Source organism: Salarias fasciatus, chromosome 22 (genome assembly GCF_902148845.1).
Source record: "Salarias fasciatus chromosome 22, fSalaFa1.1, whole genome shotgun sequence".
NCBI lineage: Eukaryota > Metazoa > Chordata > Actinopteri > Blenniiformes > Blenniidae > Salarias > Salarias fasciatus.
In genome coordinates, this window is record NC_043765.1 from 23,160,575 (window position 1) to 23,232,485 (window position 71,911).

A 71,911-nucleotide genomic window follows, 5' to 3' on the forward strand; every position below is an offset into this window, starting at 1 on the left:
TCTATATTAAGGAACCAGTTTGAGTTCAGATCAACTTGTTTTGTTTTTTGTCTCCTGACTCAGGCGGGCGCTTCAAGGGGTGGCTGCAGAGAACAAAGTTAAAAATCCGATCAAAGAGACACTTCGGCACATGGGAGAGGTGAGACGAGGGAATCAAACCACCAACAAGAGGATCTAATAACTGAGCTGCAGCTGCCAGAAACTAACATTGAAAAAAACTAATAAATCTACATTACATTTTGGTGTCAGTGATATTTGTACAATAACATTTGGTTTTTTTTTTTGTTTTTTTTTACCCAGAACTGTGAATTATGGCATTTCTGCTTAAAGCAAGAAAAATGCAATCAAATATTAGAATTTTCCTAGCGTTGGACTCGCCCTGCCTCTTCGGCTCATGTCAATATGCATGTAAATACCAGCAGATATGATCCGGAGCCGCCGAGCCACACCGGGGGTGAGAGGTCAATCGATGTAGGGACGGGGGAAAACATGGCCGTGCATCCGATAAGCGGCGCTCCACCGCAGATCCGGTGTAAATATCAGCGGCGTCAGCGAAAACACGGCGCCGAGGCGAGCGGATGAAATATTCAGGGATTTTATTTACACCCCCCCACCCCGCCGCCGCCTCGCCCACCTGTGAGCGGAATAAGGAATAAATCGGCAGCAAACGTCTTACGAAGATTTAATGTACATTTATTCTTAACACGTGGAACATATAGTATAAAGATTTCATACTGAATAAATGATATTCATTAAGCCAAAAAAAGGGGAAAAAAAGAGGAATTTACATCAAGTTTTTAGCTACATCATCTGAAATACAAATATGCAGAATCCGCATCACTGGAGAGAAAAAAAAACAAAACAAAAAAATAAAAACAAAAAAAAAATTAAAAAGGTTTCTTCATCAAGATCTAGTTTGTCATTTAATGAAGGAGCTCAAATGGAACCGCAGACAGGATTTCTGTTAAAACTCTCTACACCCAGACCCGAGACAAACTGAAACTTGAAGTTATTGGTGGTGTGAGGGTGGGGAGGGAGGGGAGGGTGGAGGTGAGGGGGGGTGGGGGTGGCCTCGGACAGCAGCTAGAGCACACACGCACCCCCCCCCCCACGCCCACCATTCCTCCACCCCTCCCCTCCACCCTCCCCGCCTCCTCCTCAGGGGATTGGCGAACGATGCGATGCAGGGGAGGGTGGAGGGGGGGGGCAGAGGCGGAGGGGGAGACCCTCGAAAAATCGTCAAAAAGGTTAAAAACGGTGAAGAGCAACAGAAGATTGAGAAAGAGGAGAGCGAGCGAGAGAGAGAGAGAGAAGTGTAATGTACAACATCATATTTACACTGCAGCTTGGACTGCATCTAGAGTTGAGGACCAGTCCTAAAGAGGTGACTTTTTAATATAAGGGTCAAGTCATACAATCAAGGGACAAAGAGAAGAGGTCGGGGTGTTGTAGGTTCACCATACTTTGGGGGGAAAGCCGTTGTTTTTCTCTCTCGACGTTAACTAAAACTGTTTTTAAAAACTACAGTTTGCTGCCAAGCCAGCGTATCTCAGTGTGAAACAGTATTATTACAGTATGTTTACAGTTTTTTTTTTCGTTTTTTTTTTTTGTTTTTTTTTCGTTTTTGTTTTCAAGGTGTACAGTACAGAAAAAAAGTCCTACAATCTACTGCACAGGCCTCCCATGACAGATGTCTGTTCACAGCCAATAGTGTGGTTCCTGCGGGGCTGAGTATATAGCATCCAGAGTTACAGCAATGATACCACGCCACAGTCCGCTCAAGTCTATGTAGCCTCCAGACACGAACCAGAGTATTGTTTAGTCTGTGCCCTCTCCTCCCTGCCGACCCTCCCCCTCCCCCGCCCCCACAGAGGGAGAAAGCGAGCACACGAATTCCCCCAAACTCACTGTAAACGAGACAGCAACTTTGGTTACAGTTTTTTTCTTTTTTTTTTTTTTTTTCTGGAGATTTTCTTTTTGTTTTCTTTAAAAAAAAAAAAAAAAAAAAAAACAACCAAAAAAAATAAAATAAACAAGAACAAAAAAAATAAAACAAAACAAGTCCGCTTTTCAGTTTTTATTTCCCCCGCAGGACACAGCGCGTCCCGTCCTTTCACGCCCGGGTCCCGATCTGCTCTTCTTCGCCCAGTTGAACTGTTCCGTATCCAACGTTTAAAAATCCACAGCTACTTCATGATATTCCTTCTTTTAGTAGAGAAGCAGGGAGGGGGGGGAGGAGGGGGGGAAGAAAGACAGTGGAATCCGAGGTGATTTTGCATAAATTAAAAAAAGGAGAGAAAAACAAAATAAAAGTAGGAGGACAGTCATCTTTGCTCTTTTCACTCACGCGCAACAGACACACGCACTCGCGCGCACACACAAAATAAAAACGGGTTGGAGGGGGAATGGACCGAGGCAGAGCCGAGACCTCCCCACGGCTGTCATGACTGGCCGATCAGAAACAGTACGTCACAGATTACTTGGGACACCATAGAGTTCATGAGCGGGGACACCGAGATGTCCAGTAACCGCGACTCGTACAACGTGAACTCCGAGTGGTTTTCCTCTACTTTCGCCAGGGCGTGCAGGGCCCGCGCCGCCCGCCGCATCATGTCCACGCTGGTGGGCTCGAACTGGGGCCCGCCCTGCATTTGTAGCAGCGAGCTCTGGCTCTGCTGGTACTGCGTGGCCGCTAAGCTGTCCTCCAGGAAGCCCAGCAGGTTGCCCACGCTGCCCTTCTGCACGGCGATGGCCCGCGCCGCTAAGCTGTCTCCCTGGGCCAAGTTGGCGAGCAGGACCACCGCCATTTCCCGGCAGACGGCCACCTTGCGCTCGCCGACCAGGCGCACCAGCGAGCCGTAGAGCTTCTCCAGGCGACTGAACGGCGGCGTTGCCAGAATGAGGTCGACATTGTTGTCCTGGATGCTGAGCTTGCTGAGGGTCTCGAGGACCAGTCTCTGGGGAGAAAGGGAACCGTGCGGCCCTAGTGTGGGGAAGGGGTCCAAGGCCTCTGCTGACGGGCACACGGCCCAATGGAGGAGGCCGTCCAGCAGCGGGAGGCATATACTCTCTGGGTAAATAGAAAGGTCCAGCTGGCCCGAGATATTGGCCAGAGTGACCAAGCAGTTCTCTCTCAACACTTCGAGGCAGTCCCACCACCACTCGTCTCTTTCGCAGCTCACGCCTTCGTCTTCCTCTTCCTCCTTCTCGTAGGTGACGGGCGCCTGTTTGCGCTCGGGGTGCCTGTGGTGAAGCAGCACCAGCCGGCCCAGGAGCAGCAGCAGGCCCGGGTGTTTCGACATCTCCAGGTCGTTTCCGGGGACGAAGGAGAGGCTCCGCACGATGTTGGACACGCAGATGCAGCGCCGGGCTAGCGAGTCCTGCCAGTCCGACAGAGTGCTGAGTGGCATTTCGTCTTTGCTGTGGGGCTCGTCCTCCAGGATCTTGATGTTCCGGCGGGTCTGGAGGTCGGGGCTGATGCTGAACAGATACTTGCCGTTCTCCTTCTGCTCCTCGGCGCCTCCGCGGACCACCTCCTCGGTGACGGACCCCGGGCGGGCAGACAGCACGTCGTCGATGGTAGCAGTGACCGGTGCGCCGATGGGTAGAGGAGGTGGGGTCTTCTCAGCCGGAGGTTTATGAGCGTCGGCGGACTGGGGCTGCTGCTGCTGCTGCCGAGACTTATCCTCGCCGCTGGACTTGGACTTCTCAAGGTTTTCTGTTGCCACCCCGAACACCTGGACCTTCTTGCGGCTCTCGGTGGCAGCTGGGGTACGTTGTTTCCGCTGCTTGAGAAGATCCATGCGGCTCTCAAAGTGGGTCTGGATGTGCTCGGTCGTGTCTCCACCACCGATGCTCCAGTGTATGAGGCCACTGTCGAAGCTTTGCCTCTGCCCAAGCTTGGACGAGTGGTTTACCATGAAGGGATTCTTTTTCCGCACCACCTTGATGGGGAGTTTATCGAACTTGCTAGCCTGTTTGGGCTTTTCCGAGTTGAGGTTGGGGTCCTGAGAGGACCCTGAGGTAGAAGTATTGGTTTCCTTGATCGAAGACCCCCGTTCCTTCTCCTCTTCCTCATCCTCTGACTTTTCTCTCTGGGAGCTCTCCTCCTCCTCTTTCACCTGCACCAGCGAGGAGGCGTCGGGGTTGGTCTTCATTTCGTCTACCTCCTCCTCTTCCTCGTCCTCCTCGTCTGTGTCCATGTCCTCCACCTCGGGCATGGGAATCTCATCATCAGAGTCCTCGGCTGCGTTGGGGTCTATGAGGGTGCGCTGGCCATGGTCTCCAACTTCGTACTCCTTCAAGATGCCGAAGATCTCGATGAGGCAGCGTCTGAAATATTCCACTATCAGCTCCAGGAATCCAGGAAGCTGCAGAAGCAAAGGAAATCGTCAGTGAATCACTTCAACACGGCACAAATACGCAAGTCGCTCTGGCATGTTTATGGTGTTTAACGTACCTGGCATAGATTAAAAGTAGAAATGCTGCTGTCGTCATACAGTAAAATGTTAATGGTGTCCAAGGCCCATGTGCTTTCGGCTAATAGGCCTGATTTTAGGGACATCATGACTCTCCAAGCCTCGGGAGTGCCTGTGGATGCAAAACCAGAATAAACATGAGCTGAAATTTTCACAATCAGTCAACAAATGTCAGGTCTGTATTTTCATTCACTGTTTATTAAACTCTGTTTGCTGAGAGACTAAGTAAAGTAAGATTATCTGAAGGTCTTGAGAAAAGATTGGATCAGGTTCTGTACCGATGTCCTTCATGGTGAGCCGCCTGCGGGGTTTGAGGTGGGGTTGCGAAGCCTCCACGGAGCCAGGAGGGAAGGCCACGTCTCGCCGGATCATGGGTTGCTGCACGGGAGCCTGGCCGATGTGGGATGCGGGCACCGGAGGTCCCGCTTTATGCACCTTGACACCAGGATGGATGTAGGGGGACTTGCTGGGCGACGTCCTGCTTTCCATAGGCCGGGGCATGGGCGCTGGGCTTGACACCTGAGGAATGTGGTTCTGGGAGGTCTGATAGGTGGAGGGCAAGGGTCTGGTCATAGGCGGCCCGGAGCCGGCGGGGCCAAACGGCGGCTGCCGCTGGTTGACGTGGCCGGGCCACTGTCCGTCGTGGTTCATGCGTTGATCCGATGGCATCATCTCTTCTGAGCGGTTCATGCCGTGATAGCCAGGGCCCTGGCCCGGAACAGGAGGTCCTTGCCGATTGGGGTAGTTGGGGTATCCCATCTCATTGCGACCCTGCCACATTGGGCCCTGGGGGCCATCAGGACCTGAAGGCATGGGGTTTGCCATCATCTGCGGAGGCATTTGAGACTGGGAGTTGGGGCCTGCAGACGACGGCCCTCGGTCCCGTCCAAAGGGGAAGGGAAACTGGTTCTGTGGGCCCGGTGGTCTGCGTTCCCCTCCAGGGTACGCGTTATACTGGTTATACATGTCCTGTTGGCCCTGAGGCCCAGAGGCCTGGGGTCCTGGCTGCTGCTGACCAGCGTAAGGAACGTTGTAAATTTCTCCTTCATGGCGTTTGGCCGGAGGACCATATCCACCATCCACAGGACGCTTGTAGTTCTGCCAGGAAACATTCAGAACTGTGTTTTAGACATTTGATATTTCAACAATGAGAGAAATTGAGTTAAAAAACACACACAGATGGATGAAATATGCTTTGATGTGAATGCTGCAGGAGCTGAACAGAATGTTCTCACCGGTTGCTGCTGTGGATACATTCCTGGCTGTTGGTTGGGGTACGGGCCACCAGGTGGAGCTCCTTGGCCAGGGTACTGATTTGTGTAGGACTCATGCCTGAAAACAATCACAAGAATTCATGACATCGTTCTCCTCTGCCCAGTAATAGCAGCAAATTCATGAAAGTGAAAAGGACGATCCAGAAGCATGAAGCGTCGTCTTAAACGTTTTTCTCCACTGGCGCAAACCGGACTGACGGTACTGACCGTTGCTGTGGTGGAGGGCGGCTTGGCGAGTACATCCCTGTGTCTGCTCCAGAAGGCATCATGTTGGGCTGAGGAGCTCCTGGTCCCATGTTGCCATCGGGGCCCATACTGGGATCTTGTCTGTAAAATCAAACAAGAAACACTCTCTCAATGCTTTTCTTTAGTTGGAATGCAAAACATTACATCAGTAATAGTCGAGGGCTGCTCTTTCAATCAGGGAGGGTTTACCTTCGGTCATATCCATATGGGTACTGCTGCCTCTGTCCCATCTGCATGTTGCCCATTGGGCCTGGTGGGCCTCGGTTGTACTGTTCCCCCATCCCACTGTTGGGGCCTGGTGGCATAAACTGTTCTCCAGCTGGGAAAGAACAGAAGAACAAACTGTAGATGCAGTTCAACAAGAACTCCTGCAATCCCCTGACCTGGTGGGACAGGCGAGACGTACCTTTCCTCATGCCTCCAAAGGGGTCCTTGTTGGCTTCGTAGGGGCCCATTCGGCTCATCATCTCGGGGCCACCCATGCCAGGCTGGTAGCCCTGAGAGTTTGGAGTCATGGCATTCCTTCTAGAAAACGCAGGGTCGCCGCCATCAGCAAAGGGGTCCTGGAGGTTAACGCTCGTCCTAACAGAGGACGGGGAGGTTTAGTCAAAGGTGTACGTCAAATTCACATCTGATGGCGTCCTTTAAAATTCAGTGAATCTCAATTTGCTGATATGCAGATCTCATCTCATGTCATCCTGGGGCCTGGAACAGACTTTTACACTCATCCAGGTGGTTGTGTGTGTACATCTTTTCAGTTTGGCCTCATTGCTAATTTCTTTCTTCCTCTTGTCACTGCAGGGATCCACTTTCCCCACTGGGATCGGTCTGGTTTCATCACGACGGCTCCTGACACTGTCAGCGCAGCAGAAAGGTGATACGGCGGTTCCTGGACCGTACCTGACGCCGGGCATCGGGGGCATTTGCGTGTGCGGGGTGGAGGCCGGGGTGGGGGGCTTCAGGTCTCCCCCCTCTGCCATCGAACTACTGGTGGACTGAGGCGTTTGGGGCCCTTGCAGGGATCCGGAACCAGCTGTGAAACAAGGGGTAAGCACAATAAGTGGTGTTTGTTGGACAAAAGGGATGAAAGTTGGAAAAAAAAAAAAAAGCAAGTCTCCAAAATGTGTTTGCTTTGCAGCACTCAAAGAGAATTCGGAGAACGTCTCCTCTCCAGCCTCGCCGCCTGCGCTCCAGGAATAAAAGACGAGTTGATGGTTTGGTGGTGGCTGGGCTGAACACTGCTTGGGGTGGGGGGGGTGGTGGAGGGAGGGGAGGCTTTCAGAGAACACATGCTGCTTTTGGCAATCCCAAATCCCATTAAGAAATTCCTGAGTGCTGCGCTGAGGAACACGGTTAGTGTCGAGCCGACTGGCTTTTGAGTGCACAGCCAGCGAAAATGTTGAATCCTCCGGCTCATCGCAGCATGCCAGCGCCCCTCCACCGACCCCCCCACTCCTCCACCCCTCCTCCTCCTCCTCAATCACCCTCCTCAACCGGCGCCCGGGCTCTGGGAGCCACCGGGAAACAATGATCTAAACCCTGACTCTGACAGATTACCGCCTGGCCTGTAGAGACAGGAGACGGCGGGCTGTGTGTGTGTGTGTGCGCGTGCATGCATGTGTGTGTGTAAGGGTGAGTGATAGTTTGTTTGTGCTGTGTGTGTGTGACACAGTGGCGCTCATCCTTAACTTGGGCTCAGGACTCGGCGCTATTAGCACGCCACTCTGATGAGTCACAGGTTCTCATTCATTAAACTGGCACATGCACAACACACCGGGGTCAACGGCAGGTCACATTTATTCACATTTTCTCACATCATTCTCTCTCTCTCTCTCTCTCTCTCACACACACACACACACACACACACATTAACCGGCTCCCCTCCCTCACCCCCTCCTCCCCCTGGGCAGGGATTTCCCTCTACTGAAGAGGAAGAGGAGGAGGAGGAGGAGGAGGGGGAGGGGAGGATCTTATGAGGATGGAAAAAAAAAAAAAAAAACCCAGAGTCAGAGTGAGAGAATCGTGTGACTTTTACACACACAGGCTCCCCCCCCCCCTCACCACCACCACCTCCATTCATCATTTCTGGCTCAGCACTAATCTCCAGGGAAGCGTCGCCTCGCCGCTGTAGCCTTGGGCCCAGGCGAGCGTGGCGCTCCTCTGACGGAGGGCCGCTATCGCCAGATCACCTCACCCTCCTCCCCCCTCCTCCTCCTCCTCCTCCTCCTCCTGCAGGGCTGATGCCAGCTGACAAGGGAGCCCTGATGTCTCCTGTAACAACGCCGAGGCGCTGACTCAGTGCACCCCCACCCCCCCGCCGCCGCCCGGCACCCCGTCAGCCTGGGTCGTGGCCAGACTGCGAGCCGGAGCACGTGGTCGCTCCTGGCGGCTTATAACACGAGTCCCTCCAAAACAAACACGCTTTCCAAGTGACAGCATGGTCCTCCTCCCACCACTGCCGCCTGCTTTACACACTGACTTTTACCCAGAGTTCACTTGGTTCGGTGAGGGGAGGGGGGGAGAAACCGGGGATGCACCCAAGCTACTTCACAACCTTGAGCTACTCGCCGATTACCGAGTAACTTTTATGTCTATTATTTATTCCGGACGCCAATGATACGCAAACTACCTCCGCTGGGCCTCAGGGTCGACGCTACACACACCTCCAACAGTCTCTTACACACTGTCCTACGCGAACTGTAAGACCGAGGGAGCGGGCTTGCTGCGTGTCGCGTGCACACACTCCCGCTCGCTGCTAATGAGTGTATCAGTCATACTTTAATTAGACTGGAAATTCCCTTTACTGTCCCACTACGGGGAAATTTGGATCGTTACTCCAGCCAGTAAAAGAAAGAGAATATGAACAATAAATACTCATCTAAATACAGGAACAGTGGCAACAATAACAGTTGGACGCCGACACATGACGCCATGTAAGACTCGTCAGGTAGTAACCGGGGAACTTTTACAGGCTTGGACCCGATGCCGGTGCATTCCTGGGATATATTTACCATTCAGTGCCCTCGCTCGCAACCCGCCCTAAAACACACACCGATGTTTCAGCGATTTATGTCGCTACAACCGGAGATGACAAACGACCGTCTTTTAACATCGCAATTAATGGGAGATGATAAAGGCAACTGGTTTATAGACAGATGATGCGGGGCAAACCGCGCTCGGGGGGTGTGATGGATTGCGTGGAATCCACAAGGCACCCGGGGGAGAGACGGGGGGCAAAGAGGCAGAATGAGGCCTCATCCATTCCTCAGTAATTTACATTAAGAGGAGGTTGGAGATGGATGGCGAGCAGGTGCTGAGGGGGGGAGAGCCTGACCTGGGCTGGGAGGCTGGATCTTGGGCTGGTTCTTCTTGGCGTCCGTGTTGAAGAAGTCCGGGGGCGGGTCCTCGCCGCGCTCGATCTTGCACTCGAAGGCGTACAAACACTGGATGTACTGCTTCTTGAGCGAGCTGGCCGCGCTGCTCGACGTGCCCACGTTCAGGTTGGTGGCCAGCTCCCTCCACTTCTTGTTCTTGTTCACCTGGCGGGCGAGAGAGAGGATGAGAGAGCTGCACGGTGGCGGGGGTTTACGCCAAGCCGGACAGCGCCGTGGCGACGGTACCTGCGTGAGGCCGCCGATCTCTTTGACCGACACGTAGAGCCTGAAGAGATCCAGGGGCTTGCGGCCCACGGCGGGCAGGTTGTTCATGCCCATGGCCTTCTCCTCGGCGAAGGCCAGGTACCGGTCCACCCACATCTTCCTCTCCGGCTCCGGACCCAGCTCGTACAGACGGGTGATCTTCTCGTTGGTGATGGTGGAAGAACTCGACTTCTGAGAAAACGGCAGAATGGATTCAAACCTTGTCATTTTGCACTTAGATGTGGGACAAAAAAATCAATAAATGTAATGAGCTAACATGAGATATTGCTATAAAATTCCATAAAAATGTTCCTTCCAGATTTGTACCTTCTTGGATTCCGGCTTGGGAGTCCCGTCCACTTTGTTGTTCATCTTCTGCGCCGGGTTCATCTTGTCCATCCCAAACTCTGAACTCGGAGGCATTCCTGGGTGGTTCGGAGAGCAGAAAATAAAACTCAGCCGTCTATAAAAACCATTTTAACGGGCCGGACGTTACGGCCTGAGCGGCGCCGCAGGCTGACGCACACACCTGGGGTGTTGTTGGCCATGTTGGCCCCCATCGGGTACGGCCCCGGTCCTCCCTGGTTCATCATCCCGTGCATGCTGTTCATCCCCGGGCCGTACGGAGAGCCTGCTCCCATCATGCCCTGGGACATGTTCGGGTAGCCGGGTGGCCTGCAGGGAAAACGGACGTGGCGACGTTTGAGTGAAAATGCAAAACTTTCATTGCATTCTGGCTGAAAAGGTTCAGAATCTGTCTCCATGGAAACGGGTGAAAACGGGAGTTTTCTGAAACACCGCTGTTATGTCAAGTAAATACTTCTTCTGCACCCAATGTCTTCTAAAAAGAGATGAGATGTACAGTACGTCTGCTCCCATCCTGACAGGATCTGGCGTGTGTGTGTGAGTATTCTAACTATAACTCAAAGGCTTCATGCTAATGAGAGACTCAAACACGAGCAGGAAGCAGACAAACAGAGCTTCAGGCAAACAGCTAATGCTGTTCGTTCCAGCAGCCCCGAGGACTTCCTCTGTACGACGACCCAATCACAGGCAGGATGTCACATCTGTAACGTGAGCTTCTTCACACTATCAAAACCACACAGAGACTTCAAACCACTGCTGGGTGTCAGAGCGGGAAGTCATGTTGGGGAAAATGAAGGAAACACCGACTGTCAGCACGTCTTCTGACAGTTAACATCAAGGCCTGGATACGCCTGTAGGATCATCCTGATTTCGGGTGATAAATCTGATCGGCACCGGTTTGATTTGAAACCTGAAACCTGAATAAATATGCAGTATTTTGAGCCATCTTTGTGGACTCAAAATCAATAGAACCTGTTTGTTTTGATGTTGACTGAAATGACCACAATAACCTGAAGGTCAACTAGTTCATACTCAAACGTTTCCTGCTTCAGATTTCTTGACATTGGAGTCAGATTACTCACCACAACCTTCCGCGCTTCACTTTGTTTACTTAATAAAAGGTTTATTTGTTTTACAATTTCAGAGGCTGTCTGACTGAAGGTTGACACTCATCACTGCTCAGACGAGCGGAATCTGGCTGTGTGGGAATATGATTCCGGCAAGCAGACGCGCGGCTCCCTGTGAGGGAATGTGTCTTCATTTTCTTCTCCTACCGCTCTTCCCTCACCTGGTGTGTATGGAGTTGGTGGGCCCGTGGTGCATGGAGGGTCCGCCGTCCTTCCTGTTCATGCCCGGCGGGGGGCACATGCCCGAGCCCACCTGCGGCGGCATGCCGGCCATGTTGGAGGCCATGCCGGGGCCGTAGGGCCGCGAGCCCATCTGCCCGGGGCCTATCCTGCCCGGGGGCATGTTCCCGTACGGACCCCCGCCGCCCTGACCCGGCATGGGGTTCATGGAGCCGCCCATGCCGGGCCCGCTGGGGTAGTTGGCGTTGGGCATCCCCGTGTATCCGGGCTGTCGGGGGTAACCTGGAAGAGGAGGAGGAGACCGGCGTTCAGATTATAATCAGACACAAACAACAAAAACTGATCTCACAAGTGCAGAATGTCATCTTCAGTCTGAAAAATTGGTTGTTTTTTTCCACTTTACGTCATTTAATTACATCCCAAAAACCACATTTTGGTCATTCCAAATAATAAGAAGTGGTGATGGGAAATGTCTACATGACCTAATATGGACTGGACTCGCTGTTCGGTCGAAGCTACTTAAATATATCAGAATTAGGTGAAGTGAATTTAATCTGAGTTCCTCAAAGTTAAAAACGAACACAGCCAGGTTACCAAACCGAGCCGTTCTCGGTGGAAACCGGTCTTGAAACTGAGTGAATCTGCTCGTGGCGTGTCGCCGGCCCGCCTCTAAATTTACCTCCGAGTGGCTCGATTCGCCGCTGTGACTCACAGCAGAACTTCTTCAAAGCCCACAGAAACCATCTGAGACTTCAAAGTGAGCTGAGATAATTCCAGAAATGTATTAAGAGAGAGGACGACTTCAAAGCTTAACTTAAAAAAAAAAAAAAAAAAAAAAAAAAAAATCTGGGCTACCTGTAAGCGATGACTGTAAACTCATTCATAATATCTGGCTCTACTCTCACTTCTATTGTGTCGAGTCGACGACAAACTGTAACGCTGTTGATCTGAGGTGATTTTTTTCCCTCCACACATTCTCTGTACATCAAGAAAAAACATTTCTCCAGCGCCGTGGACAAGCGTCATAACTCAAATTTTATAACACCAGCTGACTCACAACCAAACATCGTCCTGCACTCCTCACCTTGCGGGCCATACTGGCCCCCCTGAGGGCCGTAGTTCCCCATGGTGTTGTTCTGAGGGTAAGGTCCTATCCCAGCATGCATCTGGCCTCCTGAAGACTGGCGTGGGGATAAGGCAGAGCCAGGCTGACCGGGGGACCCGTACGGAGGCATCTGAGGATTCCGCATGTACACTGAGGGAGAGAGCAGGGAGGAGGATCATCAGAAATATCCCACAAGGCCGCAATAATCATTACTGTAAGAAGAACGGACTGCATCTGCTTAAACACACAGTTATGTAATGAAGCCTTTATCTCCTCACCCTCGTCCGACCCGGCCAGCAGATTACAAACACTTACTTTAAAGGTACGGCCTGAGGGGATGTTTACAGGAGGCAGGAATGCATACAAATGCAAACAAAGGCAGCGGCGGCCAGCTGCAGGGAATCAGCCTCGCGTATTTAGATCCAGGCGGGGAGCTGCTGCTCCTTACTCACCCCTGTCCTGGCCCATGGCCGACTGGTTCATGGAAGAGTGCATGATGCTGTCCGACTGGACGCTGGGCGGCCGCGGCGGCATTTGGTTACCTGGCGGGAGGAGCGAGAGACCCGGTTTAATAATAATAAAAAAAAAAAAAAAAAAAAAAAGCCCGTTATTCACAGTCTCGTTTTTAAACAAGTGACCGGCGGTGGACCGTTAAACCGAACGAGGGTCCTGTCGGCCGCCTGTTGCGCCGCTTCTCTCGAAACGACTCGTTGGCGGCGGCGCGGATTGCGTTTCGCCGCCGGATGCTTTTACTGGCGTCACGTTAGGAGAGACTTAATGTTCCCATCTGGCGAGCCGCCTCATGAATTACAAATGTGATCCGCGGTATTGAATTTTGAATTAAAAACTCTAAATCTGTCTCCTGTTGGTTTACTCGACGACGGCGCCGCGGCTCCGTATATCGCACAGGTGACAAAACAAGGAGGTGGAATCACATCAGCTGCTCGTGCGTCGTCAACAGGTAAATCATCTCCGCACGCTTTTTGCGGCTACAGGTACTCGATTTCATTTCGTCCCCCCGGTCCTTTACCTGGCACAGCAGCGGGCGAGAGGGGGCCGGTGCGGGAAGGGGTGACGCTGGCCGGGGAGCCCACCGGCGAGGGCGACGGCCCGCGGATGCCCGGCAGGTGGGGCGAGGTGTGCGGCGAGAAGGGCGACTGGGCGGGGTTGCTCTGCTCGCCCTGGGAGCTGGACACCCCGGAGGTGCTGACGCCCGGGCTCAGGGCGCCCTCCGTACCGGTGGGCAGGTCGTCGATGGAGCCGGACAGATCCTGGAAGGACAGCAGGAGCACAGTGTTGGTTTTTATCAATCCATAAGTTCCTGATGAGCTTCTTTAAACCTAAAACCACAAAGCATCACCCCTCAAAAACATCATGATGCTGATCAGAGGAAAAGAAAGAAAAAGATCTCATGAGGAAAAAAAATGCGCTGAAGCGAAGGAAAGTCTAAGTTTTTGTGAAAACAGGTATTTTCATTGCGCACATATAATGTAAATTTCAAGGTTAAAATCGCAGTTTTACCCATTCAGCCCAAACAATGAAATCACCCAACACAAGCATGTTTCACTTCACTAGTAAAAGGTTAGTTTTTTTTCAGTAGAAATGATTATTTAAAGAGTTTCTAGTGATGGAAATAAGACAATTCTTCAAAAGGAAGCTTGCCGTGTGAAGAAATGTATAAAAAAAATTTAAAAAAAAACCAACACACACTCAAATCCATCAATCTGTGTTTCAGTGTGTGTGTGAGGGATGTAAACAAAGCCCAGGCTGACTCAGACTCTATAACGCTCAGACATCGCTGGCGTTTGGAGGAACGCCACTCATGTTAGGGTGGAAAAAAAGAGCTTTAAAAAAATAAATGAATGCATCCAGGCTGAGAGGATTTTTCTATGGAGTCACGTCAAAGTCAAGCGAAGTGAGATCGAGTGAGTGGAAATCCAAACTGAAGCATCGCAGCGATCTACAGCCTTCTGCTGTTCTCGGCCCTATTGCGGCGCCGGCACGCCTTTGAGGTACAATGACTTCCCATTCCACCTTTAAAAAAAAAAATTATTAAAAAAAACTCTACATCAGTGCCATAACGCTGATAATGATCCATCTTGGCAAGAAGATCTCTTGTTTTTGTGTGACTTGCAAAGAGAAAGTGGGGGGAAGGAGGAGGGAGAAGAAGAAGGAAAGAAAAAATAAAATTAAATAAAATAAAGAAAGAAAGTGAGCGTTTGAAGCGAGTCATCTCAGGAGGCAGTTGAAATAATTGGTGCTGGGCACGGGCTGCGCTGCCATGTGGTGTTGTTATTGAGCCTTGCTGGCTGTGACACAAAGACAGGCAGGCGGGAAGGTAGGGGAGAGGAAGGGACGAAAAAAAAAAAAAAAAAACCAGGCAGCCGGCGATGATTATGTTTGTGGGAAGGTGAATGTTTACACACTGGCCGCTCACGTGGAGCCCATGTGCTCGCTCAGAAATGCAAGCTCATCTGCCAGTCACATCGCAGGGAGGGAGGGAGGGAAGAGAGAAAGGAGGGAGGAGGCGGCGGGGGAGGGGGAGGGGGAGGGGGAGGAAAAAGCACTCATTGGAAGGTGGCCAACTATTCCCATAGAAATCTCACGCTCGCAGCCTGGCTGCAGCCCCGAAGCCGGCGGTTTTGCACTTGAAACGGCGCCCGTTGCTATTTTTGGGATGTGACCTGATGGAGGAACCCCAGAGGGAGTGACAGGAGGAGAACGCTGATTCAGAACCCAACCTCCACCCCCCCTCCCCCCCCCCTCCCTCCTGCCCTCCCTTACCGACTCCTTCCCTCTCTCACGCTGGTGACTTGCACATAGCCACGGGCTCCCGGTGGGCGGGGCCAGCTGACAAACGCAGGGATCGGTGAGGTCTCAATGCACAGATCAAACGGCGAGGCATTCCTTCGCTTCAACAACCACGGCGGGATCCTTTTCACCGCCGTCAGCTGACCCGCCCGCCCCCCCAGTAGCATCCAGCTCCTCCTCTTGGGGGGGCAGATATCACAAGACCGGTCATCTGACGAGTCGCCTCCGCTCCGTCACGGCCGCCGGGACGACCGGGCCTCCGCCTCTCCGACTGCCAAACGGCCCCTCCCACCTGACCCGCGCCACGGGGCGGGCCGAGAGGTCGGGGGTCAAGCTAGCGCCCAGACTGGGAGGTTACGGTCGGCGATCACACTCCGGGCGGTCATGAGACGAGGAAGCGGGGTGGAGGTGGAGCGCCAGGATCAGTTGGGGATATAAAGCCAACTGCAGCCATCAGCGCCGGAGAAGAAACCGTCTTCTGTCTTGTCTCCGCTGCCTCGGAGCAGAGAGCGGCTTTCAGCTCTGGAATCGAGGTCAACTGCCTTGATTTAGACTCCAATTGTATCTGTGTGAAATGTGGAATGCATTCACATTTATTTCATTTGAAAAAAAAAAAAAAAAAACATTGCAAAGCTGTATTTTCAAACTTCAGCTGCTAATCGTGCCGAAGGGTTTCCATTCAGAGAGGAGAGCCATTGTGCGGAGCGTTCGACGTTGAACGCAGAGACTGAATGGAGAGCCTCGGCAGGTCAAGAAAACGCTGACAGAGCATTGTCCAAAGTTGAGGTGTTTGTAAATGGTTTTCAACAACTTCTTCTGCAGGTAACGCCGCGAACGCCAACATCACGGTCACGGTTGAGAATCTGATCTTCAGATCCTCCGTTTCAGTCGACCTCTGATGTTTCAACGCTCTGCATGTCACACAGTTCCTTGTAATGACAGTTTCCAGATATGTTGGACAGGAAGTGCTGGCCTGGGGTCACAAAGGAGCACAGACATGCTGCCGTAAAGGGAAAAAATTCCACACTATAGTTAATTCCAACAGCCGCCGAAATACAACAAGCCGATCAACCACACTGCTGCATGTTCAGAAGGTTCCAGCAGGTCGAGATAGTCTTCAGCGAAGAACTCATAAACCAAATGATGAAAATCGCCCCACTCTGTGAGGAACACTGGTCTAATTCTAGGTTGCCTCCTATTATTCTATTATAAAGGGACGCTGGGTCAAACTTGACCAAAACAAAACTGCAATACAATGATGTGAATCATTCAAACGCAGCTCTGAAAGCCGAAGAGACCGTTAGAAAGACGTGTGGCGGCACGAGATCTTCACCATCCTGTGAACACGTGACAGCCGACAGCTCTGATTCCTGGAGCCGGACGGGCAGGAGCGCCGTGCACTGCTGTGCTCACGCACAGGCTCCAAACCGACTCCCACTCTGCAGTCATTGATTTCTTTTTTTTTTTTTTTCCTCCTTCTTCTTCTTCTTCTTCTTCCCGGCTCAATACTGCACAGCACCAGCCTGTTCTGCTGACTGCACAAGCCGGACAGCGAGAGGAGAGGAGGAGGAGGAGGAGGAGGAGGAGGAGGAGGAGGGGGAGGAGGAAGAGGAGGGGGGAGGGCCTGGCGGTGGGTAATACTGATGCTGCTGAGGCTCTCGCTCTTCAGCGCGCTCGTTTATTAGGAGGCGAGTGGCGAGGAGGACGTGGATCAGGCATGAGGAGGAGTTGGGGGCGGCGGCGTGGCGAAGTTGGAGTAATGTGGGGAGGAGGAGGAAGAGGAGGAGGAGGAGGGTAAAAGGGTTTGCTGCTGCTTTATGAGCTCAGAGGAAGGTCACAGCAGCGTTATCTATGGCGGATGTGACAGTGGATGACACCAGAACACACAGGAACACGCTATATCTCTGCATGCGGGGAGGATTTTTGTGAGCTGTGTTGTGGAGCGAAAGAGAGAAGGCTGCAGTTCTTTCTGTGGAAGCCTCCCTCTCTCTCTCCCTCTCCCTCTCTCAGGCTCTCTCTCTATCTATGGCAGCCATTTTGTGCTTTTTCCCAAGCTCTGCCTAACATGGAACTTTAGAGCCGAGGACCGCACGCCCGGCTCCCCGAACCCCTCCGAGGCCGGCGGAAAGGGGGACGCCGAAGCGTCGGCGGAACCTCCGGACGGAGCCCTCCTCGAAGAGGCGGAATAACGGCCGAATCGCCGCCGCCGCCGCCTGTTCCCAACAACTCTCCGTACTCCGCTACTTCTGAGTGTGTGTCTGAGTCATCTGCTCCTGCTCGCCCGCCGCCGTCCTAATGTATTCCATTTGCAGATTACTTCACTGAATCAATCAAGCCCGACCAGAGCCATTAGTCTGCCGAGCCAGCCTCCCCTCTTTTTTTTTTGTTTTTTTAAACCCCCTCTTCCTCTTCCGTTTCTTTTTGTAGGTTATGAGAAACAGAAAGAGGGAGACGTACTGGTCCTCAGATAATGAGACGTATCTGGAATGTGTGACCCTGGCCGGTGGTGTAACCAGATCTGCTGCTGGAGGAGGAGGAGGAGGAGGAAGCAGAGTTCATCCTGCAGTCACACACTTTCCCTGACCCACTCCGGTGTGTGTCGGCCTCCGCCGCGCTTCCTCTTTTTCTCAAGGACTCCGGATGCTGAGCTTGATGCGCAGCAGGAGGAGAAACTGGCGGAAAACTGGAAAAGTTTTTACAGTTTGCAAACGGTCGGCATTGTGCGAATCTAACAGGTGAATCTGACTAACAGTGTGAAGCACTGTGAGACTCCCGACCAGATAAAAATAGGATGTAATATTATTCACAATTTCCAGGCGATAGAAGTCAGGTTTTTGGTGAAAAGTGGAGCTCAGACTGTGGATGGGGCCATTAGTTACCAAGGAAACAATCAAAGTGGGACTAAATAAGCACGAGATCCGACTGGAGAGGAAATTAGGGGACGGAGCACAAATGAACCGCGATTGGTATGAATAGTAAAATTCAAATCATATTGCAAAGGTAAATGTAATATTTCTAAGAACGACGTGTGGCAACAAAAGTATGAAATAAACAATATTAATGGACATAACTGCTAGTGGGTTTTTTTCAAAAATCGTGCAGGAATGGTTAATATTTCATGAACAATGTTTTGATATTGATGCAAAAACAACAAAAATGGGAAAATCATTCAGTTGCAAGGTGGAATTTAATTAAAAAAAAAAAAAGGTCAAAAAAATTTAACTGACCTGGAAACTAGCCCTGTGTTGTTTTTTTTAATTCTAATTAAGAAATATTTTTAAGTAAAACTTTAAGATTTGAAAAAATAGCTTTTATGTTGGAAAGGCATTTCTGTCAAAACCTACTTGGATAAATCAGCATCAAAACATCAAATTAAGAAAAAAATATAACAAATTGTAAAAATGTCTCCAACATGACTGAATGCATGGACTTGTTTTTTTCTTTTTTTAAACGACATCATCTCAACATTCGAAGTCAGAACTTTCAATAAACAAACACACCAGCAGCTGGACGGCACTTCTGCCATGATCCCACCTATGAGGACTCGCTCCGGAGCAGAGACACGTCAGGCTCGCACATGCTCGCCGGCAAAGTATTGAGAGAGTAAGGCGAGGGTGAGGAAAAGGGAGGAGGAAAAAAAAAAAAAAAGAGAAAAAAAAAAAAAAAAAAACTGGCTGCATCTCCGGGGCTGCCATGGTTACTGTGATCCACGTGGTTGACACATTAGAGCCGACACAATCCCTCCCTCCCTCCCTGCCTCCCACAACCCCCGATGCTGCCGTTCCCGTCTCTCTCTCTCTCTCTCTCTCTCTCTCTCCGTCTCTCTCTCTCTCTCTCTCTCCCTCTCTCGGCCTCCCTGCGTGCCAGGCAGGGTCACGGTGCAGTCAGCTACTACAAAAGAAGAAGCCCGTCATTGTTACAGGAAACGCAGACGCACCGAAGCCGGGTCCCCCCTCCCCCTCCCCGCCACCAGCACACGGCCGCCGCCGCCGCCGCCACCGCTTTAATTACACACTCAGCCTTTAGGCCAGTGACACACACACACACACACACACACACACACACACACATAGAGTGGACAATCCTTGAACTTTTCTCTTCTCGCCAGCCGTTCCTCATGTTGATGTTTATACGTTTGATGTTCTCGCCGGTGAGAACACTCCAGCGCTGCGCATTTAGCGCTCATTCAGGGCGAAGTGGGCTTTTGATATGTGAACGGGTGGGTCATGGGAAAAGTCATCTCTTCCCTTTTAAGCGTAGGATCAAGTAATTTCTCTGTCTAATAGAACGTCTTTGCTTTTCTCTTTTCTCTTCCTCATCCCGGCTCAGCCTCTCGACGCGCTGACTCGACTTGAACTGAGCCCAGGAGGACATTCTCATCACCGGGCCGCGATCGGAGCGTTTCCCGTCACCGTGGCGGTCGGATGACGGGTATGATGGACCGCCTCGTGGAGAAAGGCGCCTGCTGAACCACCTGTGGTGTCTGTGCTGCAGTACGAACAGGACGGCGGGCGGGTGGGTGCCGTCGCCCCGGAGGCTCCCGCCTCATCTCCCACGGGTTCGCACCGGTGTCCCGAGCCGGGGGGGGGGGGTCCCGCCAGGGGGTCCGCTCAGAGAACAGGCCCGCTCCAGCCCCGGCCGGCTCCAGGTTTTTGCAGGGCTGAGCTCAACCATAAGGGGGCACTCCCATCCCACTCTGAGGGAAGGAGTGGAGAAAGGAGGAGAAGCAAGGCAGGCCCCTGCCTCAAACACCAGCAGCAGCAGCAGCAGCAGCCATTACAGGGCTCCACACGCCGCACGGGGCTCACGGTACACTCTCCACACGGGAGCCGAGGGCCCGGTGGGTGTGTCGGGCGCGCCCCGCCGGGAGCCTGCTCAAAAAAAACCACGGGCGGGGTTTCACACCGCCTCCAAGTAGAGTTAGAATCCAACAAACGGGAGCGATGGCGGTCAGGGTCAGGTGACGTGACACCGTGAGGGGTATTTGGGGGGGTCATGGGGGGTGGAGAGGGGGGGGGGGGGGGGGGGGGGGGGGGTCAGATATCTCGCCACAGATGCTTCGTCTGCCACCTCCACGGATGAGCCGGCTCCAACTCCCGAGAGATCAGCATTACGCCGCTACTTCATCACCAGCAGCAGCCACGTGGGAGGGACGAGGACACGGAGCAGAAAGTGGAGGATGAAAGGGTGAAGCAGCAAAAAAAAAAAAAAAAAGAAAATGTTTAGGAGTTGGACGGAGCGCTGGGAGGGGAGGGGAGGGAGCAGGTGGGCCGCTCCGCTCCCGCATCCCCCGTGTGATGCTCGGCACTCAGAAGCAAAATCAAGGCCGACTGTGAATCTTAATCAATAAGTTGGGAGGTCTTTTTTAAACGCTCCACATTTGCCTAATTGAGCTTCTCGGTGGGAGCGACACACACGCACACATGCACACACACACACACATACACACAAGCGCACGCACACGCACTGCAGCAGCCTGTGTGCAGAGTGGATAGAGGAGGGTGGCGGGTGGGTGGGTGGGGGTCTGATTGCTGTGAATAATGTGGGGAGGTGTGTGTGTGTGTGTGTGAGTGAGTGTGTGTGTGTGCGGGGCGGGTGGGGGCCCTTTTGTAGAGATCACAATAGTAGCAGGGAGTCCCAGGGCAGCGCGCAGATGCCCAAGTGAGGCTGAAGGCAGCTGCCCAGCCCGAGGTGAGGAGGTGCTGGGATACGGAGGAGGAGGAGGAGGAGGAGGAGGAGGAGGAGGAAGGGGGGTGGGGGGGTGGTGGTGGGGGTTTCGGGTGAGGGTGGTGGGTGGGTGGGGGGCTCCAGACCCCTTATAGCCTAATTCTGCCTGCTTTTCCAGACCCAGCAACGCCCCTCCCCTTACTGTCACACACACACACACACACACACACACACACACACACACACAGATCGTCTAGAGGGCGCTACCAAAGCAACCATCAGAAAAGGAGGGTGGGTTGTGTGTGTCTGTGTGTGTGTGTGTGTGGGGTTGTATGTACATAACATAAGAGGTTTATTTCACAGTTAATTTCATCGGGGAGCCGGTGTGCGTGAGTCCGGGCTCGGCAGCCTGAGAGCCGGGAGGACAGACAGTGCTGCAGTCAGCCACAGTCTTTGTGCTGCAAAACTAGCTCAGCCCAGCAGAAATGGAGGCAGGAGGGGAGGGGCATGCGAGTGTGTGTGTGTGTGTGTGAGAGAGTGTGAGAGTGAGCAGGCAGAGCAAAGAGGGAGAGTGTTCTGTGTATGTGTGTGTGAGAAAGAGAACAAGCGCACAAGAGCAAAAAAGAAAAAAAACAGCGCTTGTGTTTCTCTCATTCCTTCTTTCTCTTCACTGCAGGAACAAATGCAAGGAAACAACTCGCTGTCATCAGATTGGATTTTCTCAAGTACATTAATTAAAAATCATACGGGGGGAAAAAGGAAAAAAGGGGTGAGACACAGAAAGAGAGAGAAACAGACGAGCTCGGAGGGGAGGGGAGGGTGAGAGCCAGCGAGAGGCGCCCGGGAACCTGAATAAGACAAGTCCGCACAGGAAGCAAGGGCCCCCCCAGAATAGCAACAGGAAACTGGCCCCGGACTCTGAATGCCGTCATGAAGCCTCGGCGAAAAAACAAGGCTGCGCTGCGCCGGCGTTATGAAAGCTGATTTACTGAGAGGAGAGGAGAGAGAAACGAGGAAGGGAGGAGGAGGAGGAGGAGGAGGAAGAGGAGGAGGAGGTAGACGCAGGCAGGGGGAAGAGAAAGCGAGAATTTAAAAAGAGGAATGAGAGGAGAAATATATATTAATAAAAACAGAAAAGAGAGAAATGCAGTAGAAAAAGAGTGAGAAAAAAAAAAAGCTAAGAGGGGGGTTGGGCTGGGTAGGAGAGGAGAGGAGAGGAGAGAGAGAAAAAAAAAAGTGGGCCGGCCTTGTCAGGCTGATTGCTCCAGAGCTATGTCGCAAAAACAAGCTTAGCTGCCGCAGGAGAGCGAGAGCTGGGCTGGGCTAGAGCGAGAGGAGCGGGGATTGCAGGAGCAGCAGGAGGAGGTGGGATCGGGTGGAGGTTGGTGGGGGGACTCAAGAGTTGATCAGCGAGACTGGAAGATCCCCCGGTTCCAGATCAGGAGGTTTGACACATAACATGAAAGGTCATTAAGGGAGGGGGGGAGGGGAGGGGGGGTGGTCTTGTGATGTGGGTGGTCTCCCAGTGTTTTGAAAACCGGCTGGGTTCGAGCAAAGGGCGGAGTCCTGCCAGAAAGTGACGGGACACATCTTTGTCACTGAAGCCAAAGCCGCTGGAGTGAAGCTAGAAAGGCTTCAAGAAAATATTCGACTGCTGCTTCAGACTCCAGACAAGTGCCTCGCCCTATTTGTACTCATGTGATCATCAGCTTCAGCGCCCACACCTCAATAAAAGTGCAAAAAAAAAAAAAGCACTTTGTTTGGAAAATGTCTGTTGTGTTTTCAGGGTCAACAATGCTCAGAGCTGCAGAAATTGCAACTTTTTTGTTTTACAACTAATGATGCTGCTGCGCACCGCGGCTGGAGTGAATACTTTTTCTGCACAAGTGTGACTAGATGGACGATAATAACAATGGGGGCCTGCAGAGCGCCGTGACTCTCAGTCCATGTCCTCCAGTGGAGAATCACCCGTGGAAGCAATCCATCCAGGTGGCCTGGCACGGTTATGGCACCGTATTCAGTGTTCAAAAATGACGCGTTTTCACTTGAAACGTTGTCATATAAACAGGCAAGCATGGTTAAGAATGAAGCCTGGCAGGCGAACTGGGCAAGAATCAGTCAACTACATGGAACTATGGAGGACTGCTGGGAGCAAGTTACCACATACATCAAGACTGCGGGGGTTCTGTTTTCCATGAGGGGAAAAAAAATAATTCGTACATGTGTTGAGGCTTTGTTTGCCTGAGACAGTAAGATCGTCAGGACTGTGATTCATCGACACGAAGTAGAGCAACTTTATAAAACTGATTTTGCACTATGAGGGTGTTCTTCAGAGAGATGCTGCTAAGTGACGGATATTCTGTATTTTTTGCATCTGTCCAAGAGACCTACGTCTGTTGCTTTCTGCTGGACTATTCGTGGCTTGCATGACTAATATGGACAGAGCACTGCGCTTTTTAGAGATCTGTTTGCACTGTGGGCATGTCTTTCATAACAGTTGTTTTATTTGTGGAGGTCTGCTGAACTGTGTGGCATCTTGTTGATAAATTCCACGCCTCAATTTGAAAAAAAAAAAAAAAGAGTGATAGGGACAAATTTACAAAATCTTTTTGAAGGTTTCTTTGCACTGTGGGATGCCTCTATGGCTTTCTCCTGAATAATGTTTTACCTTCTTCTAATAAACATCCCGCAAAAGTCTTCGTGGAGTGGAAGGGTCAAATAAGACGGATTCTGAACGGGAGTTCCACAAGCAGACACCGATTTGTTCCAACACAGTTTACTGGAAAATATGCATCTTTCACACAAGTAGAGCAGTCTTTTCTCCTTCAAGATAAAACCCATTCCAGATGAAGAGGGAGAGAAGAACCAGAGCACGGAGAAGTTTGTGGGCTACAAAAACAAACTCAAGTGTGTGACCAACATGTGACCTTCCTCTCGAGTCTGGAGCACATTCAGACACATCAGGGGGAAAAAAAAAAAAAAAAACAGAGAGGAGCACCACAAGCAGAGGGGCGGTCCTGAGTGGGATTAGCTCCGCAGCGGAGAAAGGGTCCAACAAAAGACCTGGGAGAGGACAAGGAGGAGATTTTAAAAAGTAGCAAGGTGGGAGGGAGCGACAGAGGTTTGATGGTGGTCTGCTGGTTTTTCCTCTCTTGGTTTGACACGTAGAGGAAGTGTCACATCCAGAGTGTGTGAAAGCCTGTTGGTGACGGACGCATGAGGCCGTTTTCTCTCCGCTGGGGCCTCGCTGGAGGAGGCGGAGCCTGCACTGGCGACGACACAGACAGGAGATCGTCTTTTGTTCCAGCTGAGACAAAGCTACATCCACAAGTCGCGAGACCTTGTTTGGAGAAGACGAGCACTGCTGAATAATTTAGTATTTAAAATGAAGAAGCCGAACAAGCCGTCATGACGCCGTCATCAAGACCACCCAGATATTAAGGCACTGAGGTGCCAAGACCGAGTCAAGATCAAGACCAAGGCATCCTGAGACCAGGACTTTAATGTACCAAAACCGAATCAAGACCAAAGCATCCCAAGACTTTAATGGGTCAAACATGAGTCAAGGTCAACATGATAAAAGCGTGACTGCTCTGGAATACAACAGCACTAATTCCCCCTTCGCCCAGCCCCTTAACATTCCACAAACTCCTTTCAGAACCTTATGAGGAGCAAAATCAGATTACTTCCTAACCCATCCCTATTTAAAACTTGCGGAGTTCCCCTTTAACTACAGATCACAACAGATCAACACGAGGCTTTTGATTGTTGAAAAGCACAAACGCATCCTTTCTTTGCCCCTCTCTCTCCTCTGGACTTAATTCATTCCCGTTCCTAGAAGTGTTTTTAGGTCACGAGAGTGTTGGTGAGACGACAAAGACGGCTGTCTCTGCAGCTGGCGAAGGCAGTTGAGCTTGTGCCTGTGTGTGTGTCCTGGAGCGAAAGGGTGAAAACAAACCAGGAACCAGCTCGACCTGCTCCACTGGTTCCACAATTGCCGCCTGCATTTTCTTATCCTCTCTCTCTCTCTCCACTCCTTATCCACAACTCATTTCTCAAGCTGACTGTTGCTTCTTTTTTTTTTTTCCCCCCTTCTCTCTCCCCCTACCTGTGCTTTCCAGCAGGCGCTGAGCCTCCTGCACACCTTTATTCCCACCTTGGCGGCGGCCGAACAGACGCTGGGTTTTAAGCACCTGGCTCAAACAGGCCCATCTGTGCTCTGGATGAGGTGATGTCTGGCTGGCTGAGCGGTGAACGCTGCTAAAGTAGCTAAATGGCCCACCACCACCACCCCCCACCCCAACCCTCTGCCTCCGACGGATTCAAACAGGATCTGAGGAGGATTAGAGCAAACTTGTTTATACAAATCGCCGCACATTCCTACAACAGCGCCCCCCCCCCCCCGAACCCTTCAAATTAAAGCATTACCCAACACGATTTGAAAGTCGTACCTCTCCGCTTCATGTCAGTCAGTAAGAAGAGCACAGGCGAGAGTTTTCAGAGGCTCCGAGCACCGTTGTCGTATAAACGGATCCTCAAAACGCAACCAAAGTTTTCCTGTTTTCACTTGAGAATGCTGTACAAACTGGGCCTTAATGTTTGCTTCTAATGCTACAGTTTGAATAGAATAATACTGATTCTTATGTAATAAAAACAAATAATTATGTAAAAGGAAATGGACGTTAATGCAACTATTTGGAAAAAAAAAGTCTTTAGCCTATTTCATACATATGGAAAGTAATCATGTTTATCACCTGGGATTCAGTTAACTCTTTCATTGTGAAATTGCGTTAAAGAATAAAACAAAAACACCCAAAATGTCCACGTGTGTTTTGTGTTTGTATGATTCCACCAACGCTCTCAGCACTCCTCTTCCCAAAGACGGCTAACGACTCTGACTTACGCCTGCATTGCTGGAATTACAAAGCATTTATTTAGCTTGAGTAGTGCTTCAGGAGTTAGAAAACCCACCCCGGGGTCCAATCCGGCGATCCACAGTCAGATTAAGGTATGAGATAGCACAGTAGGATGATGGTTATGGTGCGTCATTGGCTCGCTTTGTCTGCTGTGTTTGTTGTTCGTTGCATTGTGAGGCTTTCTCAAGGCTTTTACCGAGTGCTTTCTGGCAAATGGATGTCGGAGGGAGAGGCTGTGCGGGAGGAGACGAGGGTCCGCCGGATGCGCTCTTCTCAACAGATACATAGAAAAGAACTGATGGGGTGCTCTGGTGTCAAGTTTTTAAAAATCACAGCGTAAAAGCTGCTTTTACTGTCGCGCATTTATGCATTTATTCATTTTATTGTCCTTTAGTTTTTTACTATCTGGCCTACAGTTAATGTAATTATTATTTATTATTCTCAGCATTTTATTGGGCTGTTTTTATGTCACTTTCTTTGTTCTCAGAGCACTCTCTAGCCACTCATTTGTTTTTACTGTACATAGTTTAAATTCACCTGTTTTGTTTTTTGTTTTGTTTTTTGCTTTGTCAGGATGTTGTGTGCAGGAGCTCTCATGCTTTGTGTGTCCAGGCACTTTATAAACTGTGACACAAAGCCAGCCCTATAATTACACTTATGACACCATTGTTTATGTATTCATAAGAGGAGTTGGAGGGGTGTGCTGGGGAATGACACTCCTTTGTGAGTTTTTAAATCGCTCTTCCCCCATAGTCATTAGCCCAGGTAGTCACTGCTTGAAAGGGACAAACTTTCGGGGTCCGGTAGTTTCAGAAACTCATTCCAGGTCAACGGTTTTGGTCAAAGTCGGACTTCCGTTAAAGACTTTGTTGTTTGTGGACCGATAATCAGACTTGGCACTAACGGACAGAACCGAGGGTCAAATGTGAAGGCCGGGCTCTTCTATGGTTCGGAAACCTGGAGGCTGATCAAGGGATGGAAGCAGAAATGGCAGGCGTTCATCAACGAGAGCCCGAGGAGCATCATGTGGCTTACGCCAGCAGAAGACCTACGTACCATCGGGAAGAAAGTGGAATAAGTAAGAAATTATGTTCAGAGCAACATATTTTAACAATTTATATTCATTACATTTAGATAATTTAGTCTGTCTTTTATGATGTGAAGATAAATGTCAATTTTGTTTAAATTTCCTAGATACTTCGGAGATTAAGAGAAGGTTTTTACTGTGACAACTGAAGTGATCTTTGTATTTTTGATATTAAAATGCAACATTTTCTGAAAAAAAAAAAATGTTCTGAAAGGTGTCAGAATCTTTCTTTAAGTAGCTTTTTTACTAGAAGTTAGGTCCACTGTTATAATACAGAAAGATATCATCAGTGTGATTTGGACTGGTTAATGAATTGCAATCACAAAAACTTAGTTATAAATTCCTACAGCGCTTCGCTTCACTGTCCATCAAATATAATGGGTGCAGATCTCATTGTAACACCTCTCCTGTTTGGAAATGGCCCGTCAGGGTTATACTCTCTGGATGAAGAGGAGGAGGAGGAGGAGGAGGGACACGGAGAGGATTGGTCCACCTGAGTCAGATTAGCAGCTCCCTTGGCCAATCGCACGCCGTCGGCGGGGAATCCCTGAGAAGTTAGGCGGAACGGTGGGGGGGGAAAAGAATAAATAAATAAAAATAGCCCTTGCCAGGTCTGCTCGGCCAATGGCCGGGCCCATGGAGAGGTGTATAAATAAATAAGAGAAATAAATAAAAGAGGAGGGAAACACATCCTGAGGGCATCCCCTACCGGCGTAGACGGCGCTGCCTCTCATCGCTCCCTCCCGCTCGGCGTCTCCCACTCCAACCAATCACTCACACTATTTCAAGTTATTTGCTTGCACTCCCTCCCCACCTCCTCCACCCACTCCTCCCACCTCCTCCTCCTCCCTTCTGCCGCCGCCGCCGCCGCCGACTCCACTCTCTCTCACTTTCATTCTCTCCCATTAATGATCTCATTTCTCACTCTCCTTCCCTGAGGCCCCGAATGAGGTTAGCTCCGCGGTCTGACCTATAAACACTGCCATGGAAACTGCAACGTGTTACAGCCAGACACCTTTTTAACAGGGAGGATGGGGCGGCGGGGCGCTCTCACCTTTATCTTAGCCAGAGGGCTATCAGACGCCAGATTTACTTCACTTTCAACAATCCTTTTTCTGGGAAGGTTTTTTTTTTTTTTAAACCACTTTTAGAGTTTTTTTCTTCTTCTTCGCCCCAACAAATCAGCTGAATACTCTTCACTCACTCATGGCATCAACGATGTGTACATTCGTATATTTACCTGTATAAAAAAAACTCTAAAATCCTGATAATCGGTATCAACATGAAGGGTCAAAACAAAAAACTGTTATGGGAGAGAAAAACAACATTCAAGGTACGTCTGAATGTTTCTATTTTTCCCCACACAGTATCTCCCCAACTCATTGCACACACATGTAAACACAGAGCAGTAAACAAAGCCGGCGATCCGCCGGTGTCTGCAGTCCAAAAAGCGCTGAATATTGACCCTCCTCTAGTAAACAATGGAATACCCACACAGCTCTGAAAAACTATAACATTTCCATCACGTTGCTCGGAATAGATTGTGCAGCGGAGTCCGAGTGTTTGGTCGTCAATCGACTGCGCCCAGTCAATACGGGGCTGCATCTTTTCATGTGTTTGCTTCACTGAGGGGAGCTCAAGAAGAAACCTCCGCTGTGTGAAACAAAGCCAGGCGACGCCGATACTTTTCAGGAGTTAACTGGACTTTGCCACGAGCTTCTGTGGAAGGCAGTTGAGGAAAACACAGCTTTTTTTGAATGATATTAGGCATAGAGGGAGCAAGCATTGGGATAAAATCAATTGAAAAATAGCAGGTGTGCTCAGGTGAATACTAAGCGGCGACTCTGGATCAGCTGGAGCTTTGGCTGCATGTCGTCTCCCCGCTCTCTTTCTGCACAGCAGCGCACGTGGCGGCAGAAGCCTCGCCCTGGTCGGATGCTAAAGGATTCTGCAGACTAATATTTATTTCATAAAGTTGGGTACGGCAGTTCGTCACTGCATGAATCAGAGGTGACGACTGTCCCAACATACTCTAGTAAGTAAGAATATCATCTGCATACAGCGTGAGTGCTGTGAGGATATAAATGAATGAAAGTAACCAAGCTATCAATAGATTAGCGATTATGTACAGGGTAAAAGTTCAGTTTGGAAGTAAATGGAAAATACGAATGATCTATTCAAGCATGAGCAGAGGAAATATTTCCGAAGGCTGTGGTGCTCATTTGCAGTCGCAGCGTTTCCAAAAACGTACGTTTTCCACAGAGACGGAGTGTTTTCGAAAACTTACACCTCGGGAGTCATTTTCAAAAAGTTTTGTTTTCAGAGGCTCGAAGCCCCGTTGTTGTGTAAACAGACACCGAAAACACAACCTCGGATTGGCTCCATTCATCCAGCTAGAGTTTAAAATGGACAGCTTTCGAATTCACATCAAAAAAAGCACAAGTTTCAGAGCCAGGTGGGAAAAAAGCTCACTGACTGTCTGACCTGTGTTTGGATTATTGAAACTATGAAGGACTACAGAGGATTTCTGTTGGACTCTGTGATACAAATTCATAAACTCCTGAAAGTTTTGTTTTTCCTTCCCATTTTCAGAAAGACTGCTGAACAAACCACATTTTTCTCATGGCTGCACATATGTTGTGTTGGTTGTTTTGAGAGGTCTGTTCTGTCTGGATCATTTCCATCACTTCAACCGCCCTAGTGTTCCAAAAAAACAGTCTCTATAGGGAAAACAATGTTTCACTTGAACGAGGAACACGGATACAAGCCGAATATACAAATATAAGCAAACTCATGAAAATACTGAACTCTGCATGTATTAAAAACATATCAAATGTCATAAAGAACACGACTGATGGGTGGCAGACGGCAGTGCACCAATCCAGCGATACAGGAGGACGCAGGAGGACTCACCGGCAGACTGGACGGCCGCGCCTGCATGCTGTCCTCCTGACCGCTCTTGTTGGGTTGGTTGGAAGGAGGAGCGCTGGACTGGGAGCTGAAGGAATCCTGGGAGAGTTCCTGACAGGAACAACCAGGAAAATCACTACAAATACGATCCATGCAGCAACAACAACAACAAAGCATCACAGTCTCGAAGTGCTCGGCAATGCATGGGAATACAGTCGATGTCGCACCGCTACACATAACTGAACTGTGGATGAAAGTAGCGTGCCATGGCGGAGCGTGATTTGAATATTTGCCGTGTCGCCAAACGAAGGCAGGTGGAGGTAAACCTCACAGCCCTGTGGCTTCAGGAGGAACACGTTGGTGTTTCTCACCCTCCCTCTCTGGTGTATTGCGTCGTTGCGTTGTGTTGTAAATCCTGATGTTCCGACCGTCCTCTTCACGGACAGGAGACTCTCCAATTAACCAAGTCATTAAAGTTTAATTAAGCAACGAGGCGGCCTTGCATCGCCTCTGTCAAAGGTTCATCTGAAACTTCCTAAAGCTACTGCATAGTTAGCGCCAAGCCGGGAACCGATGGAGCCGAGCGTGGGTTTTACCTGTGGAGGAGGGGGGAACCTCGGGTAGGGTGACTGCTGCTGCTGCTGTTGTGGCGGCTGCTGCTGCTGCGGTGGTTGTTGTTGCTGTTGTTGTAGAGGGGGAGTCTGGGAGTACGGTGAAGGCTGACCCTGCTGTCCATGACCTGGAGGTTGCTGGGCTTGAGGAGGTGGTCCGCCTGGTTGCTGCTGCTGCTGCTGCTGCGACGGCCCCTGCTGCTGCTGCTGCTGCTGTTGCTGCTGCTGTGGGGTTTGCTGCTGCTGCTGCTGTTGCCCCGGTCCGGGGGTCTGTGGGTACCCAGGCTGGCCCTGCGGACCCTGCTGACTTTGTGGACCTGGACCCTGCTGCTGCTGCTGCTGCTGCTGCGCCTGCTGCTGTTGGTTGGGGCCGTACGGTGGCTGTCCGGGCTGAGACTGCGGGGGCTGGCTGTAAGGGGGCTGGCCCTGGGGGCCTCCGTGGGGACCCTGGGACTGTTGGTACGGCGGGCCCGGCTGCCCGTGCTGGCCGGGCGGCTGCGTCGGGTGGCCCTGCTGGGTGTAGGGAGGTCCGGAGCTGCCCTGCGTCTGGCCTGTGTACGGAGGCTGCTGCTGCTGCTGCTGCTGCTGCTGCTGCTGCTGCTGCTGCTGTTGTTGTTGTTGTTGCGGCGGCGGCTGCTGTTGCTGCTGCTGCTGCTGGCCGGGGTGAGGTGGGGGTCCGTGCTGGCCGTAGTAGCCCTGGCTCTGTTGGCCGTAGCCCCCTGGGCCCTGTTGTCCAAAGGCTGACATCTAAACACAGGAAAAAGAAGATCAGTTAAGATCAACTGCTCATTACAAACATGGAACACCTCTCAGATAAAGAGCTGCAGATGCTCCGAGCCGTGCGTAACGTTCTCCCCGGCGGCTCATTAGATCGGTTTTACTGGCCCCGTTTTTCACCCACTCAGCACAAGAAAAATTAAAAGTATTCATTTTTCGATAATAGCTATGATTTATTTATTCGTACACATCCTGCGTGCCCTTTAGATTTGGCTGATTCCATTTAGCTATGGATATGTAATAATCCAGCATGTCACAAATAAGCACATATTGAATCAGTAAATACATGAGTGTAAATTCAGATCCGAGTGTGTGGACCGGAAAAGAAGACGGAGACTGCAGAGTTCTCGAATGATCTAAAGACCGGACGGGATGGGAGTTTTGAATCACGATGGCATTGTTTGAGGTAAACAGGAAGACGTGGCATTACAGTAGTGACTGATTTAAATGTGACCCGCGGCGATAACTCCTTTACATGACAACGTTTCAAGGGAAAACGTGAGAAAAATGCACTATGGACAGACGACCAAAGAAGGATTTCTATTGCAGGCGAGTCAACTCTGAAACTATGAGCTCCAGCAGCATTTCAAAAAAAGATGCGTTTTCGGAAAAGCACTTTCATCGACTCCAAGCACCATTATTGTGTAAACAGAAACCCAAGGCTCACTGAAGGTTTTGCATTTACCCTTGTAAACGTCATGAAAACAGAGCCTCACACCGGCGACATGAGAATTCTGTTATTTCCAATGCAATAACGAAACAGAAAGCGAGACAAGTCGTAATAGCAATGGAAAGCTCTTGTCGTCAGTCTTCTTGTTGACAGTGATGGAGATGTTCATCAGCGGTGAGCTGATCGGGATGCTTCACATAAAGACCAGTCCATCGAGCCAGCGGTTATTTCAGTTTACAGTGTTTATTTCCTCTGTTCAGCATCAGTCACTTCCCGAGCACCTGAGCGCTCGTACTGACAGGATCTTTTCTAAAGCCGCAAAGCAGATAAAAATAACCGATTATTTTAAGTTCCCTCTTTGGCTCCGGTGTGCTTTTCATTCTCGGTGGAGTAATCAGAGCATCTCTTCATCTTCCCGACGGATTCAAAGGGAAAGACAACAGTTCCCCGTCAGGCTGAGGGGTGCCGTCCTCGCCGAGAACTGATCAGTCAAAAGCACAAAAGGGAAAAAAAAAAAAAAAGAAAGAAACAGCCAAGTGTTGGCATTCAGCCGTGCGTCGCTTTAAATTACCGGCACGGAAATCAAAATGGAGTTTTGACTTCATCTCCTTGAACTCCGATATGAGCCTTTTCATATTGGGCTCGATCCTGCGCGCCGAACGCCTTTCAATACCGTGTTTTCGTTTCATTACCCTCAAGGAGCGTGGAAGGAGAAAGCGCTGACCTTGTGAGGGAACACTGTAATATAAAAAGAAGAAGAAGAAGAAGAAGAAGAAAAAAACAGCTGTTTGGTTCATTTTTTTTTTTGGAGGGAAGGGGTTTTCAGCTACTCAAGAATTCAAAGAGATAGTAAAGAATCGTTGCGCATTAAAAAAAAAAAAACAACGTGAAGTGGCTGCATTGTATGTGTTTGACAAAGGCGGGGAAGCCGTTTTCTTCTCTGCAGGGCACTTATCGAGTCCACGGTCAGACGCCAGGCAGGCCAGTGTGAGATAATCACACCGCACAATGGGCACGAGACCACAGGCGGCGGACATGCAAGCGAAAGGCTTCTGCTCCACGGGATTCCCTGCCTGCGTTTCCCTGTTCGGGGCCGCCCGCCTGGCCGGGCGAGTTCAAGAAGGGGCTTATCCCCCGGGTGTGAGCGAGCGGCTGCGGAAGACTGGATGTTTGCCGTTTTCCGCGGGACGGCTCGCGCCGCCCACCGCGTCCGTCCAGCTGGAATTCGAGCATGAAAATCAACCAGACGGTGAAAAATTGATGGACTGCTTGCTCTCTTTACGTCCGTCTCAGTTCGAAAAAAAAAAAAAGAAAAAAAAACTTTTCTCTTCGAGATTTGAAGAGGGGAAAAAACTCAAAAAAAGATGCTGAATTTCTAGTTTGGTTTTGCGCTCGCCGTTAACTTTGTTGGTTGTCTATGATCCGGCGCATAATCCCGTCTGAAACGCGGGCCTTTTGCAGCTCCACTTCAATGAGCAGTGTGTAATCCCCGCTTCTCCTCTGTCTTGCCGCTACGCCGGCATTAAAGGAATAGATTTCGGAATACGGTGATTTCAGACGTTTTGGGATACATCCATTCCTCTCCCTGCCAGCAGCGAGATGATGGTGCTTTGATGTCGCTTCATTAAAGCGGGAGCCGGGCGGCTGGTTAGCTTAGCTTTGCATAAAGCGGGGAAGCGGCGAGTCCGTTTGAAGGCAGTGACACCTACCTACTTTACCTACCAGCACCTTTAAAATTCCAACTGAACCCGGATAACATATTTACGATGTTTTCTCACGTTCCTGCCTGGCTTCCACAATTATAATCTCATCTTGATAGGAAATAAAGACGAAGCTGGTTGATTTATAAACACACACAACACGTCGCAGATCAGGGACTCCGTTCATTTTATGGAGAGAGCTGAGGTTTCAGCTTTTGTTATGAGCGGCTGATTTAATAAGGGGGAGTTGCTGGGACACTTTGGGGTTTGCACTTTGCATGTGTTCACATTTGCGATGCACATCTCAGAGCTCTGGCGTATAGGAAGGCTTTCCAGTTCTGCTTCCATGCATGCATTTTTTAACACGGAACAAGAAGACTTGCACGACATACAAACCCGTATTTATTGTAAAAGCTTTAAAATTAAATTTAAGAAGAAAATTAATAACAAAACAAGTTTCATGATAAATGACAAACTGACCAACAAATGAAGAGAAAGAAACTTCTCCTTTCATGCTTATTTAAAATAAAAACCAAGAATCTTCAGTAAATTTAGTCTTATAAAACAGATTCCACTGTAAAATAATCTATACTTCTTATTCAGTTTTGATGGCTTCCTTCCTTCATGTGCAAAGAGGCTTTTTTTCCCTCACTATAATAAAGTCCATCCGTTATGTCATTCGGGTGTTTAGCGACACCCAATTAGGAAACGCAATGAAACTTGATCACTAAACTGACTCTCCAGAAACTGTTAAGGACAGAGATTCAACACTTTGTCTTTCAAAACTCTTTCATCATTTCCTACTGAGAGAAAGTCTCGCGACTTGCTTTTGGGTGGCAGCGCATCAGTTCAAAAACACTCCATACCAGGTTTTTGCCAACGTAAGGTTCATGGGCCAAAACCGGCCCGCAAGAGGCTTCAATCAGGCCCGCCAAACCACCAAGCAAATGGGAAAAATTCCAAAGAGTATTGAGTAAGAAAAAAGACAAAACTAGAATTGGCCTCAAAGTCAGTGTGAGTTTGTAAAAACATGCTAAACGTGACAGCTATCGAAAAAAGTTTTCTGGACATTTCGCTGTATTTGGCAACAGAAGCTTTCATTAAAATTGGCTTTACGTTGATTTTGTAGTCATTTTCGCTTGTAACTGTTTGGTTTTACAAATATAAACATTTTCATCGTGTATCTCTGCGTCACAACAGAGAAAATCTTGAAAAATTCAAAATTAAAGGTTATTATGGTGTTTTTTTTTTTTAACCAGCCGGGCCCACTCCACGTAACATTAAAGGTATATAATGGACGATGTTTCAGCCAATGAATGGCGTGATGCGAGTCTCAACTACTGGTCCACCAACATGTCAATCACGCTGGAGATATGCTTGCGTAACGCCGTCAAGCGCGCTCATAGGAGCAGCAGAGCAGGTAGGATGGTCTGGCGCATGCGCGGTTTTCAAAAAGCGAGTAACAGACGTTTGGCTTCGACTTTTTCGAGAAAATCGTCCATTTTAACCTTTAAGCTGTGCCCAATGAACTGAGCCTTTCGTGTGAAAACTTCACGTTTCGTCTCATCGCCGTTGCCCGTGCGACCGGACACAGCTTCCCACGGCAACAGACCAGGAATATATATCGTCGGTGGAGCGAAGCGCCGAGCTGCTTCTGGCGTTTCCCTGATCGTCGTTCAGAATGCTCGTCAATCACACCGAGTGCAAATGTGCCACTTAGCATCACTTAGCACGAACCCAGAGCCCATTAAGCACCGCGGCCGCCTCCTTCTTCGAAGCCTTGCTAGTGTTGTAATCCAACCTCGGTGGTTTCACACCAACCTGGCGCTGCGGCGGCCGGCCTCTGGTTGGTACAATTAAACTGTTGGGAAGCGGACGGCCTTTTTCCAACCGGCTTCATTCATCATGTCTTCTTGAAGGTCATCATTTGAACACCGTCAAAAACTACGCTTTCAGAATAAACAGCGAGCGGGACGGACTCGCCAAGCGGCAAAGGTCCTCCTGCGGGTTCTATTGACTGAACCCACCGCTCCGATTCATGACTGGTTACCGTGTGCTCCTCGCTGACCTTGAACCCCTAAAAATGTGGAGAATTCATGCCATGAAGCGACTGCATCTGTCCGACGCCTCCATTCCCGTAGGTCAACGACCAAATAAACGCTCGACTCCCTAAACTGACGGGGATGAAAAAAAAAAAAAAAACATATTAACTTGTGGCCCGGACTTCAAACCGTGTTCCAGACGGCGAGTGAAGTACCGCCAATCTCCACAATGGTCCCATTAAAAGTCCTGTCCTGAGGCAGGAGGTCGTTCATTTTTAATAACTCGCCGGCTTCGACTTTCCGGTACAACAGAGACGTAGTGCGGCTCTGACGATGAAAGTCTCTTGTTTATACACTTCACCTGGTAAACTGCCCCTTCATTACATGCACAAGGACAAAACACTCCCCCCCCCCCCCCCCCCCCCCCCCCCCAACTCACCCAAACAGTGATTTCCAACATCCTCTTTGTGGCGGATCATCAAACTCTCCGACCGCTAGCAGGCTCTCAGTCATGCGCTGCACTTTGAACTTGACGGCCACGTCTTTCCACATCAGTGTTGTGTGTTTTACACATTACGCACAGCTAAACGCTGCGGTCTGTTTTTGTTTGGGCGCTCGGGCTTGAGTCAGTCGCCTAAAAGAGGTTCGGTGGAGGAGCCGAAGGCATCAAAACATTCAGTCAGGATCTCAAATCCCCGCTACTGTCTGGAGGGTCGCTCGGTGTGTGTCGGGGGCTTTGAACTTGAATCAGAGTTTAGTGAGAAATCTCTTCAGAGTTCTTCCACCTTCAGGTTCACATGTGCTTTAATTGATTCTGATGAATAGTTAACTGCTGTTCTTGTGAATAAATGCTGACTAATACAGAATGACATCTGATTTCATGAACTGGAATTGTTTTTAGAAGGGTCTGTTTGTTTTCCCCATTATCTGAAAAGGATGTTCAGGAATACAAGAGAGTCTGCAGCAGCGACCACTGACCTGCTGTCCGTACTGCATGCTGCCCATGGCGCCGGGGGTCCGGCTCTGCATGCCCATGGGGTACCTCTGAGGGCCCGGCGGTCCGTAGCCCTGCCCTGGGTATGAGCCCCCCTGCTGGGGTCCGGGCCCGCTGGGAGGTCCTTGCTGTTGCTGGGAGTAGGGGTTGGGTCCTCCGTACGGCTGGCCCCGCATCTTGCCCACCTGGTCCATCGGGCTCGGAGGCTGCGGGACACACGGGCACAGGACATGCATCTGTGAGGCGCGGCGGTGCACGGCGCGACCGGCGGTCCCGGCATCAGAACCGCGCGGGAGAGGTCTCGGCTTTGGAGATAATGGTCTGTCAGCCGCTCGCGGTTCTGATGCCGAGTCTACTGCTGCTATTAGACTGTGCAGTCTCACACCCTAACAAGCTCTATAATGATGCAGCTGATAGGACGGCGTTCGGAATGCAAGCATGCGCCGGGAGAGGAGGAAGAAGAGAAATCGGAGTTGTGAGAGCAGGTCAAATTTAGCTTGAGTTATTCTGGAGCCTCTTTCCTGTGGGTTTCTGTTGAAAAACGGCATTACTCAGTGATGAGCACAAACGATGACTCCGCCATTGCGAGCGTCATCGCACTGAGGCAGTTGCAGCGTAATCAAGCAAATATAGAACAAAAAAAAAAAAAAAAAAGAAGGAGAAAAAGAAGCAGAAGGGGGTGGGGAATAAGGAAAACAGTAGTGGATTTACTTTCCTACTAGAAAGGGAAAAAATTGGCCATGAATGAATGAATGAGCCCACTACATCCGCCAGGAGCGGTTCCCTGCCCAGGAGATCATTGTGCCAGTGGGTGGATACTGTTACGGCGGAGACGTCGGGGAGAGTTGCTATGAAAATAAAGCTGAAGGAAGTGGAAGTGTCTGCGGTGGCGCTGGAGCCGGGCCCACCCCGCTCAGCTGGAGCCACGTCAGGACAGGCGGGGGCGGGGGCTGACCCCGGCCTGGCGGGGATCTGGGAGGGTGACCGAGTGACCGGGAGTCTCTGGTTCCTGAGCCCGGGGCGGGAAACGGGAACAAGGTAAGATTCATGTGTCAACAGCTGGAGCCAAGGTCATAAAGCGCCAAACGCCTCGACGCAACACTTTCCCAATACTGTAATAAAAGCCGCTTGTTTATCGCCCAGAAGAAAACTGAAAACAATTAGCAACAGGGTGTCCTGCCCGGCTGCCAGGGTCTCCATCACACCGCTGGCAGCCCCTCCGCCGTCCCGTCAAACCACCGCTGCGGCGTCTGGAAGCACGAGCCACAATGAGGGCTTTGAAGTAGCAACACCTCCTGGCCTGCTGACCTCGGGCAGCAGACACAAAGCTTTCATTGCTTCCCACGGTTATTAATCTGTGTGTGTGCTCGCGTGTGTGTGTGTGTGTGTGTGTGTGTGTGTGTGTGTGTGTGTGTGTGTGTGTGTATGTGTGTGTGCTTTTCCTCCCCCCAAAACCTCTTTTCCTTGGTTAAAGGAGACAACCGCCAGGGCTATTTATAGCCGAGCGAGACGGAGAGGGCAGTCTGCCGAAAATGTAACAGGTCCCAGCTGCACTGCTGTTTGAACCTGGGCCAGGCCTTGCTCTTCCTGGGCTTTAATAAAGCAGCAGGCTTTGGCACTCTATGAATGACAGTGCTGCAATGAGAGTGGGGGGGAGGGGGAGGTCGGGGGAGCCGGGCGGGGTGGCGGGGGGCTCGGCGGGAGGCGGCTGTGTGTAAATATGTGCACGATGGGGGAAGACTGTAGGTGTTGGGAGGAGGAGGAGGGGTGGTGGTGGATCAACAAACTGTCAGAGCGGTCAACCCGGCAATATCCCAGATAACGCAGTCCGCTCCACGTTTTCCCTCCAGCCTCCCCCAGGCCACACTCTCCTGAGCTCCTCCAGGTTCAGGAGAATGTGTGTGTGTGTGTGTGTGTGTGTTGTGCACAGGAAAAAGCGTGTCAGCCTGTATGTGTGTGTGTGTGTGTGTGTAGGGGTGTTACTACGCTCCCTTGGGTCATTACCAACCGCACCGTGGGGAGAAGAGGTAACAGGCCCCGGTAGGCACGGTCCTGTGACCTCTAATGCACTTTTAACCCCAGTCTGGAAGGAAGGACACCGCCACTTCCCCATGCTCCCCCACCGCCACCGCCGCCACCTGACATCACGCTGCCGCCGGGGGACTCCAAACAACACGCCACCGAGCACAAACCACCTTGTTGCTGCTTCTCGGTCCATTTCAGACCCGGGTGTGTGTCCAATTAGGGCAAAACCACGGAGGATGAAGCCAGGAGAAGACGGACTGCGTACATTTCTTATACTGTAAGAAAAGTCTGAGTATACAGCTCTACTGTATTCAAGGCTTCCAGCCACCAAAACAAAGACGAGGGAAGTCCTCCCGCCTTCCCCGAACAGCCGCCCGTGACTCGCATGTCTCGGTTAACAGCGGCTCCACAGATGGAAGCTGAGGTCAGTGAAGCAGGTGATCAGATAACAAAAGGTAAGTATGGACCGAGTGTGGAGGCCGGCCAACAACACCTGACAAAAGACAGCCTGGTGCTCACTGGATATCCTCCAATATTCTGACACCACTGGTCAGAAATATGTCCTGAGAATGGATTTTTTCTGTTCATACAGATACTACAGACATTATTGATAAACTAATAATTAAAAATCAAAGAAGTAAAGCTGATTTTATCTGCTTGGATAAGAAGATGTTTAAAGTTATCTACGGTAAATCAGTTTTACAATGGAATAACACATCTAAAAATTAAAACTTTGGTGTTTTCTTTTATTATGTCAACTACTGAATGCTGATTAATATTTAATGATCTAACCAACAATCAAGTAACACTAAAACATGGTCAAACCGATATAATTACATAATTTTCAGAGCATAACTGGAATAAAGATTGGACTCTTCTACAACACAGAATATGAGTCTAAAGCTGGCTCAGTGTGATCTGTATTGTATTGTCTAGCCGAGGTTATAAAATGTAACCGGTGTGTCTGCTGAGCAGCTCTGACTGATCCTGACGTACCGCAAAGAAGTCGTTTTTAAAAACTCAAAACAAGGTAATATGATTTCGAAAACAAGAAATTTCACGAAACAAGCAACACGTTATTTACAAAAGAAACGTGATATAATCGATAAACAAATCGATATATCATGATGTGGTCAACAACAGCAAGCAGATGAATTAAAACTAGGCAATATACCGCAATAACGAAAAGCGTAGGCCTCCATATCGTGATACTGGAAGCAGGACTATATATTGCAATAGTGTGAACAACATCGGTGTGCGCAAGTAATTTACGATACTGAGAGCAGGGTGATACGCTGGAATACCGAGAGCTCGATGATATACTGCGACACTAAAAACAATAAAGAAGCAATAAACATCGGCACCTTCGACGGAGTAATATATTGAGATACTGAAAACAAGGCGACGCCGTCAACAAAGCAATAAAATCAGACACTGTTAGCAAGGTGTTAGACTGTAATGATAAAAGCAAAAGCAGTGGCTGTAGGTTAAGCTATCATTTAAAATATTAACACTGATTCAGGCATCAAAACGTGGAAGTAGTTGTGACTATCGGAACGCTAAAATCTGCAAAAATTAACTGTATTTTTAGATGTACAAGTGCTGTATATCAACTATTTAAAAGACGACTGATGACTTTATATGCATGAGGATGTTCACTTGCGCCCTGCGCTCCTTGTTTATGACTCCTTACCCTCCTTCGATCATGTTAACGCATCTGTATGCTGCAGGCCTGGGAAGGAGCCGTGTCTGGACCTGCTGCCGCTCGGGCCCTCATTGATCTGTTTACCAGGATTTTCCTTTGCATTGCTTAAGTTGTTCACATCTGACACACCATTACACATCCTCCATGATCCCAGGGAGCTTTGGGCTCAGGCCTGTGCGAGTTTGTGCTTCGAGCTCACCGAAAACAAGTTTCTGCTGCGATCTCATCCCGCTACACAAAACAAGAGTTTTGGTCCGAGGACTACCTAGTGTGCTTTTAGAATAGGACTAGCTAGTTACTTCCCCACAATTTGGAGTATTTCGAAGCTCCACAGGCTTGGAAAAAAAAGGCCGCATGTCTGAGCATAAACTATCGAGATGGTTCAAATATTTCCCCAGTGCATGGCAACTTCTTCTGCTGCTTTAAAAGTCAGGTAAAGAAGAGAAGAGGCGTTGGATTTCCGACGCGCCGCAGGAAAATGCCAGCGACTGGAAGTGGCGAGGGCGAGATGGGCACAGCGGAAAGACGATAAGGCATGTGGCGCTACTGAGCTGAGTGCCGAGTCCTTGTGCTTTGAAAGACAAATGACTACAATCAAGGTCTCGCACAAAAGCCTGCCATCTGCCACTTACTCACCGGTAAACCGGCACTGAAGCAAGTATTCTCCGACAGCACAGCGTTTTAACTCCAAACTTTATTTTTAGCGGGTGGCTAACAAACATTCCTCTCGTAAATTCGTTTTGGCTGATACATGAGAGTTCACCAAGTTTAAGGTTACTAATCTACCGTGTGAGGGACAAATCAATTCAGCGTGCAACAAGAAGTGACATAATGATGAGGAATAACCTCTTTTCAGTGGCAACTTCACAACTTCACTGACAAGAAAATATCTTTCCGACAACATCAAGACTCAAGAAGTAAACCCAGCTGCTGCCACTGATGAGTAACCTTGGGATGTATAGTACTGCGTAGAAGACATAAGGTGCTGTGATTGTTGAGAATAAACCGAGAGAATAACAGAATTTATCAGCGGAATAAGTTTCTGCAAACAATAGCGTTTGTGCTGCAAAATGAATGAGAGCGCGGCGTCGTTTAGCTTAGCATCAGAAACAAGTGCTCTGTTGCTAAGCTCAAACACGGACGGATGCAGAGATGATTCAGAAATTAAGAATTCAACATTTATTGCTGTATTCACAGCTGCAAGTAAAAACCCATATAAGTACACGCATATTTCAGAGTAATGCAAACGAAAAAGAGAAGTGCTTTGTCTCAAAAAACTTCAACAGCTAACAGTACCATAACGCAAAGGGCTTTTTTTTAGTGTCATAATATAAAATAAAATAAATAAATAAATAAATAAATAAGGCAAAGTCGCTTTTTGGTTTGACAGCTGAGTATCGGTGTAATCTATCTTATCTGCCCAGCAGGGAGGCTTCCAGTATGAACTGATGGATGAATCTGGAAACAAGCTACAAATGCAACAGTCACTTAAGGCCTTGTTTATACGACAATATTTTCCAGTGAAAGAGTTAAACTTCCATTTTGTTTTGGGTGTTCATTGACACGACGACGGTGCTCAGAGCCACTAAAAACTGCTCCCAAAGAGGAATGATTTGGAAACAGTCAACGGGAAAACGCAACTTTCGAACACGCTGCAACCGCACATGCACATGACGGCCAGGTCTTCTGCACAGGCATGAGTACACAGACAATAACAAACATAAGTGGTCACCATTGCTAATGTTTGTAGCATGTTGTTCTCTGTGCGCGTGTGTGGTTTCACCACAAAAACAAGGCAGAACAAACAAGGCAGGACAGGTTTGGTGGGTTTACCTGGAGCACCTCGCTAAATTGTTGTTTGGATTACATCAGGACTGTTGTTTATGCTAATTTCAGTATTGATTAATATACCTTGTTAGGACGTCTAGAATTTAAACTTCAAAAACAAACAAAAGTTTTCGTTTTCACTTTAAATGTTGTCGTATTAACAGGGCATAAACCTAAAAGTGATCAATATCAAGGGATACTGGAGTGTTTTTCCACTTACACCCTTAACATGCAGGAACACTGAGGCCTTAAGTGATAAAAGCAGTCGTCTTGTTTGGTAGTTTCTGGTCTTAGTGACTTGAGTTAACAAGCAAACACTAACTAATCAAAAACTTTTAGACCCTTTGGGGAAATTTCTTTCTCCCCATCCTATTTCTAGGATTTTGCAGACAGCCATGGTGCTGATGGAAGTCGAGGGTCATGCTCAGGGACCCACAGTGGTGACCTGTCTGCTGCGGGAATCGAACCTAAAACTCCCCATCACAAGTCAGCTTCTTCAGCCTCTTAGCCTCCATTGCATCCAACTGCGAGACAAATGTCAAAACAAATATTAAAAATAATTAAAAACTTATCTGTTTGAGAAATTAATACAGTGCAGTTGAGACGTCATAATCTCTCCACATTAGAGTGTCAATCTGAACTCCCAATCTCAAAAAGAAGGCACTCCCCCTAACAACGAAGTGTGAAAACAGATGAGAAGAAAACCTAACAGCCGTCAAACAAATCACACTTCCACTTTGGTATTTTAGATTCAAATTGTTTTCGTTGCCATTTCTTCAGCGTAGCATGAAGGGATTAGTGTGCGGTGACACTGCGAGGGGAATTCCCCTGACACACACAGATCACAAGCTAAGTGATAAAGCGTTGCCGTCAGCTTTGTTTCTGTCCGTCTGAATTCTGTTCCAAAAGGTCAGCTTGGGGGTGTGTGTGTGTGTGTGTGTATGTGTGTGTTTGTCAAAAAACCAGAGATAAGATTCAGGTTGTGAAACACGCTGGGAGCCAAAAGCCCTGATGCCACGTGTGAGCGGCATTACGACTGTGAGGAGTTTCCCTGAGTCGACACTTAACGGCAGATGTGAACGGCTCGCATTGTCATTCCGAGCGGCATAAATGTGCTCATCAAGGTCCATCAAAACGCACTGAAATGACCCATAACTAACTTTCCAAATGGAGAAAATAAGTGTGGAACGTCTCAAACCACAGCACGGCCCTGTTATGTTGTTGCTTCTTTTATTTTTTTTTTTCTTCAACCCTCAGTCATCTAATCAATTCTCCAGGAAACTCCTCTCCTGCCTTCCTCCCTTTTTTTCCCTCTCTCTCTCTCTCTCTCTCTCTCTCTCTCTCATCTATAAAATAAATAAATAACACAATTAGCACATGGCTAATCTGCATAGAGGAAAGCCAGAGCACTCTTGGCAGAAGAGGTTGCGCTGAGTATATTGTGTCACTGAACTGGGCGGCTGGTGGATATTGCAACTATTGAGACTGGTGTGCGTGGATAGGGGATTTGTAAGGGTTTGAGGAGGGCGAGGGAAAGGGCTGTGTGGTGGTGGAGCGAGGCAAGGGGGGGACGAATGAGAGGCCGAGCGGAGCAGATGGACCAGGGAGGAGTGGGGGGGGAGGAGGATGAGGAGGGGGGGGCAGACGATAAACAACTGCTGCTAATTTAATCCTCCACGCAGCCACATGGCCTGGGCCCGCCGCGCACACTATTGTTCTGCCTTAAAGCCCCTCCACACGCAAACCGCACACAGCAGCGCCAACACGCGCCGGGTTAAGACCGCCCTCATATGGCTACACACACACACACTCGCACACACACACACACACACACACACACGTCAAAGACGGGACAGGAGGGATTTGTTTCGACTTCACTTTTGCTGCTGGCTTCGCAGTCTGGGTGAGAGTCGCCGGGTGTCTCCGGGTCTGCGGCGCCTCCTCTCCCACTTTTCTGAGCTGACATTTCTGCAGCTGTATGAGGAGTCATGCTGGGAACACTTCCCCACGCTTTAAAGTAGGTTACCTTTAAACTCAACGCGGAGATGGATTCTCTTCAGATAAGAACTAGGCCAGAACTGCAGATGAATACTCAACTTCCAGCTTCTTTTCGGTACTAACTTGGATGTGACCTAAAAATGGTGGAAGTTGGTGTAAAATCATGGTGGGGTGCGTTTGGTAACACCGTCTTCAAGCCACACCTTCAGAAGTGGATCAAACCGTCTGACTGCTGATTTGGAACTTTTTCCATCATTTTTTGTGCTTAATCCATTTTGAGCTGCATGTGGTTTAATTTCTTTTTTTTAAAAAAAAAAAGCCAAATAAACCCGGCTTGGGCGCTGTGGTTGATCAGTTTATAAGAACGAGGACAAAATTGTGGCTGGATCCTGAACTTTCTCCTGCTTTTTGGTACTTACGTAAATGTAGAATTGGCAGAAAAAAAATAGGTGAAAGCAAGAATTTGTCATGATTTAAACTGCTACAACCTCCTGGTAGGGACTATGGCAGGAGTTTGCAGCCTATATGACCAAAAGAGCTGTTTAATTTTCCATTAGATAAAATTTAACTTGAGAAGAAAAACACATTTAACCTTCAAACACAGGTTCTGCAGTTTCACAGATAGTTTTAGATTTTACGTTACATTTATTAGGTTTCAGCTACATTTCAGGCTGGTAAACATTTCACCACACTTTCAGCACCGTTTCTTTTCAATCTTAGACAATTTTGACATTTTATCAATTTTAGCCACCTGGGCTCTTTTTTAAGCAGTTTTACATGTCTCCACGGCAACATTAAACAGCAAAACAATTTTACTATAAATCCAACACTCCACATTAAAATACGTACATTTGTTTCCTGATACAAGCAAATATGTTACAAAAATTTACAGCAGGCAGGATGCTGATTGTTTCATTGTGGCTGCTGCTGCTGCATCACTGTTAGCAATGACTCACTAATTTGTCATTATTATTATATACCTGGTCTAGTGTTAGTTTGGTACAGAAAAACTGAGTCTGAGTTCAGTAAAGAAGCCATTGTGTTGGATATAATCATACTTAAAGGTATAATACAACATTTTCTCGAAAAGACGAAGCCCCACGTCTGTTACTCACTTTTTGAACAACGCGCATGCGCCAGACCATCCGCCCGGCTCTCCTGCTTCTCCCAGAAAACGCGGAAGTGTACGAGCGCGATCTCCTCTTCTCCAGCGTGCACGGCTCTGTACAGTTTCTGCGATCCGCTTCGCTCATAAATAAAGCTTTTTTTTTTCCGAAACAGCTACAGTTTCATTATGTCAGACTCGCCATCGGTAAGTACGAGCTCAGAAGCTCACCGGCTACATAAACACTCTGAATGCGCATGCGCAAAAGGGAGAAGCTGAGTGGGCGCAAGCACGGAGAACCGCCTTACGAAAGCAGCTCGTCAGAATGATTGACAAACAGACCCACCAATTATTTAGGTGATCCACCCGGAAATCAAAATGTTGTATTACACCTTTAAAATGAAGTGCTTGAATCAAAAGTCAAATAAAATCCAAAATTTGAAATGTCATTCTTGGTTTTGTGGATAGAATTGCGTCAGCAGCTCCTATAAACGCAACGATGTGTGCGAAACATTTCCACCTTCGAACAAGTAATGATCAATTAACATGAAGATCTTTAAAAAAAAAAAAAAAAAAGGTGACCTGCACAGTAACTACACCAACCCACAACACCAACACACCAGGCAGCGATTAAACAAACACCTTTCACTACTTGTTTAAATGAAGCTCGCGAGGAAAATGAGGCTAAGCGAGAAGCCAAGAAACCGGGGAGCGAAAATCAAATAGGTTGTGTTCTTAATTAGACAACAAGTCCGGCTTCATCTCGCAGCGTCAACCTGAGGAGTTCCAGCTCCGAGCTGACCGCTGCACGACTCTGAAGGGAAGCAGACGACAGAGCGGGGCTGAAACAGCAGCTGGGGGGGAAGAGGGGGGGGGGGGAACCCTCATCTGTTGGCGCCATCATCGGCACCAAGCGGCGGCAACGGCACCCGCGTTCGCCCAGATGTTCGCCCAGCTGTTTCCCAAGTATTCCAAAGATGTTTGGGGAGGAGAATGAAGGAGTCGGCCGCTCGGGGAGGCCGAGGGAAGGAGCCTCTTCTGAGGCTCTTTGAGGTTAAGAAGCTCAACAGAAACCAGAGCAACAAGGCAGGAGGTTAAGAAAAGAAAGATTACGCCGCAGACGAGGATCCCTTCGTTCCCACGGACAAGCTGCCCAAGGTGGATGTTGCCGACGCTGCAGATATTCCTGCATGGGGTGAAATTAAGCTGGATGGCAAAGCGTTTGTGAAATGTTAAAGGCGAGCTCCGCGGCTTCCACTTTGCTCTGACATTTAGGAATGGCACGTGGGGAAATAAAGCGTGGAAAAAAGGCAACGCCGTCCGCTGTCTGCACAGGCTGCTGACTCAGGTAATGGAAATGAGCTTTGACTAAAAACATTAACGGAGAGTCCTCAGCAGAGGCCGGAGCTCCACGTCCAGCAACTCACCACACTGCGCTAGTCAAGAGGAAACCGGCGCCTACAGTGGAGATACGTCAAATATGAAGCAACAAATCGGCCTGACAGTGACTGTTCTTACAACTGAAAATGTTTGTCAGTCAGCTGATTCTCTAATTGTTCTGAACAACTGCAATATGTTAAGCTGAAATTAAAACAAAATTCATCTTATCTACAAGCAAACAAACAAGAATTGATGAGTTGCGCCTCAAAAAGTTTGTCAATTAAAGTCTTCAAGCGGCTCATTGATGAATCATTACAGTTTGAAGGAAGCAGAGAGATGAATCAGTGGAACATCTATTTGATTTAAATCACAGAAAGGTGGTGGAAGACTTAAGTGGTATTGAATTAAAAAAAAAAAAAAAACAGATTAGTCGGCGGGAATTCGGCCAACACTTTCAATCAAAAGAGAGAGAGAGAGAAGTCAGCTCATTAGTAGCAGTGTGACAGTGGTGACTGGCACATTACACTGATTGTTTCCTACTGAATAACAACATAGCTGCTGGGTGCTAAGCGGCTACCGCATGCACTCACAGAGCCACCGCGCTCTGTGGAGGGAGGAAACTACACCTCCCACAAGGTGGATGAGAGCAGCTTGCTGAGAGACCATCCAGGAAAAATGAGAGCGGGCCGGCAGCCGCCTGGCCTGTCAGCGCCGTGTTGAGGTTGGAGGCACAACAGAGAGAACACTGGCCCCGACTGCAGGCTGTCGGCCTGTCAGGCCAGACTTATATTTTCCAGGTGACATCGGCCGACGGGGCGAGCCGGGGGTTTGTTTGGACGTGGGAGCTCGGCGGGGCCGGCAGCGCCGCCGCCGGGCGCCGGGGGAAACGGGACGCGGCAAAACCGAGACGCTCGGCGAGAAGGTGAAGTCCAGTTGATGTATGCTGCACCTGCAGACACACGTGGGTGGGTTTGCTTTCTGACCACGAATGATTGAAGCATGAGAAAGGAAAAGAACAGACATCCCTTTAACATCTCTCATAGTCACGTCGATGGGCAAGATCATAAATATTTTTTTTTGTTTTGTTCTTTTTCCACAAAAAGGAGTCAAATGAATATAACACATTTTACCATGAAACAATATCATGTAATGGATTCACTAACGCGACGTTTCAAGTTAAAACGCTGCGTTTACACAGCAACGCTTTGAAAACGATATCTGTTTCTGTACTGAAACGATACACGCCTGTAGAGAACAGTACGCTGGAAACATGGACAGATGACCAAGTTGGACTGTCCATCTATTCACGCATGTACAGAAGAATGAACTGACTACAACCACGGTGCCCATGTTTCAGGAGCACCATTTCAAAAAAAGTTGCTTTTCCTACTATTTCAGTAAGAGCGTTTTCAAAAACTTGAGCTTTCATTGGCTCCAAGCACCGTCACTGTGTACGCAGACACCCAAAACGAAACAAAGGTTTTTAGTTTTCAGTAAAAAGGGCTAACAATATTAAAACTAATAACCACATTAAGAGTTTTACTTGAAATATAATAAGCTATGTGAGGAAAACCACAATTTGACAATTTTATGTTACAGGTTCACAGTAATGTGGAAAGGTGCCTCGAAATGACTGTGCTTTATAAATAAAGCTGAACTGAATGAAATTAATGTAATATAACGCTGAATCATGCAACAAATAAACTTCAGCCTCATATCAAGAATCTTTATCACATCGTGACTTCATATCAAGTTTTCAAGAAATTATGTGAAAAGTTTAAAAATTGTTTGGAGTGACAAAACATACTGACACCAAACTGAATGTTAAATTAAACAACAATCAGAAGCATTTTTGGCAACAAAAAATAAGCTTAATGCTGAAACAATAACTTTCATGGGCTTTCACCAATCACTCAAGATCAACCTGACAATAAAACCAGTCCAGATAAGTCAAATATGTCAGAAAACACTGAATTGTTCTACAGATCATCTAGTTACAAAACTAGACCGAGCATAAGATCATTCCATTTGATTCAGAAATCCACCTCGGGAGTCAAATGTGTTGAAAACCTGGGGTTAATTAAAAGATATTAATCAAACTGTTCAGTTAAAGTTGTGTAAATATGAACAAACGAGCGCATCAACAAACGCTGGCTTTAACGGCTCCGCACTCAGAAGAAACAGGAGACATAAATTTCTCACACTATTGAGCATATCTTACATCATATCTACACTGCTGGCCTCATAAAGCACGGCCTCTCAGCATCAACCCATCTAAGGTCACACACACACACACACACACTTCGCTGGGAAGGCCACTGTGAAGGAGGAGGGTGGGAAAAAAGTGCTCTCGCCGCCCCTCTCTCCCGCTTGGAGATAAGCTACTTGACACGAAAAAGGACTCCTCGGCTGCGGCGGGCCGAGTGGCGATCGGTTACATCACGTCGCCGTGGTCTCCGGAGGGGGGGTGGGGGGTTGAAAGGTCACCGCCGGGAACGAGGGCTTCTTCGGGCTGACCATCAGCACCCTCGACGACCCGGTACGATAAGTGTGTCACTCAGTGCGATGCCAAAAATACCCCGGCTGCTGAATGAGGCGAAGCCACTTAAGGACCTGGCTGGGTCAGTGGCTGCCTCATGGCTGGAGTCACCACTCCGACACTGACATCACACTCACGCACACACTCGCGCGCACTCAGACGCACAGATATATGGAAAACAGGCCGACTGGTCACCGAGATGGGATGTGCGGTTTGTGTATTGCAGCAGCGCCGCGTACTCTCAATCTCAACGACAGCATGGACAAATAAAGCGCTTTCGACCGTTTCCAACGCGCTTAAAAACAAACGAGGGACAGATTGTAAGCGGACAGTTAAACACTGTAGGAGTTGTTAACTTGCGCTCTCTCGTGCATGAATGTGCAAATCCGCAGGCTGAGAGATAAACATACCAACACCTGTTACTGTAAGTGCTTCTTCTCCAGCCACACCATCAAGTACGACAACAGGAGTCCAATGAGAGCGTCGGCCAGGAACTAAATGCTGATCAGAAGTGACTTTAGTGAATAAAATCACCGCTTTCTGCCAGAAACAATCGCACAACACGGCTTTCGTCTGGAAAACAAACCAACACCGATTCAAGGGCTCTGCCGCAAAAATGATACAAGGCTATAAAGACAGTGCAAGCCTTTAAGCCGAGGAAACCTTTTTTACAGGGTTTCTTTGCAACAAATTTGCCTAAGGTTAGATTCCACTTGCTCTAAAATAAAATAATTGCTAGTGCTGCAATGCTACTGATGATTACAAATGGTTCAATCGGTCCCAGTATGGCTTCCTAATGAGCCTAAATACAGTGTTATGGCTCAAATGCATCTAATTTTAGATGCCTGGAGTTCCACAGGGCTCTGTCTTAGGACCTATACTTTTCACATTGTGCGTGCATCCTGCAGTGAATAATATCAGGAAACACTCCATTAACTTCAATTGGTTTCTTCCTTCTAAAAAGGGAGTCTTCCCTTTCCACAGTCCCTTACGCTTCCTCCTGTGAAATTGTTGGGGTTTTCTCTGTAGAAGTGACGAGAAACGACTGTGTTGTGTTTGGTGCTGTTTAAATAAAGTTGGATTGAATGACTCGACATATTTGTGTCTAATCAAAACAGTATGACCGCAAGATTTTCCTCCAGAAACCTCATCACCAATATAGTCTTCCATAACCTTGGCTAGTCAAAAACTTCAATAAAAGAACTGCAGGTAAGGGTCAAAACAGTTGTTCAAATGATTAGGGTAATCTATGAAGATGTATTATTTCTCAAGTCTTACGAGTTTCGTCTTTGGTCTTCAACTTTGGAGTCTGTTATCGTGTGGACAGCAGCACGACGCCTCCACAAATGGACCTCTCATTTTATCCTAATATGATAAACATAATCACACCCAACAATCCAGAGAATTCAATTCAAACATTGATCTTGATATTCCTTTAAAGTATTATCCATCATTGTTCTCATTATAAAGTAAATACAAGGGCTCAACATAATGAAAAAAGATGAGAAAATTTCCTATCCTAACCAATTCCAGGTACATTTATGATTTGAGGTATAAGTTTTGCTCATCAACACACTCATTTTGAATTTGCAATAACATAAATTAACGCAACTGATTGGCGCATTGCTGGCTGATGCAAAACCTCCTAAAAATCAACCTCAGTTTTAATAAAATCACCGTTTTACTGCAGGATGTAAACGTTTTGTGAAGGGTATCTATCCATTTACACGGAAATAGCAAAAACACTGAAAGTGATGAAGAAAATGTTCTGCTTTCACTTGAAAACGTTGCGTAAACTGCACCTAAACAAAAACTAATGAAGACGATGTCGATGACTGGAGGCCGCAATCGAACCAAACAAATCATGACGACTTCCACAAAACCCTTCTTTCACCCCTGCCTTACATACGCGCGAGCCACTGGACTCATTTTCAGTGAAGGGGGATCAAAGGTGAGAGCTGTGCGAGGGAAGCATCACTCTCGACCTCCCAGTATCAACGAATGCACCCATTTAAAGGTTAACCACTTTATTCCATGAAAACACACACACACCATACGTCATGTAAATGAAGCCTGTAGTCCCGCACCGGCTCGGAGGAGGATATTACTATGCTAATCTGGAGCATTTTAGAAGGTAAATGTCAAAAGAAATGAATTACCTTTACATTCCGGCCTGCCCCGGCGCAACAGCCCAAGTCTGACATTTGTCCACATTTTTACTTGACGTGTTTTTCAGTTGCAACCCGGAGCGCGCAATTATTCAGATCAACTCATATTTACTTCCGGGGTGCGTATGTTAACCTTTCAACATATTCAAATGAACATTCAAACTAAATCAATAGACCCTGGAAGGATAACATGCAGGAGAAGTTGTGCCTTGGTTTCCCAGGTAATTTAATCTAATATCAGTTGAAATGACTTCATATTAATTAAAAGTTACAGCTCTTTTATTAAATTAACTTCTAGAATTCTCTGAAATTTTTGTGGTAGATCAATCAAAATGTCACTTTAGTGTTGGGAATAGCTTAATATCTCCAAAGTTTGGTTCAGCGAACAGACTAAGAACTGAATATTAAGTCCAGGGATATAAAATAAAGGCCGAATGAGAAAAGACATAAGTGTCCTGTTCACACGACAGCGTTTCAAGTGAAAGCTGTTTTTCCTTTATTTGTCCAAGACCTTTATTTACAAAATAACATTTTGAAAATGACACCCATTTACATAAAAACATCCAGCCAAAACTGAACATGGCTACTCTCAGAAGCTAAGCAGGGTCAGGCCTGGTCAGTACCTGGATGGGAGACTGCAGGGGAACATAAGGTGCTGGGAAACTACCAAGTCCCGGGGGGCGGGGGGGAGACGGACTGAGAGTTCTCGAAGACCGCCGTTGTTGTTGTTACTGTTCATCTACTGAGATTACAGCCGCATGTGCAGAAAAGTTTGAGTTTGAGCGTTTTTGAAAAGTTTCAATTTGTGAGCCGTTTTCAAAATGCTGCATTTTCAGTGGCTCTGAACACTGCTGAGGAAACGGACACATAGAAACCTTCTCTTCAATTTAGGGAAATCAAAGCAATTATGGGAAATTAAAAAAAAAAAAAAAAAAAAGATTTTCCCAGAACTTTTCTCTGTCGTCACGTTGAGTTTCAAAAGAAACAAAATAGAGAACAGGAGAAACAGTGTAAGAATGATAAATAGGTAGAGAATAAGCGTGCTCCAGTGCTTCTGAATTAAAGGGCCCGACAGGCGGAGCGCCACTCCGGAAAAGCCCGACGTAACCGCCTCACCCTGTTGTCAGCGGGACGGAGGAGGCCGGTGCTAGTAAAGAAAGACGGATGGCTAGTGACACGTGGAGTAAGAGCAGGTCAGAGAGGCTCCTGAGGCGGCGCGCACGCACACACACATACACACACACAACCAAGTAACTGCCGCACTTTATACACAAATACACACAGCTGTCAGGGGCAGACGAAGATCATTCACAAAACATCCCCCCACCCACCCGCACCCCCCTCTTCCCCTGGGTATCACTGACACCGTTTCTCCCGCATATACACACACACATACACGGCACACACACACACAGTTGCCAGGAGGCAGCATGCTGTCCATGTGGCCTGTGGAGAATCATTACTCAGCAGTGCAGGCTAAAGAGCCCACAGTGAACTTCCCTTTCGAGCGCTCGCCTTCCTCTTCTCACAGAAAAAAAAAACAAAAAAAAACAACAACAGCAGCAGCTACGGCGTTAGCTGGAAGCACTTCTTAGAACTGTGAGTTGTGTTCGCTGAACAGAAACCGCTCGCAAAGAGCATCGCCCGGCGGTCGGAGGGTTGAGACTGCAACTCGCCGGTTCTCTGAGAGGCTGTGAACAGGTATCTATCAATTATCACCAGGAAACATCTCTCCAGCTCCTGCAGTCTTTTCTCATGTATTTGAACACAGCTTGATATATTATAGAAGCCAAACATCTGATCAGGTTTAAATTATACAGGAATAAATGCACGGCAGCGTTGCACTTATAGCCTGAAGCTATTATACATCTCTGGTCCCATTTACAGATTCAGCAACATGTTTAGTTCAAACCATTTAGCAAATGAACTTAATGGTACAACAGTGAGAGGAAAGCTACAAGAACAGATACAGCAGCTTTGTATTTATAGATGTCTTTCCTGTAGAAAACCTAAGTATGACTATCAATACTACTCCCACTAAGCGACACAAGAAAACTGATAACTACAGTAGAAACGTGACTCATTTATAAATCTATCTTCAAATTAAGAGTGTCAAACATAAGGCCTGCCAGCCTGCAAGAAGCTCAAATCTGGCCGACCAAACCAACAAGCCAATTGAAGAAATTCTCTCAGAAAATTTCTTTTTTTCTTAAACAAATTTATCAAGGGTAACGGCATTAATGACATGAACGCCAGCAGACTAGCATTAGCCTCAAAGCCGTGCAGTCAGGGTGAGTTTATAAGGGCACGCACAGTGCAGCAGCTACAGAACAAAATACATTTTATTGTATTTTCAATATGTTGTGGTTGTAGTCATTTTCGGACATTTTCAGACATTTTCATCACATATTATCTGTGCAACAACAACAAAATCACTTGAGAGTTTAAATTTAAGGTTATAATGGAAATATCCTGCCAGTCTGGCCCACTCAAGAGGGAATCATTTCTGGATATACCCTCTAAATTAAAAACGTGATTTGATCCATTGCTAGCTGTGGCACACTGTCATGTTCTCCACTTCTGAATGAAACACCCATTATTTCTCAAAAGAAATGAACCGCTCCGTATCCATCTAATCAACCAGAAGAGTTTTGATGTAGCTACAGCAGCGTCAACTTCAAAGGGACAGATCCAAAACTGCTGCATTCCAACCATCATGTCACATCTACAGCATTCAAACTATAAAACACTGAACTGAGGATACACGACTCTTTTAACGCATTAATGAACTCAAGCTTTGAAAGACAAGGCAGCGCTGGAAACACTCAGTCAAACACCTCCAAAGTGTCTTTGCGTGTTATAATGATTTAGTTTTTTGAGTGGGGTTCCAGATGGCCCTTTCTCGTGCACGTAGCTGGAGGGAAACACCGAGCGTCACAGCATCCGAAAACCGCCGCGCCGCTGCGATCCACTCCGAGGTGTTTGTTGGCAATAAAGACTCATAACATCGGGCCTCATCCGGCGCTCGCTTCAACACATTCATTCATCTGGAGCAGGTGGCCCAGGGCAGGTGAACGGCTCCATAAAACTCATCCGTCGGATTATTGCCGGAGATATATCCGCCTATTAAGAGGCCAATCGTGCCGCTGCTAATGAATGAGAGGTTGAAGCGTTTAATAAACTGCGCTGAGACGCAGCCTGCGGCGCGGTCAGCTACTCCAGAAGAGGAGGAAGGGGGGGGGGAAGAAACAACAACAACTTTCCCCACCTGAACTTTGGCCGCTGCATCGACCTCTGCAGACAAACAGCAGACATGGGTTCTCTGAGCAAACATGACGTGTCCGTAGCCTCCCGTGACATCTCTGCGCCGGGAGGTGACGGCAGGTTGTGTCCCCAGAAAAACTCTTGCTTGTTTCCAGAGAGAATGCCCTGTACTCAGACACGGTGTTCCCGGCGCCACTGACATCGCACTCGACTCCGGGAAAAGCCAGTCTGATGCTTCCCATCTCTGAGCCATTTCTGAGCTTTTGAGCTGAAAAATGTCCAAACGACTCATATTTTTGGCAAACACACACCGTGAGAGCACAGAGGTCTGTGAGATAGCGTCACTGCAGTTACAATAAAATCTCCCAGTTCAGGCAGCAACTTTTTCATTTAAAATAAATCTGACAAATTGCAGTTATTCCAAATTAAAGGAAGTTCTTTTAAAGCAGGCGAGTCAAACATAAGGTCCGTGGGTCAAAACTGGCCTGCAAGAAACTCACAATGCGGTCAGCCAAACCACCAATTAATTGGGGGACCTGAGCTGTCACTGATGCTGCGAATGAAAAATAGCGTATTAGCATTAGCCTCAAAGCCATGCTGGCAGGGCGATTTTATAAAAACATGCATAAAGCAGCAGCTTTTTGAACATTTCACTGTATTTTGCACCAGAAGGTGTTAACAAAATTTTGGGAATCGTAGTAATTTTCAGTAATAACTGTTTGGTTTCTGAAAAAAAAAAAAATCAACATCTCCACTGTGCCACAAGAAAGAAAAACTTAAATTTAAAGCTTATTATAGCACGACTTCACCTGTCCTACTCACTTAAGATGAACCGAATATGAACTGAAATGTGTTTAACGTAAATGTAAGACATCTAATGCTTCAGTAACAGATGGGTGAAGTTTTGGAGAATCATTATTCTCAGCAAATCTTAAATTCTGGTTCTCATAAAAAAAATAAAGAAAATTGAAGCGATTCTCCAAATCTAACGCCAGGTAGAGACACCGCTTCACACAGCGGAGGTGACAATAAAAAAAAAAGAGGTGGAAAAACTTTTTCTCTGGAAAAAAAATGGGCACACTCAGCGTGACGCCTCTCATCCTTTGCCGCTATATTTTGGCAAGAAGCGACAACACAGCCGCTCATGTCAGGTCACAGAAATAAGAAGAAAAAAACTGAACCTGAACTGGATTTACAGACCTGCAATGATACGCCAACCTGTGGCCACCAAAGTGCGAGGAGGTGTCACCGAGACGCTTAAAGCTCAGCAACAAGTGGCGCTTCGCCGCCCTGCGGGTCGGTAATATAGCGGTACGCACAGGGTTCGTACCTGTCATGCTGACCCCTTCAGCAGCTAAAAAAAAAAAGGAGTGATTCAACCTAAAGAGATAAGATTTCTGTAATTCTAGGGTAATTTACAATTATGTGGATCTAAATGAAGTAATACAGCACTGAGATGAATGAGTATATTGAAAAAGTAACCTGCTTTCCACACGTATGTCAATTCAAAACATTTACTTAATCTGAGCAGTTTGATTCATCTCAATTATCTCATTTCTTTGGTAGATTTTTTTTTTCCTGTCTGGATATTTTAAAAAAAGTGTTTAAAGCAGTCAAACTCATTCATTAGTTCGACCTTGTTAATACGCCACCTTTACATAATCTAAAACGAAAAACTGCAATTGGAAAAAAAAAAAAAACAAAAAGAAGAAGAAGAAATAGTCGAGGAACGATTACGGGTTTTTAAAGCGGTTCCCGGTTTGTGTGTGGCGATGCGATTTAGCACTCATTCTGCGCTCCACGTTTTAAATGACAATCCCTAATCTGGCCTCTCATTCAAACACACTCCACCCACCTCTCCTATGACACATAACTGGAGTAAAAACACAACACATGTGGCTGTTATCTACAAAGAGAGAGAGAGAGGGAGAGAGAGGGAGGACTGTTGACATGATTCTGCTCCCGCCGGTGGAAGTAAATTAAGCTATTGTAAACCTGCAGACAAAAAGAAAACAGAGGGAGAGAAGCTGTGACACTTGGCTGACACCTTGGCTTGCTTGTAAACACAACTTGCAGCCAGTCCGGCACTCTCACGTGGGGGGGGGGAAGAGAGAGAGAGAGAGAGAGAGAGAGAGAGAAAGAGAAAAGAGAGCGAGAGAGGGAGAGACGTCAAGGCACAGCAGCACAAGCATCCTCGCTTCCTCCGCCTTCATCTGGGGGAAAAAACACAAACTGTGGGGCTACCGTGACCACACCTACCCTCCCGAAGGGGGGAGTGGGGAGAGAGCAGCCGGCAAAAAAGAAAAACTTCAGGTGTGCGAGGTCGAAAAAGATGACAGCCGAGATGCTGATGCGAGGCCGCACGTGTGCGCTTCAATCGGACGGATGAAAACGGCGATTGGTGGAGCTACATGGGTACAGTCATCATGCAAATTACTGCAGTGGGAGGAACTGAGCGGCGAGAGAGAGAGCTGGCAGAAAAATGCATTTAATAAACACAAATGCAAGAAAAGCTTAGTTATATGTAATGAGAGGGCTTGTTTTGGTGTATATTTGAGCTTATCTGAGAGAATTTTGACATATTTTAATATGTAAAAATAAATTAAATGTTCTAAAGTGGCATGGCAATGGAGAAAATGGTTATTGAAAAGGAGAGATGCTGGGACTATGTTGTGTTGACACGGTGGAGGGACACAGATCTGAGCAGAGGGGGCTGTTTTTCTGCAGCCTTCCATTAGATGCAATTATAAATGGCCGAGAGCAGAGGGAATGTGGGGAGCCAATCAGATCTCTGCTCGCATGTCAACCTAAGACCAACTGTCTCCTGGCTCTGACAGCAGGATTTTTACCTCCATAATTCAAATCCCAAAGCAAAAGGCAATCTGCACTTTGGCTGCTCGGGAAGCGAGCGGCGGCCGTGTTTACGAAAAAACAAGGGCCTGCGCAGGCACGCGGGAGCGCGAGGCGGAGGAACCGGCGGGCGAACCGAGCCGAACCGGAACCTCCGTGCGATTTAAACTCAGAATTGAAGAAAAAAAATTAAAATATATTTTTTTTAAAAAGCGACGTTTCATTTACTTATAATCACGCTCTGATTGGAGTCCTAGTTGTTGCTATGCGCGAAACCTCCGCCGCGCTTTTAAGCGACATAACACGGCTCTCTAATCATTATGCTAATGCTAACTTAACGCCACCGACTTGTTTACGGGCCTGACAGCCGCCGACGCGGCTCGGCCGGAGCCCCGGTGCCGACGACACCTCCGGGTTTAGTGCGAAAAGAGAGAGTTTCGGTTCCGACAACCGACACCTCGCAGCGAGGAGAACCCGCACCGCCTCGTCACCCCTGCGCACACTTTCTCCCGGCTAACTCCTGCTCTACTTAGTCAAACTCTCGCCCCTGCGCGCCGAGCGGGGGGACAGCGCACTCCGGCACTCGGAGGAGTCCCTCCCGGCCCCGGCCCGAGCCCTGTCTCTCTGTGTAAACACTATTGCAGGGGTCGGTATCGAGAGAAACATCGAGGCAGCCATTTTAGAGCTCTTGCTACATAGACAATGGCTGGTCCAATGCAATATGCAACTCTCCAGCTGCTGCCTCCCGGCCGCCCCGTGACTCGAACTCGGCCCAAAGTGTGTCGGTGCAGTGGGTGAAGTTTACCTGGTTCCTGCTGGGAGGCTGTCCAGTGTTTCCCGGGCTCATGGGAGGCGGATGGTGGGTCCTTTGTTGCCAACCCGGATGGACCCCTCCATACTGAGTGCTGCCCATGTCTCCTGGTCCCTTGTTGGCCCCTTCCTGATTGTTATAGTCTCCTTGGGGGTAGTTCGGGTAGCTCCTGGCCGAGCTGGGGGATGTCAGGAGCTGGTTCAAAGTTGGCGTAGACGTAGGTTGTTGGTTTCCCATGTTATACCTCTGATTATTATAAGAGGCAGCCATAGCTGTGGTTCCTCCTGCTGGCTGTTGCTTGCCTGGCTGCCCCCCAGCCGCCGGAGGCTGGTTGTTACGCGGGGAATTCATGGCCCCGTACCCTTGGCCCTGATAAGGAGTCCTGCTCTGGAACGGGCTGTAGTTGTTGTAATGGTTGGGGTAGCCGTGTTCGTGTGAATTAGGGGGGTAAGGGTCCATCATGCCCGGCCCCGATGCAGCTGCCATGCCAGGGCTTTGTTGTCCGCCATGTTGATGAAAAGGGGCCCGGCTGTAGTGCTGGTTGTAACCGTAAGGAGGTGGAGGAAAGGAGCCCGGGTGGTGGTGTCCCATCCCGGGATGGTTATTCCCTTCGGGTCCGCCCGTATCATTCTGATTACTGCTATTATTATTTACCCTGGGTAGATTCCCGTTGCCGTTCTTCATGTCAGGATCCCCTCCTCCCCCAGCGTTTCCAGCATCGCTCCCGTCCTGCAGCTCCTTCTGGCCAGGAGATCCGCCGTCAGGTCCCGGTTCCTTATTTTCATGCTGTTTCTCCCCCGGTACCGACTCCTCCTGCGAGTCCCGATCCGGCTTTTTGAGTTCGGATGGCGGGCTAGTGTTGAGAGTGGCGACGCTGGCGACCTGAGCGGCCATGATATCCCTCTCTCTCTCTCTCCTCCACTCTTTCTCTGCCTCGCTCTCTCTCAGCACGGCGACTCACTCACAATCAAACTCCGAAGAACCATTGAATATAAATACAATTATATTTATACCAACGTACCCGTCGTCCCGGTTCATTCCCCCCAGTGTCCTCCGCCCGGACCGGTATCCGGTAATCCACTGCGACTCCGGGTTAAAGTTAAAACCGAGCGGGGGGGAAAGTTTGCGGAAGAAAAAATATATAAATACAGAGCCAGGGAAATGAATTTCACCGACACAACTGTGTGTGTGTGAGTGTGTGTATGTGTTGGAGGGGGGGCTTCTGTTACAGAACGAGAGCGCGAGCTCGAAATCAACCAAACCAGCACGAGGCTCCGCGAGACACAGCCATCTTACCGACCTGCCGCGCGAGCGCAAAAACCCGGAGCGGACTTCCCGCCGAAAAGTGGAGCCGGAGCGGCGCCGGCTGCCTCACAACAGCGTTGTTTATACCGAAGAAGAGCCATTATTGAAGGTCTAATGCGCTTTAAACTGAGCACTACATAAACCCGTCGACGTGTTCGAGAAGCCCCGTTTGTTATCTTTAAAGTACTGGTCATTCAGGCTCTTAATTAAGCGGTGCATATCAATAAAAAGCTAATGATGATTCACATCAGTGCTGCCTGATGCTGCAGGAGAGTTGATTTGTCTTTATTCAAAGCTATTTTATCTGTTTTTACAAAAATGTGCATCAGATACTGTAGCCAGCATACAATTTTAAGTGCACAATCTTCTAAATTTTTACAAGAAAATAGCAGTTTTTACCTAATCCTATATTCACAAAAGATAATTCATTTAAAAAAAAAATCTAAGCTTTGGAACCAACTACACTCTGGACCAGAGAATAACAATAGAGTTTAGGATGACGAGTCTTAATAGGTGACTACAACTAGCTAGTACCCTGAAGTCAACTAAGTTTCTACTAGTGGAACAGTCTGGTAATTCAATGAGCAGAATTTTTCTGCAATTATAGCCAAGTAATTAAAATAACTGTCTAATAAGTATCTGGGTGATGCATGTTTACGGATTCCAGTTTTGCTTTAAAGAGATAAGGTAATGTACATATTTCCATCGTGGGACTGATTTAGCAGCAGCTTTGAATAAACGTTTTGCATGATGCTGACCAATGCCACAAACATTGCCATATACTTCACTGTGTGTGTGTGTGTGTGTGTGTGTGTGTTAACACCATGTGCTGCATATGTGAGTTTGCTGTTTTTTTATTTACGTAAAAAAATTTTTTCGCTCCTTCTAATTTTGATCTGTCTTCATCTTCAAACTCAGCTGCTGATCATATAACCAACATTATTCAGTTAACTATGGAGGATCCAAAATCTTCGAGATGTTTACCAGAATATAGCCATATTTACCAAATTTGGCTACAAAAAAATTCTCGAAAGAAACATAAGTACTTATTCCTAAGCCTGGGGTCTTCAAACTTTCACAAAAAAAAAAAAAAAAAGATCCAGCGAACTACTGAGGGTCCAAAATATTCCAAATATATAAAAAAAAAAAAATCATGGCCAAATTCTATATCAACAAAAGAAAATGTTTAAATTCAAAACTTAGGAACCAACTACACGTTAAACTGGGGGTTTGACAGCCCTTCACTACAAAAAGAACCGAAAAATTCTCCTTCTAATCGCAGTCTGTCTGGAGTCACACATATAAATGTAACCTTCAAAATCTTCCATCTGTTCATCACCTAACCCACTTTGTCCAGCTAAATATGAAGGATCCGTGCTGCAATTATAAGTACAAAAGCTTTGAAATGTTTACAAAATAGAAATAATAATTAAAAAAAATCAACAAAATAAAAATTGTTTTGTAGGCGTAATCTCAGTCTGTCCAGAGTAACATATTCATATTAAACCCTTAAAATCACCCATCCAACCATCCATTGCACAGCCCACTTTATCCAGCTAATTATAAACTACGTATAGTAGGGTCTGTACTGGGCAGATCAACAGTGTATCACTGAGCAAACACACACACACACACACACACACACACACACACACACACACACACACACACACACACACACACACACACACAGGCAATTTAATTTAATTTCATTAACCTAAAATTCCACCTTTTTTTTGTCCCCTTCCAAATCTTTCTACTTTTATTGTATTTATTATATTTACACTGAAATGTTTGCATGTTCTTTCAGTTCACCAGTGGTTTTTCTCCAGGTACTCACGCAGCCTAAAAACATGCATTTGAGGCTAACCGTTTACCCTAAAAATGTCGTGGCTGTAAATATGTGTAAATGTGTTATCCTGTGATGAACTGACACATTTGTTTACTGGGATCTGCTCCAGTGCCCCGCAACACTAAAGCTGAAATAACAGGAGAGAATTATGAAAAGAGAAACACCAAAACTGTTGCCTACTTTTTACTTCTGAAATCAAAGCAGAAACGTAAGGGTTGCCTGCCAGGCTAGCTCAGGTGGCAGAGCATGAGACTCTGAATCTCAGGGTCATGGGGTCATGACAGCACCAGGAAACCACAGCTGTAATTGCTGACCCCTGCCCCTATCCTTTCCTTGATACACTGTCATGAAACAATATTCAAGACGCAATGATTAGTCTTTTGAGCGACGTTAAATTAATTTTTCAAACAACACTCGAAAGGATGACTCACCTGTGCTTAATTTCGAGCGTCCTCATGGCCTCAATTAAGTACTGACAATGGTTGTTATGAGTTTCTTTTGCTTCAGTGCAAGACGGTTGCATGAAAGCATCAGAACTGCTGATAACAAAACGCCATTAAAGAAATTATGAGGCATTGTCATGTATCTAAAGAGCCCCGCTCAAGCAGTTTGTAACTTTATCATTGAGTTTTAAAGTCGCAAAACTATAAATAAGCTTCTTAGACAACAGAATGAGAGACAAAAGTCTGATAAGAAAGCTGAGAAATGAATTAAAGACACCACATGAGGCAGAAAATGAGCTCCAGACTGAGCTTTAGCTTACAGGTGAAGGCCGAAGAGTACGCCGCCACGGAAATAAAAGCACAGAAACTAAGCGCAAGATTAATCTTAGAGTTGGACATCTCTCTCTCTCTCTCTCTCTCTCTCTCTCTCTTTTTAAGTAATTCTCAGTGGACAGATTAGAAAATAGAGCTCTATAAGAATCCAGTACACCAGTTCACAAAAGGTGCTGAAATTATGCAGTTTACCTGTTGTAAAACACAGTGGAGGTACCATCATGCTGTAATGCTGCATGGGATATATCAGCTGCTTCACTATTCAGTGTTGAGTCTGACCCAAATTAAACTAAAGATCTTCAGGGAAAGCCAAAACGTGCGCAGCAGAAAGGATTTTATTCTTCGAAGAACTAAAACACAGAGTCTGAAACAAACATGCAAATTGCTCTTAGATGGATTAAACAGATATTTAAAGTCTGTCAGTTCAGCAACTAATAGTTTTGCTAAAGAGATTTTTCTGTTATTCTTGTTCTTCTTTTCCAGGTTGATCATTTATATGTGAAGAAACACCAGAACATTTGATGCGCCCTTTATTCTCTCAATAGATTTTATAAATATCTTCTAAAATGACCTTGATCATGGTATTTTTTTTGCAAAGATATAAACTCTTTAATATTGCTTGTCATATCGTGGAAGCAGAATTCCAGGGTTTGCATCGCTGTCCTTTCTTAGGGGGCGTGAAAATGTCCTTTACATATAAATATAGTGAGGGTTAAGTGAGTCCACTATTTTGCGTGAACATCCGGTCTGCTTTCAGTTATCGTTCCATGCTAGAACGCGGTGTTTCTTCACGTCTTGGTAAATTGAGGACAAGAGTCACTCGTGGGACAAGTCAAGGCTGTTCCGATACAGATAATCGGGCTCTTCCATTTTAACCTATAATTTATCTCGAAACAACAGTGGCAATTTATTCGCAGGCGTGCATGTTGTAAGAGAACTGTAAATATGAAATTACATGAGCTATTTATGGCATGTATCATTTGCATTCCACATGTGGATCAATGACTCAATGTAATAGGTATGTCAGCTTAATCAGCACTAGCTTTAGCATGGTTAGCACACCCACTTTCCAAGCCATTTGTTACCTGTCCACAGGTGCATTTCGTTCCTTGCATGGTGGGCGTGTCACTTGCACGCCACTCACTAGGCGGCGTCCAGATAAACCAAAAGAGTTCGCTGTTAATAAGTGTATCAGCGTGTGAGCCCCAAAAACCTTTAGCATGTAGCATGTAGCACGGCGTATTGGGGGCCGTCCACTCCAGAGTTCAAACTGCACCAAGATGGCGGCTTGGCCACCAACCTCTTCTTTTATGACTAAAACAGTTAAGCAAAAAGTATTTTTAATTTTTCCTTTCCACCACCTTGCTAACGGCACTAGCATGTTAGTGTTAGCATATTAGCATTAGCTTCAGTGTGAAATGTATGCCACCCCTGTTGTGTTTTTTTCCATTATTCTGACTGGCCAGCATGGCTTTATGCTTCCTGATATACTGCCACCTATAGGTCGACATGTTCATAGCAGCTCTTTACAAGGTTTTTTTTTTTTTTTTTTTTAATGTGCGTTTATGGAAAGCAAATAATTTTTTGAAAACATAGAGGGGAAGATATCAGTTTTTGAAAATACCCAGCTATATGGAAACGTGGCTTCAGTTTGACAGCCTCGAAGCAGGCGGTCTCGTGGGCTCACTTGTCTGTCGCCTCTCAGTTTAGGAACCAGTGACCGAATATTCAGTGCATGGTAGCAGATCACATCGATTCCATCGAGATGCAAAACCTCTGCACAAGAGCGCATGGCCGACCGAAAGAAATGAGGTCTGGGAGCCAGATCAGAAGAAGGGCTAGCTTGGTTATGTTGGTAGCTATAGCTTCAGAAGCCATTACATGACTATGCAAACTGTTTAGCAGATGCAGCCCCTCATACAGAATGTATTCATACAACACGTCTACTTTGTGTTTTCAACACGTACGCTAATAAATGAATGAAGTCAACAAGAACTGTTCAGTTGTGATTTCCCAAAAAAGTGCTTTGTGCATAAGCTGCCGCTTTGCTGCATTCATCGATGCGCTTTATGTTGCTCAGACTATCTTATTAGCCGGTGAAAGCAGTGGAACAAAATAGGCTACAATGTCATCTTCTGTAAGAGTGAGCTAATGGGGAGAAGTGACTGCTTCCATGTGTCTCCGCAACAGCAAATGAGAGGAGCGAGCACAGCGGAGGAAAGTGGAGGAAAGCATGAAATTACAACCTGTGCATGTCTGTGCAGTGTGTGTGTGTGTGTGTGTGTGTGTGTGTGTGTGTGTGTGTGTGTGTGTGTGTGTGAGTGAGCGAGAGAGGACAGAAAAGGAAGAAGGATGGGGGATGGACTGAGCCAGTCACAGAGCAGGAAGTGAAGATAGAAAAGGAGAAACAGTGCTCGCTGGTTGGAAAAGTGACAGTGAAGCTATGGGCCCGCTGAAATTTAACGCATCACATGCTATCTGTTACGAGGCAAATCTCACGCCAAGCACACACGAGAACGAGATTTGGGAGAGTGGCCCTATACAATTAAACGAAGCAGACTCTCTCTCCCTCTCTCTCCCTCCCTCTCTCTCTCCCCACCCCCTTTCTTCATGTTCTCTGCCTGCCTGCACTCTCCTAGCAGCAGCAGCAGCACTCGTGAGCCCTTCATGCGCCGTCTGAATTTTCTAAATCACGACCGACTTCGATATGCCACGGAAGAAGAGTGGACTCCCAGACGCAGGCATAGTTTAAAGGCTTATTTGAGTGTGGCCTGAACATGTAGGAGATGTTTCTTAACATCGTGGAGCACTTAAATATTGCATTTGCTTTTTGTACTTCTAAAAAATAAAGTATATTAAACATTATGAGGGAAGAGTTGCTTAAAAATGATGTGATGAATTCATATTTTCACACTTCTTTCTGGACACATGGATGGTTAGGTTCATATAAGCAATGAAAATTGCTAAACCGATCAAATGTAAAGCAATTTTCCTGTTGTTGCTCCATATAAATGCCTATTGCAATAACATTTGCAATGTCTGTAACAAATTACTTCAGAGTTGATAGCTGAATAGACAGATGGATTCTCTGTGGGGAAATGCTCTAATCCAGTGGTGTCAAACTAATTTTAGGGCAATTTGACCTTGAGTGAGCAGGATTAATAAACGCAACATGATTAATTTATGTTTTTTCTTTTTGTATTAGTTAAGATTATTTTACCAAAGTGCAATTTTAACATATTTCATGCAAAATACAATGAAAATAGGAATTTAAACTGTGGTTTGATCCTATTTTTCAGATATTAATTGGTTATTTTACTCCATTTTATGTTTGTTTTGTACAGTAGATTGGTATATTTTGTAATTAAAAGCCATGATCTGTCCAAAACTGTGTGCCTCATTGAGACTAAATAAAGGGCCAATCGTGTCAGGTGTGTTGCAATGTAATTTCAATCTATTCCTCCTGTTTTTGTCCCCAGTTCTTATATTTTGAAGCCAGTATTTAATCCGTTTGAAGAAGCGACGAGGGGTTGCTGTTTGCGTTGCAGAGAGCGCTGGGATTTCCGAGCCGTGGCCGCGGTCCGTGAAGGCGGCAGCGCCGCTTGCAGAAGCAGCAGAACTTTGCTATGTGAGTGTGGGGGATGGGAGGCAGCTCCGCTCTGCTCTGCTCAGCCCTTTCTCTCCACAATGCGGGCCTTTCTGGCTCATATTCGCCACTCTGTCCGTGCAGAAAAACACGGGGAGAGATCCTCTATTTCTTATTTAAGTTTGTGCAAAAATATACATGTGTTTTAAAGCTGCACACGCAAAAAGAAAAGCAGCTTGTGTATGTTTAATATAGAGAGAATGCAGGGTGGAGGGGGTCAGCTCAGCTGCTGTCTGCTTATATAGGCTAAGGGAGGAGTGTGTAGTGTGTGTGTGTGTGTGTGTTAGGAGAAAGCAGAGATACAAGCCTGTAAGGGAAGAGGAGGGGGGCAGGGAGCGTCTTTTTTTCTTTTTAGCATAAACTTGCTGTTTATTATCAAGGGGTGCAGTCCTCTCTTCTTCTCCCTTTCATATATTAGAAAAGAAAAGAAAAGAAAAGAAAAAAAACAGCACCACAGTCTGCTTTCTATGCTTCCCGCTCGCTCAGTCTTATTTTAGCAGAGGCTTCAGAACTGAGCCGTATTTTCGGCGGCTCACCTTGAAAAATATTTGCCTGCTCTCCCAGCCGCGCACGCGTCTTTGGCGCAGCTCGAAAAAGTGACTTTAAAAGAGCCGAGATCATATGGGACGTTAAATCTCTGTGGGAGAGGAACAACACGACGCTAAAGACCTCCCGTGCAGCCAAAAGAGCGCCATGCATTTATTTATGTGATTCTTGGTTTTACAAGGATATGGTGTTCCCTGAAACGCCGCCGCGCCTGTCCGGACAAGCTTCGCCGCGAACGAGCGGGCCCTCCTCGAGCTCCGGATTAATACCAGTCTTGAAACTGATATGACATCAACAAGGTTTCCATCCTGAAATGCAGAAGATGAAGAGGCTATATATGGTGGAATAGACGAGTCGAAACAACAAAAACAGAGAAGAAGACTTGAAAGAAACACGTGAAAGTCAAAACACATGAAATACCTTGATCACAAAACTAAAAAATTGCAGTAAATTGTAAATTTGGCATTACTGTGTTGTTGGTGAGCTGTTTCAGGTTCATCCATCTGATAGACGGTTTAAAAAATTGAGCCGTTTCACTTCCTGAAAGCTCCGGTGTTGTTTGGACTGAATTAATTTATGCAGATACAAATAATCCCGTCTCCATGTAGATGGTGCCTTAAAGCCACAATATGCTTCCTTCACGCATGTAAATTACTACCAGATTTTTTTTTATAACGTCAAAATTCAGTGAAACAGGTTCAAAACTGCTAAAATATTTATCTCCCAAGTAGTATTTAAATTTGGTCCGGTTGAATAATTAATTATGTTTTTAACTTTGCTATTGAAGACATTATGAAAACTGTTGAATTCATGTCTGCTGATCGCACTTTGAGCGACTCCTCCCAGCACTGCCCCCACAGGTCGTCAGTGGTATTACTCCATATGCTGCACATTCAGAAGCTCACTGGAAACAAACCAAAATACCAAGTAATGAAGGCAGATTGAAGGCTTTGTCTGTGTCCGTCTGCTTATTTAGGGCCTTTAGAGTCACCATTTAACGTCAAATGCATGTTTTTGGCCTGTGGAACATCAAGTACCAAGGGAGTACATGCAACCTCCACGAAGCAGGACTCCAAACATGGATATTGTCACTATGAGGCTACAGTATTAAACCATAGTCCACCCTGCAGAACTATTGATAATTACATCTCGCCCATGTAGGAAGTCAATATAATCATTTCCTATCATGATCGTGTTGTTTTTGATCTCCATGTCTGCTTTTTAATCAACGAAGAGAAGAAGACGTTCTGGTTGTTGTGCTAAATGAAGCCTGGACTGTGTCACAATTGACTTTTGATCAGGTGTGTAGAATAAGAGCCAGAGGGTACATGATCCCCCCCCCCAAACACACACACACACACACACACACACACACACACACACACACACACACACACACACACACACACACACACACACACACACCTAACCTCTCCCAGGATGATGATTTAGGAGTGTTTACTTGAGCTTTCACCACCATCACCACCCCCAGCTTACCCTCACCACTGCTGACCATGATGCATCACCTTACCCCCACCTTACCCCCACCTTACCCCCACTCACCCCCACCACCCTGACCCCCTCCACCACCACCTCTTGCCTTCCCGCCATCCGTTCCACAGCTCCCCTGGCCATCACCAAGGCAGCAGCTTGGCCCTCGTCCAGCCTGTGTGGGTTTTTTTTTGTCTTTTTCCTCCTTTCTATTCCCACAGTTTGGATTTCGACAAAAGATTAAGCTGTCCGAACCCTCAAATTAGGACTCCTTGACCTGATGTTGCAAACACCTATTTATATTTCCATATTCAGAAGACATTTCTAATGTGATTTCAGACGCTATTCTGCTGGTGGTTACATTTGTCTTGTTCAAAAACCTGAGGGGACCCACTGGATAACTTGCTGAGACTTTGAGTTTCTTTCTCATATTGCTAACATTACGTTGTTTAACATTTTTACTTGACATGGTCTCAGTGAAAAAATGTTCTTTCTACTTATGTCAACAATACTGATATGATACCAATATCGTATGGATACAATACTGATGAGATACAGTTGGATATGATATCAATAAAATGCCGACATGATACTGACGCGATAAAGTCACAACATCAATATGCCGCTGATACAATACTGATACTTCTCTCGTGTTTAAGGAAAGTTAAGCTTATGTGACCAAAGAAAAGAGTTAGCTCATGAAAAGACATCAAAGCTCCAGCTGCAAGCGCCAATATTTCGCATTGATCCGTACATCAGCGGATCCTTTTCATGTTATCAGTCTCGATGTGCTTTAACTGATCGGTCAGTCTGATCCGATAACTTACATGTTTATAGATTAATCCCCAGAGGAAAAGGTCAGATTTTGCTTTTTCAGCTATCATTTCCTTTTATATAACAACGGCACTCAGCCATCAGCAGAAGAATTACTTTGACTGTAATCACGGGTGTCAAACATATGGGCCGTGGGCCAGAAATCGACCCGCAAGAGGCTCCAATCCGGTCGGCCAAACCACCAAGCAAATTGTAAAATTTTCAAAGAAAACACTGATTAAAAAAAAAGAATTATCCATAAAAATTTGGATTTCATTTCTAAAGCTGTGATATCGGTGATGCTGCCATGTTGCTACCTTTTTGCGATCAAACTAGCTTCAAAGCCATTAATTTTACTGCGTTTTAGACCAGAAGGTATCATTAAAATTGACTTTACGTTGTGATAGTAGTAATTTCCAGTCGTAATGGCTTGTAATTGCACGTAATTTCCATCACGTATAGTCTGCGCCGCAACAAAGGAAAACTTTACAGTTTAAATTTAAAGGTTATTACGGCTCTATTCTCACGTCCAGCCCTCTCACAGTGAAACCGGGCCGTACGTTGTGTCTAAAATGTGTTCGACGCCCCTTTTGTCAGAAGTGAACACATGTTTCCAGGTATCGTTCTGTATCATACCTATGGCTGTGCTCTTTTTGCGCTTTTTTTTCATTCTCTAGTTAGGATGATTCACAAATTATTGGTGTGCATGCATGTTTTGAAAAGGTTAAATATATTCCAATAATCCTCGTACGAGCTGGGGGTACTGAGAGGTGCATGTGCTTTGACGAGACAGGGAACCTTAAAAGGAGAGAGAAAGTAACAATAGAAGTGTGTGTGTGTGTGAGGAAATACATTTAACGATGCAAACATTCGTGTGAGTTCATTATTCATGTCATCAGATCTGGTAATAAATGCAAAAAATGAGACTCCAGTGGACAGGCGAGCGCGCATAAATATTTTACAGAGTTAACTAAGCCAAAATATTCTATTTCTGTTAATTTATGTCAGCCTTTGATATTCCTAAATATGCATTTTTAATGCGGCAACTTTGTTTAATTAATCTCGCGGTTGGACAGTAAAAGTGTCACTCTCGCTGAGTTAACTGGTGACTGATCATTCAGGAGTTTTTTTTTTTTTTCTTTTTATCTTTAATCCCTCGGGATGAAGTCTGGGAATGGAGCCACGCCATCTCCAAGACAACCCAATAATGCGGCGTGGAATCTCCTAACAAGACCGGGAGCTGAATTCAGACACACAGGCGTCGCTCTGCACACCCACGTGCGCCGCCGCCAAACGCCACCTGTACCTGGACAATGACGAGCGCGCCGGTCCGACACTTTACGGCCTGAACGCCAGCGCCGCTTCAACTCCGAGGCCGTCCTGGCCTCACACACACACACACACACACACACACACACACAGAAAACATACACAATCAAAACAGTTGGGTCCTGTCCAGATGGTTGCCAGGCAGCAGTTCAACGCATAGTCTGGAGTGTGTAGAGGAAGGAAGTGCCACTTTGCGAAGTGCAATGGGTATCCGGCTAGTTCTCAGACACTTTGTGCGTGTGTGTGTGTGTGTGTGTGGGACCTGCTGTTTAAACGTACACCTGACAAACACACACCCACCGCTCTGTAAACAGAGCAGCGGTGAGGAATGTCCAATAGAAGTCCTGCATTGCTTCCTGTGGGCTTCCTTCATAAAAACAAAACAATCGGTTTTATATTGCCTCTTTTTTTTTTTTTGTTTGTTTTTTTTCCTGAGAAAGGAGGATAATTCCTACACACAGTCCAGAGAGATGAAAGGATATTAAAAAGCATTTGGGGAATTATTCTCCTCATGAGGTCACTTTTGAAATGAATGTCATTCTTACCCGTCTTGATCAAACAGAACCAGACTTTTTTTTTTTTTTTTTTTTTTTCCAGCGCTGACCACAGACTCACGCTCACCTGCTTAGCACACATTCAATCTGGTTCTCCTTCTTTTTGTATTATTCTCTCCCGAGAGGTGAAATCCTCTCTTCCTCAGGTGAAAATAGACCAGGGGACCTCAACGCCCCACGACAGCCTTTCAAATCAAAGCTGATGGGACATATTCAGGTTACACCGGACCGCTTTTATCCTTCTTTTTTTTTTTTTTTGCATGTATGTATGTGTGCAGGGTGATAATTTACCAGGGGGGCATTTATTCCCTCTACTTTTTTTTCCCCTCTTTCTCTCAAATCTTTGAATTCATGAAGTCCGCGCAGGCACAGAATTCTAAACGCTCCATTTTCTCGCAGTGTGTTTCAAGAGAAGTGAAGGAAAGCCCCCCCCCCCCCCCCCCCCCCCCCCCAACCCCCGATCGCCGTGAAGCCGGCCGAGGTTAAGAGCACTCGAAATTACGGTGTCCACCCCGCGAGGACAGAGAAGTGCTCGCTCCCTTTTCAGCGGGGATGAAAAGGAACCGTGAGGGGAATCGCCTCTGCGGCGAAGGAACTCATCACTGGGAACACACTGGGAGCCGCTCCGCCTCGGGTCACGGAGCCCGGGAAGGGGGCTTCGCCGCCGCCGGTAATCCGGTCCAGCTCCCGATAGCAGGGCTTCAACTGAGAGAAAGAAAAAAAAAAAAAAAGGACCATACAGGAAAACAGAACAAGAAATTTTTACATTAAGTATAGATTGCGGTTGTTTCTGTGGTCTGGAAATGTCAGGAATGACATATTAAGACACTTTCTGGAATTTCCTAGGCCCATAACTCTTTTGGAGGGTGGGAGGGGACGTGCTCGCAAGAGCTGGAGCTCTCCCAGACACCGAGGCTGGTGTTAAATTACAAACATCCAGTGCAAGATGTTGCAGAAGGAACAGACAAAAGACGAAATGTCTCTCACAAAGTGCTTTAGGTTGTGTGTACATAATAAAAATATAAACAAAACAGCTCCTTTTCTGGAGTTTACGATGTACACAGTATATTATATATTGGTGCTAAACTGTAACAGCAGCTCTCAGAGGCGTCTCTCTGCTCTCTGTAGTAGCGTCTCTCGGTTTATTCAATCGGTAGTCATTAAAGACGACGGCGGAGCTCTCTGAACTCGCCAGCTGTCTCACTCTTAGCCAGTTGTGTCAGCTGCTAATGAGACAATCATTTTTACACGTTTAAGTATTTCCCGATAACTGCCGACGGCTGCATTTATTTTGTCACTCGAGACTATATTTAGACTGCAAAATGTGT

General features: G+C 47.4%; 1 protein-coding gene across 1 annotated transcript; it reads right to left on the reverse strand.

Moving 5' to 3' along the window:
* Nucleotides 1–1,574: 1,574 nt before the first annotated feature.
* On the reverse strand, nucleotides 1,575–59,564 carry arid1ab (AT-rich interactive domain 1Ab). The gene is made up of 20 exons (XM_030120206.1): nucleotides 58,266–59,564; nucleotides 36,584–36,805; nucleotides 30,402–31,163; nucleotides 29,809–29,916; nucleotides 13,445–13,685; nucleotides 12,867–12,956; nucleotides 12,394–12,564; nucleotides 11,291–11,591; nucleotides 10,166–10,311; nucleotides 9,964–10,061; nucleotides 9,619–9,828; nucleotides 9,333–9,537; nucleotides 6,899–7,031; nucleotides 6,405–6,580; nucleotides 6,188–6,317; nucleotides 5,960–6,079; nucleotides 5,714–5,810; nucleotides 4,757–5,576; nucleotides 4,460–4,590; nucleotides 1,575–4,370 (listed from the first exon to the last, which is right to left on the reverse strand). The coding sequence occupies exons 1-20, from the start codon at nucleotides 59,163–59,165 to the stop codon at nucleotides 2,442–2,444; spliced, it is 6,990 nt and encodes a 2,329-aa protein (XP_029976066.1). The 5' UTR covers nucleotides 59,166–59,564; the 3' UTR covers nucleotides 1,575–2,441.
* Nucleotides 59,565–71,911: the final 12,347 nt, after the last annotated feature.

Excerpts from the sequence above, each read along its gene's own strand:
- arid1ab (XM_030120206.1), bottom strand. The coding sequence starts at position 59,165 with ATGGCCGCTCAGGTCGCCAGCGTCGCCACTCTCAACACTAGCCCGCCA. Across the intron at positions 11,592-12,393 it reads GGGCCAGTATGGCCCGCAAG|GTTACCCCCGACAGCCCGGA; the intron begins GTGAGGAGTGCA and ends CTCCTCTTCCAG. Across the intron at positions 6,080-6,187 it reads CCATATGGATATGACCGAAG|ACAAGATCCCAGTATGGGCC; the intron begins GTAAACCCTCCC and ends TTGATTTTACAG.